The sequence below is a fragment of the Lactuca sativa genome, chromosome 1 (genome assembly GCF_002870075.4).
Source record: "Lactuca sativa cultivar Salinas chromosome 1, Lsat_Salinas_v11, whole genome shotgun sequence".
Classification (NCBI taxonomy): Eukaryota; Viridiplantae; Streptophyta; class Magnoliopsida; order Asterales; family Asteraceae; genus Lactuca; species Lactuca sativa.
In genome coordinates, this window is record NC_056623.2 from 101,396,223 (window position 1) to 101,468,311 (window position 72,089).

Consider the following 72,089-nt stretch of genomic DNA (forward strand, 5'->3'; position numbering starts at 1 on the left):
ATTTAACAACAACGTTATATATATATATATATATATATATATATATATATATATATATATATATATATATATATATATAAAGTCTTCAACTATATAGGTGTTTCTGCGCATTACAATGTCAAGTTCAATATAAATTTCAGTTCCACTTAAAAAACCAAAGAATATTTTGTAAATAGTTCAAAGTGATAAATTGTAGTGATAAATAACTCTATATAAACGATTATATTGTTACCTTTAAAGTCAAAAAATAATGTCTGATGTTTTAAATAGTTCTAATGATAGAAATTAAAACACTAAGCAAATAAATTTTAAAAATTTAATTAACAATAACAACAACTATAAATAACATTAAATCATATATTATATTTAGTTTTATTCATGTGTAACTCGCGGGTAGAAGTTATTCAAACGATTGAGTTTATGAAGTTATAATAGATGTATATATTATCATATAATTCAAAATGTTCAATATATTATATCAATTTAGTATACAAATTATTATATCAAATTTAACAACAACGTTATTATTATATTAAAAAAAACATATATTTATAAAAACTTCAATTATATAGGTGTTTATGCGCAACGTGCAGGTATTCGCCTAGTTTAATATTATATATACTGGGTGTATATAGATTTACCCCAAAACAATAAGTCAAACATTTTGGTGTGCTCGATTACCATGCGTAACTGGCTAATTGATTGAAACTTTTATTATTAATTTTATTAATACTTAAATGATATAGTTTGTTTAATTTTCTTTTTCAAAAATATCATATCATATCATCATATCATGCTATATTATAAAGGAAACATTTTTCCTTTCACTACATTCATTTGAAACTCCAATGCATTTTTTCTTTCACCACATTCATTTGAAACTCTCATGACTTTTCAATTTCGTTCTAATAATAATTATAATTTGGTTAATAAGGTTAAAAAAATATCAAATTTAAAGTGTAATCATATCCTTTCTAATAAATGAAAGTTTTTTTTTGTCACTTGTTAAATTCTCAAGAGTTTTGTCACATGTAATTTTGTGGGAATTTTAGAACTATTATTTTTCACTTATCATTTTTTGGGAATTTCCATTTTTTTAAAATAAAATTACACAAAATTCTAATGAGTTTTATAAGGAAAGAGAATCATTCTATTAATTTGATAATAAAGTCTTATAAATGTTCTAAAGAATAATTAATTTCTTTTATAAATGTTCCAAAAGATTACATTATGTTATGGAAAAATATTATTTTATAAAATATTTAATGTTTAATTGTTGATATTAAATTTTTATTTTTAATAAAATGTGTAATACACGGGTCTCACACCTAGTATAAACTAAATTTCAATATTAAAATAATATATTTACTTCTACTTATAAAGTTATGTTTTTTTAACTTTTAACATATTATACTTAATTTATTAGTTTTAATATATTATTGGATGTAAACCATTATCATTTTAAAAATACAATTTTGGAAGAATTTGTATAAAATATTTAAATTATTAATTTGAATATAACATTACAGGATCAACTTAAATATAAATTTTAATTTAACTTAAACAACCTAAATAATTTTTGTAAATAGTTAAAAGTGATTAATTGTGGTATCTTTCTAATAATGATTATAAGTTGGTTAATAAGGTTAAATAAATATCAAACCTAATGTGTAATCATAAATATATTAAATTTCAATTTTAAAATAACATCTTTACTTCTACTTATAAAGTTATGTCTTTAACTTTTAACATATTATACTTAATTTATTAGATTTAATATGTTGTTGTATGTAAACCATTATCAGTTTAAAGCTACAATTTTTGAACAGTTTGGACAAAATATTTAATTGTTAATTTAAATATAACATTATCATGTCAACTTAAATATAATTTTCATTTTCCACTTAAAAAACCAAAGAATATTTTATAAATAGTTAAAAGTGATAAATTGAAGTGATAAATGCAAAAACTAAATTGTAATCTCAATTTAACTAAAATATTTCCTAAAGATATTTTTATAATCAATAAAAATTTTCAAATAAGTAGCTTAAAATAATTTACAATAACAATAGTTAAAAATAACTCTATATAAATGATTATATTGTTACCTTTAAAATCAAAAAAACAATGTTTGATGTTTTAAATAATTATAATGATAGAAATTAAAACATTAAGCAAATAAATTTTAAAAAATTAATGAAGAATAACAACAACTATAAATAACATTAAACTATATATTATATCTAATTTTATTCATGTGTAACTCGCGGATAGAAGTCATTCAAACGATTGAGATTATACAGTTATAATAGATGTATATATTTTTCATATAATTCAAAATAATCAATATATTATATCAATTTAGTACACGAATTATTATATCAAATTTAACAACGTTATTGTTATATTTAAAAAAAAACATATATTTGTAAAGACTTCAAGTATATAGGTGTTTCTGCGCAACGCGCGGGCATTCACCTAGTTATTAAAAGAATTAGCAAGTTGCTAGCACAAAACATATTACAAAAGACACTTTAATAAATGTGGAGCAATACCATTCTGACCAATCTAACACATTAAATTTCGACCTATGCTTAATCCAATTAAAAGCCAAAGATTGGATGTATCTATGACTTCCCCAATTTCACGGCCAGAAAAGACCGATTTCGTTTATGCTTTTTAAAATAAAATCAGAGTAATCATTTGATTAAAAGTGTTGTGGAATTTGTTCCCAAAACCAAACATGATAAAAATTTATCAAAACCTTTCTTTAAGAAATATATATTTTTATTTCATAACAAAACCTCGGGATGTCATGTTCCGATACAGATCAAAAGCATAAACAAGACATTATAAGCCTTACACAGTTATTTACAACTACTGGCCTATAATCCAAAATCACTCATCGTCATCATCCGACTATGCTCGGGGTCCACTACCTGTAATATAAAAAGTTGAGTGGGTCAGGATTGGAAGCCTGGTGAGCATATAGGGTTTTCAACCCACAATACATAAATTTATTATGCTTAAACATCAATTAATCAACCAAATTAACCCTAATTACCCATTCCCGTTATCCTCACTTTACGTCCCTAAAACAACTATCACAAGGGACCTAGCATGAGGATTTTCATTAGGGGTGACAACATTGCTTCAGGGGTTCCTCAGCAATTTATGTCAAATAAGACAACCAACGGGGTGACAAAATTGCTTTCCTCAGCAATTTATGTCAAACCAGACATCCTAACATAAAACAACCAATAAGGTGACAACATTGCTTTCCTCAGCAATTTATGTCAAATAAGACCACCAACGGGGTGACGACATTGCTTTCTTCAGCAATTTATGTCAAAGGGTGACAGCATTGCTTTCTCAGCAATTTATGTCAAAGGGTGACAACATTGCTTTCTCAGCAATTTATGTCAAATAAAACAAACACCGGGGTGACAACATTGTTTTCCTTCAACACTTTATGTCAAATAGGCACGAAGTCACATCGTCGCCAAGGTTTATACAACAGGCACTAACAATATCGATCCCCACATACTAATCCTATACATTGATCTTACTAGATCTAGTCTAAATGATCGATATGAACAACCAACTAACGAAACTGCTTCAGAAATCCCCTAGCAGCAAACAAGGATCGATAAAGATATCGAATGAATGGAATAAGTTTAACCACGAACCTTTGTTCGTAAAAGAAAGAACCACAAGACAATTAAGTCAGGGGTAGTTATCAATGCCTAGGCTGTGGTCTGAATATCATGAGGTATATAACCCCCAGACGCACCCTATCCGGCAATGGAAACGCTGACTAATGCCTAGGCTGTGGTCTGAATATTGTGAGGTATATAACCCCCAGACTCTCCCCTATCCGACATCGGAAATGAAAACACTGACTAATGCCTAGGCTGTGGTCTGAACCCCCAGACTCACCCCTATCCGGCATCGGAAATGAAAACATTGACTCATGAAGCTCGTCCGATCACTTCACAAAAGAAACGAAGACTCCAAAGCTCTTCAAAATAAAAGCATAGGGAAAATACTAATAAAGTACTCCCATACGCTCCCGTACCTCGACACGTAATAATGTCAAAAAGAAGAACTAACGGATGAACACATAGTTCAAAAACACCTAAGGAACATATAGTTCAAGAACACTTTATGAACATATAGTTCGAACATACGTACCGATTACAAGTCTACTAACGTTCCACTGGACTATCTAAAATAGTCTGTGGCCGTTGTCTATACTCTGCTAGATGACTAGATCATCTTAAACATCGATACCTCTCATCACTTTTATTTCATCTCACATCATCTAGTTCATCTACCCATGTTTTACCCAACATATTTGTAGATAAAAATATATATACAGTTTAAAACTTGTATAAAACATCAATTCAACAGTCACCTCAAATAAACAATTAATATATTTACACATAACACGTATTTTAAGGTAAATACTTCATATCTATGTGTAAGGTGAAAGTGACTATACACTCACCTGATTTAATGAAAATCGGGCAGCAATTCGTTTCCTAAAACGATCGTTTCTAATAAAACCGGGAGTTTTATTGAGAAACCGGGCTCTGCGAAAGGTCGGGCTTCGAAACCGAAAAGATAAATTTTCCAGGCTTCTCGGGCACTTCGTGGCGTATTCCAGGGGTTAGAATCGATACCGGGGCTTCAGGGAAGGTTAAGGTGAAGAAAATATGGAAAAAGGGGTTAAAAGTGGCAAAATCCCAAAAGTACCCGGGAGGGTTCGCATACCCCTTGTATTTATAGGGTCCGAAGTCGGTTCTGGTGGTGGGGTCCGCAGACAAGGGTCCGCAGGTGGCTGCGCGTGCGAAGGCCTCGGTGGCAGTTGCTGATTGGACCGAGGTCTACTGGTCCATGTGTGAGGCTCGGAGGCTAGGTGGTGCGAGGCTCGGTCCAGCTGCGAGCTTCGGATTAGGCCTCCTTTCGGTCGAATCAGAATCCGACACGCGGCTACTGTTCATGCGAGGGAAGGCGACACGTGGCTTTGCATGACTCACCAATTTTGGACACGTGACACTCTTTCAGCGAAGGTGTCGTGGCAAAACATGACTATGCGAATTTTCTCGATTTTCGTGCCAAAACTTCTAAAATCCATAACTTTCGCATACGAGCTCCGTTTTTTACGTTCTTTATACACACGAGTAGGTAAAATTACGCTCTACAACTTTCGTTTAGACTTCGCCGGCTAATTTTGACTTTAATTTTTATATTATTATTTTTAACAGATCGGGATAGGAAATCCGTTAAAAATTCATAACTTCTTCATCCAACGTCCGTTTTCGTCAGACTTTTTACCGTTGTACTACTAATGACGAGACCTTCGATTCTAGTTTAGTTTGTGTCGGCTAAAAATCACTCGATCTAAAATTCGAGTTTTTAGCTGTCTACTGCTAAGCTGAAACTTCGAAAAATCATAACTTCCTCATACGAAGTCAAATTTGGGCGTTCTTTTTATCGAACTTCTCGGTTTAACGAACACTACGATTTTCATTTAGATCACCAAGGCTAAAAAGTATTTTTTTTATCAAAAACTCACTTTTTACGACATTCGGCACCGTGTCAGTTTTGTCGCGAAACTTCGACAGATCATAACTTCTTCGTTATAACTCGGATTTCAGCGTTCTTTATATTTTCGGAAACCTTGATACATATACTACAACTTGATTAAGATTAATCCTTATAATTAATCTTCCATCAAAAAGTCATTTTTCGATGCTTATCGTCTCTAAATTGACTAGCCCGGATCTACGGGCGTTACAGTATCCGTCGTCTTGAGAGAGCTAATGCTTAGAACTTGGAGACCAATGAGCTTATGCCTCTCCAAAATAAGCCACATGGTAGAATAAATAAGGGAATTCCTCAAGAAAACAAGAGCCTTGAACACCGTAAGCAAGTCTGAGACCTTACTCGGGATCAAAGACAGCAAGGCCGACCACGGCTCCAACCAACTCCAAACATTTTTCGCATAACCGCACCCAAAAAAAAACATGATCCACAGATTCTTCATCTTCATTACAAAGGCTACACCTAGTAGAGGCGATCAACACTCCTTTCCGACTCAGATTCACAACAACCAAGAATTTGTTTGTTGAGAAGTCTCCAAACGAAACAATTGATTTTAAGAGGAACCCACCTAACCCAAGTAAAGTTGAAATCAGCCCCATCAAAAGCCATGACTGCCATCAATGTCTATGCGATTTGACAGAAAACTTCCCTGAGTCATCCCCCAACCGACATTTTTTAGGAGGACCAGTTACTAGTTACTGGAAAGCAGCAACATCACTCAATAACTCCTCTAGCTGTCTCAATTCTCAACCCCTCCTTAGTGCCCTCAGCCAATCCCATTGAAAGTTAACAACCGAAACATCTCATTGCACGATTCTGACCTTCATCAAATAGTTTTTGTTAGAATCAACAACAAAGAGGTTAGGAAATTTGCCTTTTAAAGGCATCGGCCAGACCACGCCAAACATCTTTCTAAAACATGTTGTCACCTAACCCCAAGACCGTTTTAAAAATACCATCCAAAGAGACACTAACGACCTAACAACTCTTCCTTAATATTGGAAATACTCAACCACCCACACATAATGGATTTTTTAGCAACAACTTTTCCATCGATGTGAGTGAGATTATGGAAGGCTTTAACACAATCAAACCAAAGATGCTTTCTATTAACACAATCACTAAAACAAAAGTAAACAAGCAAAAAATAAAGTATTAGCAACAAAATTCAATTTATTTCGACTCATAAAATTCTGAATGTTTCATTACAATGTATATCAATCTATTGAATCCAACTGTATAAATAAATAATAATAACAATAATAAAGTTAGGTTGAAAAAGGAAACATTCTATTTTTTTTCAAAGAGCCATTACATCCGGTCGGTCATATAATCGAATTTGTTTGAACAACCCGACCTGTACATAAAAAGTTTTTTCCACTTAAATTTTTGGGAAAATGACTTGGTAAGGTAATTACTTTTTCATCTTGTTCACATTTAGTCAACTTTTTGTTTTGTATACATTTAATCATTTAACATGTTAAATATGTTCACATATTATCATTGTCATCTGCTATTTCAAGTGAGAATGGTAACATGTCAACACATTTAACAAGTTAAATGGTCAAATGTGTATAAAGAAAAAAAATTTCCTAAATGTGAACAATTTTTTTTATAAATTTCTTAAGACTTTTATGATTTCTTACAATATTTTTATGATATTTTTCCCTATAGGTTTTTCTAATACAATGTTTTAAACTTTGCTTATAATTTTTTTTAACTTTTTTTTATACTTTCATATAATTTTAATACAAGTGCTTTTAAACTAAATGTTTTCCAGATATTTTAATTTTTTCTTATAAGTATTTAATTTTTTTTTTCATACAAATTTTTTATAAATTTCGTATAATTATTTCTAAACTTTATTTTACAATATTTTTAAAAAGTTTCATAGAATTTGTATGACAATTTAATACTTTTTTATAACATTTTAAAATATTTTCGTTAAATACTAGTTTAAAACGTTGTATTAAAAAAAGTTTATAAACTTTTACTTAAAAAGTATAAAAAGTTGTAATATTTTTAAAACATTTATATTATATAGACTTTTTTTATTTGCTATGATATATATATATATATATATATATATATATATATATATATATATATATATATATATATATATATATATATATTAAAGACCCTCCATACTTATTATTACATATTTAATTTATTTAATTTTATTGTTAGATACTATTTACTTTAAAAATATTGTATATGTTTAAAAACAAAAGAAAAAAAATATAAGAGGCTATATAAAATATTTCAAAAAAAAAACATAATCATTAAGTAAAAAGTAATTTTTAGAATTTATCAATATTTAATTAATATTTAGGATATTATGAAATTAAGTTTTTGCTAAAAATAAATTAGTAGAAAATTGATTTGTCAAATTAAAAGATTATAAATAGGATAAATAATCAATCATTATGGATACTTAAAAAATATTGTTTGAAAAAAAATAAAACAAACAAATATAAATAATAAAATCGCCATTAAAAGTGGGAAAAATGACTTACTAGAGTAATTAATTTTTCGTTTTGTTCACATTTAGGCAATTTTTTTTTTTTACACATTTGACTTTTTAACTTGTTAAATATGTTCATATATAACAAGTCAAATGGTCAAATGTATATATAAAAAAATTGCCTAAATGTAAACAAAACCAAAAGTTAATTATCCTGGTAAGTTATTTTCCCTAATTTTTTCTTCGAACATAATCTTGAATATGTTGATTAACCTAGACCAAAAAACTAGGTTACCTAAATTGGGTGTCATACCATGTTATTCCCCTCATTATATAATTAAATGCAATTCTGTATGGTACAAAAAATATTTGTTTTCTAGTTGTGTCCGAGTATTTTTTGATTTCTCGGTTAATGGTCAAGATTTAGCATAACAATTCTGAGTGGTTATATAACCAACCATTTGACATTAGTCCATCTTGTAGTTATCACTTATCAAGAAACATAACAATCATATGAAAGGGATGAGAATGCTTGAGCATTTAGTAACAACAGATACAACATATTTCGTGAACAAAAAGTAAATCAGAAATAGATCACGGTTCCTAAAGCATGAACACATCGAACCCAAATAAGCCAAAATGAATTAAGTCCAATCATGAATCTGCACACAAAGATATAAACTGAATTCAGAGCCCAAATAAAGCCCAAAAAGAACCTAGCACACAAAATGTAGGTTCCATCCCTTACACTCATGTCATGTAGCTAATTATGAACTGTTTTGGGTACAATAACTAAAAGAAAAGGATGTTAACTAAATTAAGAATAAAAAATAAAAAAGAAATCCTATGCCATAATAAATTATTCCCTTTTATGCAATTTCCATTGAAAGAAGAAGAAGAATAAGAAGTTAATAAATCACTAGGCTACAGACTCGTGTATTACACGGGTTGACAACCGATATTGCAACATATGGTACGAACCGGGATAAGAGACGTCGCAAAAGCACACGATGCACACACCAGATGCACTATGCGCACTTGGAAAAATCACCTATAAATAGTTCATGTCGTATAACCTCCTCACTAGGAATGAGCATCGGAACCGGGTACCCGCTTTTGGAACCGGAACTGCCAGTTCTGGAACTGGAACTGCCTTAAGCGGTTCCGGTTCCGGTTCCTAAAGTTATGGAACCGCCTTAAGCGGTTCCGGTTCCGGTTCCTAAAGTTATGGAACCAATTCTCATTTTTTCGGAACCGCTACCAGCTGGGTACCCGCCAAAACCGGTTTATATATATATATATATATATATATATATATATATATATATATATATATATATATATATATATATATATATATATATTGGTATTTCATATAAATATGTGTGTGTTACTTAGACCGGTTTAGAATATATTTTGTCCCTTTTTGGTCCGAATTGATTTGATTTTGATCGAACTAAGTTGCGGTTTTATCGACAAAAGTTAAAAAAGTTAATGTAACCGGGTTACCCGCTCCCGGAATCGGAACCGCCGGTTCCGGGACTGGATCCAAAAATTTAAGAACCGCCTAGAGCGGTTCCGGTTCCGGTTCCAGTTCTCGCAAAATGAGGCAGGTACCCGCCTATGCTCATCCCTACTCTTCACCCATTACCCCTAGAGCCTCTCTCTCGATAGTTCTTAGGTTTTAGCTCTTTTTCCTTTGTTTTTATCATGAAGCGACACCCCTGAGCACTCATTTGAGTAGTAGCCTTCGAGTAGGAAATCCCGAGTCAGTATTTTGCCCGCTTAGATCCCAGTTTTCATCTAGGATACTCTGTAAGTGGACTAGACTTACTCTGCTTCCGTATAATTTATGATTATAATTATAGTCGTCATTAGGAACTTATAAATGTTAGATCCGTCAGTAAATCCAGTCATAATACCGATTGATCTACTTACGGGAGAGGTGTCTAGAATGGTCATGTTGGCTTGGTTGTTGGATTTCAGAAAGGCTATACGTTGAAATGCTTCTGCATCCCAACTGTCTGGTCTGACTAATCCTTATTTGATAGAACTTTCGGTATTCATTGGGATTAGTGAAAGATCTAGTTTTCATTACTAGATCGTTAGATCGTCATAGGAATTAATAGGTTAAAGTATTATAGGTTAATACTTGTTCGATGTGTTATCCGCCAGTTGAATCGCCAGTAGAATCGCCTAGATAGTTGTCAATCTTTTGAGTCATTGTCAAGGTGAGTTCATCTCACTATATTATGTATTCCAGTATATATCCATATATGTTATGAGCCAGTAGAGTAGATCATATAGTGTAGTTTTTATGTGCCTGTATCGGTAGACTTGTTAGGTTGTTGCTTGTAATGTTAATTGTATATGTGATCGGTTAAGGGCTGAGGCATTCCCGCTTCGTGCGGAAGGCTAAGATGTGGGTAAATTAGCTTTATTCTAAAGGCCAAGGGTGAGTTGATGGCAATGACAACTTAAGCGGTTGTAAGCCTAAATAATGGCAATAGAAACTTAAGCGATTGTGAGCCTAGATACTCAGGTGACGACAATAGCAACTTAAGCGATTGTGAGCCGGATAACGATAATAACAACTTAAGTGATTATGAGCCTAGATACTCAATGTATGAATGCATATGTATTGTAATATATGATATTTTAGAGACCTCGCTAAGTCTAACGTTTACCCAGTTGTTATAAATGTTTTTAGGCACGTCATCGGTTCATGAGAAAGGCAAGACTCGACTATACATACACGCATTCGCAATCATATTTCTGCATAATGTAATTATACTCTAATGTAATCGAATTTTTTGAATAAATAAAAAATATAAATTTTGGATTGAAAATTGGGACGTAACAGATATTTTCACAAAAGGGCTTCTATCTTCTCTATTTAGATCCAGTTTGAGCGTTCTTATTATTTTAGTGGCTATTATGTGAAAAGTCCAAAATTTTAGCCTAGCTTTTACAAAATTTGTTAATACTTGATTTTATTTATATTTTAACGAAATTTCACACTTGAGATAACCTAAAACAAAAGTGAAAATGTGAAAAATGACACTCGGTTTCTATAATTACTTCTTATGTATTTTAATAAATATGTCATCTCTCTTAAATTACACAAGTAATCGTTTTATTCAATAAAAAAATATATGATTAATAAACTCGCTACAACAAGCGTTGGCCATCACAAGTGGTTATATTTAAATGCAGTTTCTTGTAACTATAAGAAAAGTATTTGTTATTCTAGTTTTGTGTCTGATATTTTTGATTTCTCGGTTAATGACCAGGATTTAGCTTAACAATTTTGAATGGTTATATTACCAACCATTTGACATTAGTCCATCTTGTAGTTATCACTTATCAAGAAACATAAATCATGATTTTGATCAAAACAAACATATGAAGTGATGAGAATGCTTGAGCATTTAGTAGCATCAGATACCACACATTTCGTGAACAAAAAGTAAATCAGAAAATAGATTGTGGTTCCTAAAGCATGAACACATCGAACCTAATGTCTTTCATCAAATGAAGTCCACAAATCACTTTGATCAATCAACCTCTTGAATCTACACGCACAAATATCATATCAAAACCCATAACAAGATATGATAGAGGTAGGTAAAGTCAAAAACTACAATGAAAGATGACAATGAAGATGTTTGACAACTTATAGTACACATTTACACAACCTTCTTGTTGATGAGATTGAATGTAGTACACAGTAATTTAAAGAAATCCGCAAATAATTGAGAGAAGTTAGGTAGCTTGACCAAAGAAAGAATATTGTTGATTGTGTTGCTCATATTTAGATTTGTCAACTAGTACATTTGTTCTTTGAGTACAATAACTAAAAGAAAAAAAAATGTTACCTAAATGAAGAATAAAAAATTAAAAAGAAATCCTATGCCTTAATAATTTATTCCATTCTATGAAATTTCCATAAAAAAGGTAGTTTTCTTTTTAATAAAGAAGCATAAGTGATGGCAAGACTTGATAACCAAGGAATTTCCCTTTTTATTTTTTAATATGATAACATATTTGGTTGTGTCATGTATGTGCATTTTATTGATACTACATACCTCCCGACTTTAATCAAGTATGTGAGAGTGAGACTTCCTTTGGGATAAAGCTCTAAACCACACGTTTCGTTCTGATGAAAACAGATAAAAAGGAATACATTAATTATCATTCACATACATCCATTTGGACAAAATAGTTTTAGTTAGGTCCCTCAATGAGTTAGGTTTTATCTAGATCCATTCTGATATATTTTTGTGACTCACAATATCGTTTAACAAAAACAATACTTGGGTCTTGGGTTGATCCATGTTTCATGTGGGATCGATCCATTTAGAAATTTAAAATATAACTTTTAACTTTTATAGCCTAAAAAAACTCTTAACTCAGAGGCAAATAAGATCAATTTGTGCTATAGTCCATTTATTACAAATAACTTGTTAATTATGATCCATCGATTGAAAATGAATGGCTCATGATCCACTTATATAAAACAAATGACCCAGTATCCATCTACTTAAAGAAGTTTACCTAACTATGTAAGACAAGAATATCCCCATCTAAGGCTATTATTACACAACACTAAAGAGGTCAACTAGCAAGTCAAACATATAGTCAACCCATTTCTTCTTACTAGGAACTGGAACAAGGTTAGATTACAATTCATTAGTTAATGGGTCGGATCATTATGCATATAGTTGGATTATACTTCATGACAATAAAAATACTTGATAAAAATGAAATCTACCTTTAAAGCTGGAGTCTTCTCCAACAAATTGATGATCATAATTCACTTCATCTGCATGCATCATAAATCGCCTGGTGTTTAAGATGTATTCTCCCTTTGTTGTTTCAAAAGGAGAAAGATCTCCACCAATGATATGATTCCATGACTTGTAATAACCCAACACATTTTCTTCTTCTTCATCAGTCTTTCCATTATCATACACAAAACTCACCCCACACTCCACCCTAGTTTGTCCAGGTTCCTCTGTTACAGTAACAGTAACCTCATCACCATCTTCCATCTCATTCTTTCCAAACATCCAATGGCTTAATAGTACTAAAAACTCCCCACCTACACTCACTTTGTCAATGTAATGTTGATACATCCAGGTGTAGGACTTTGTTTTATTAGTAATTATCATCATTGGCAAATAGAAGAAATCGTCTTCTTGAAATAGAAACATGTGTTGTACACAGCAGAAATTTAATCCCGTGAGGTTTTTAGAAGATGATGGGATTGTAAATGATATTGATTGCCCTTGGCTTATATCCGTAATCCAACTCGGCATATCTTCAGCTCCATAAATTGTGCTGAATATTCCAAATTGATGATACATCTAGCATATACAAATACAAATTACAACCACCTTAATTAATTAATTACCATAAATCAAATATACATACATATAATTAACTAGATTTCTAGATCAAACCTGGATTTCAGATTTCCCTGATTCTCTATTCAAGTTAGGAGTTTCAATGCACTGTTTGTTAAGGAAGTCTAGCTTAGTCCAGCCCAAACTACTTAACAACTTTTCCTCAACAGCTACAATCGGTTGGACTTTGATCATGCCTTCAAATTCAAAAGATGAAGGTGCAAATGATTTCCACTCTATTAGTAACCGGAGTGGGGACATTTCTGGAAGAAATACAACTTTTCTTAGAGAAGGTTTATAAATCGAATACAGTGTCAACTCTCTTAGTGTGTGTGGAAGATGCTCAATTGACATCAGCCTTTTACAGTTACTTATACCAAGTTTCTTAAGCACAGGAAGGCTTCTCACACAATTGGGGAGGGAAATGATAGGATTGTCATCTAAATATAGTTCTTCCAACTTAGATAACCAACTGAAGTCTATGGGAAAGGACTCAGTGGACAAATTATTATTTGCAAGTGACAATTTTACTAAAGATTTCGGTATAGAAATCGCTGTAAAATCCAAATTAATTGGTATAGGTGTAGCCTCAGGAATGGTGGAGGAAGAGGTTATTGTGTTTATGTCAGTGTTGTTAGCCTTGAGCATTTCTAGTGAATCCATATTCCCAGTCTCGATTCTTGATCCACTAAGACTACAACCATCAAGCAATAGTGTTTTAACCTTTTTTAACATGTCTATAGCTGTTGGAAGTTTTTCAAGCTTTTCACAATATCTTAAATCAATGAGGACAAGTTCGATACATGTCTTAATTGATTCACAAACTTCCAGCAAACTGGTGCAATTTGTAGCTATTAATCTCTCAAGTGATGGTAGTTCATCAAAGCTGCCCAGACATTGAAGCTCTTTACAGAAATTTAATTTTAAAATCTTTAATGATCTAAGCAACGTTTTGTCTTTTGAGGATGATTCAGTCAACTGGTGAAATGGAGATATGTTAGAAAATAGGAGTGACCAGTGAGTAATGAGTTTTATCAACTTAACATGAATGAAGGGTAAATTTAGATATGTTACCTTTTGTGTACTCTCAAATTGTTGTTGATTACTATTACAAATACCAAATGATTTGATTTTGCTATATGACATGTCGAGAGCAACCAGATTCTCCATGTTTAAGTCTTGAGGTATAGAGTTTGAAGGAAACCCATGCATACACAACCATCTTAATTGTCCTGGAAAGTCCTCATAAGATCCATTGATTTGCACGTAATTGAGTTGTAGTAGCTTCATCTTATGCATCTTACTCAATGCATCTGTTTTTAACACAAATGTCTCACGAAACTTTTGCTGCTCTAGCATTTTCATGTCAAGAGCAAGACCTATAACCTTTTCCTTAGCCTAAGAAGAAAGGAAGTGCCAAAAAAAAATTAATTGTTATACATACATCTACATAGACAATTCAAAATACTCTAAACAAGTATATATGATATCTTATTCTTACCTTTTTTTCTTTCAACACTTCCAGTGACTCCTCATGACACCATAATCGGCTTTGTTTCCATGGCTTCTTAGGTGATTCTTCACGTACTTCGAATCTTCCCATCTTTTGAAGCAACTGATGCATCACCAATTCATTATTCCACCCAATACTAATAAGGCATCTATCGATGAGATCCTTGAATGCAATATCTGTGTTTATACCACATGCATTTACTATTGTTTCAGTAACATATCTATCCATTCCAACAAAAAAACAAGCAATATGCTTAAACAATTCCCTATCATCATCGTATGGCAAAGACTTGAAACTCATTCTCAATACATTATTTAAAGGATAATCCTTTTCTTTCATTAGCCCTTGTATGCGCCCCTTCCAATAAGCTACATTTTGGTCATGTAGAGACTTACCCAAAACTTTAAGAGCCATTGGATTTCCTTGACAATAATTCACAATCGTTTCTGAAACCTTTTCATAACCTTCCTTGGGATTGTAGGACATGAATGCATGATAACACAAAATTGTTGTGATGCAGTCTCATGTAAGCCTTGAAGCAAGAGTGTTTTATGCTTGGAGTTGATATTCATCTTGAATAGTGCACAACTCTTTGTCAGCCATTTGTACTCTGTTGTTACTATAATTTTGCTTCCTAGATGAAAAGCTTTGCTTCCAAGTAATGCATCCAACTGGTCAAGATGATCAATGTTATCAAGAACTAGAAACACCTTTTTACAGGCTACTGCTTTCTCTATCTGTGAGGTATATCTTGAAGCATCATGAACTTGAATTGAATTTGGTTTTGAAATGTCATCACAAAGTTGTTTTTGTAAATTAAGCAACCCATTATATTGGTTATGACATTTGCCACTGATATCTTCAATAAAGCTGCTTGAGTCAAATTCATGAGAATGAAATGCATGGACATATTTGGCCAAAGTCGTCTTCCCAATCCCAGCCATACCTGAAATAGTGAGTATGTCTGCTGTATGTGAAGATGCAGCATCTTTCAACCATGAAGTGACAAATTTCTTGGAATTGTCCCTTCCAATAAGCTGTGGAAGAACACTCCTTGAGGTTATGCGTAATCTACTGGAGATGTCTTTTATAAGTTCTTCAATAAACTCCGTCTCTCCCCTGAAATTTGCTTTTATTAAGAACCACAAAACACAATCTACAAAACTAATATACCAGATTTGGAGATTTAACTTTCAGTTTTTCACATCATATGAGACAGAGAGAGTGGTTACCGGCTGCCGTTTAAATGCTCCCCCTTTAATCCAGCAACTTGTGTAAGCGCTTCCTTCCACAGGTTGATCTTTTGAGCAAATTCACTTCTTTTAGTTGCATCGGTCTCTGCCTCCATCTTCTGTTTATGCTTAGCCATTGCAACTCCGAAGCTTTCTTCTTGCTTCTTGATATATGTGGGCGCGACATGATAAAAGATGGGGAAAACGATATGTCTGGATGTCTTACGTTGCTGAAGAATCAATACCAATTCATTAAGGCACCATGTGGAAGTGGCGTAATTGTTGGACAACACGATAACAGAAGCCCTAGATGCTTTAATCGCCGTCTCCAATTCCGGCTTCAGATCTTCCCCGGTTTCAATTTTTTCATCGTCCAAGAAGGTTTCGATTAAGTTAGCTTTGAGGGACTTATGAAGGTGATCGGTGAAACTATGACGAGTGTCCTCACCTCTAAAACTTAAAAATACGTCATATGTATGACCAGGAGTCGATGAAGTAGATGAAGGTCCTTCTAGAAGTTCCGAGGAAGATGAAGATCCTTCTTCAAATTCAAAAGAAGATGAAGATCTTTGTGCGAATTTAGAGTGAACAATCATTTTGATTTATGAGAAGCTATGCGTGATTTGAGACCAGATTTATGGATGTACCAAGATGGTTTGAGACATGAGACCAATTTCGTTTGGACCGTTGACCCCAATGTTTCGTTATCATCATTTTTATAATTTTATATTTTGGAATAGATTATTTTTCATTAAAATTTAATAGTGATAATACCCGCACTAGAATTACAGTAATTTTTTTGTCGGATCGACTATGTAATAGATAGATTTGATTCACCGCTTGTACGAATTGTGATCCGATTAACAAATATAATATCGTATTTTTGTATCTTACATACTCTGATTAAATATTAATGAAATTTGGTTGTTTACATATCCATTGCTATATTATATTAGTAAAAAAAAGAAAAAAAAAAGTAGGTTGTTATATTCTATGACCTTTACTAAGCAAAAAAATTTAAACAAATATTCAAACTGAATATCCCTAAACACCTCTTATTATAATAAGTTATAAGATACAACATTTCATTTTTATTCCATTTTTTCACCTATACAAATGGTACAAAGTGAATTGGAAAGGGCCTTCAAAAATTATGTAAAATAAAGTGTTATTTTGAGAAAAATCGGAATTTTTAAGTGACCTGCCAAAAAAACAAAGGCATGCATTTTCCAAGGCTTAAAAAACAAGACCTAGTTTCCTTCAGAGAATGATTAGGTTGCCAATCATTTGTCTAACTTGAGTTTGGCTCATCCGTGTGACCTAATTCCAATTGCATTAGTTAGAAATGATTGAAAATTTATGTTAGAAGAGTTTATAATTTTTATGACTGTAACATCTTATTTTGACAACAAAATATTTTCATTTTAATTAAAGTAAAACTTCACAATTATAATTCATGTTAAGAAAATTATTTGTTCCAAATTACATTAGTTGAAAATCAGAGTAATATAATGAACGTGGAATCCTCAATGTTGCTAATGAGTATGTATAATCACGCCTTCACCTTCCACAATTATCGATGGTGCCTGAAAACATAAACAATCAGGTAAACACGAAGTTTAGTGAGTTCCCCCACAATAGAATACACCTTAAAACATATACAAGCATGCATAATGGGCCCACAGTCACCGGACTTGATTGCCCCGAGTATGTTGGCCTGCCGCCTTGAAACATCTTCTTTCCGCCGTTTCGGGTTGTGGGGCAGAAGTCGATTGTGTCAGGTTTTAGGCCCTAAGGAGGCAAAGTTTAGTTCTTGTGGAAGGAGGTAATGATAGCTAAGCGATTTAACCATTGAATTGTGTTTTGAGCCGAAGGGTAAAAAGGGAAAAGTCATAGGGCGGGTTTTTGCATGAAATATGGATTTTTATTCGAGAGGTTTTTTAGTTCAAGTTATTTAGATAGTATTGTGGGGCTCTTCAACAATTTTCCGTGGATATAAAGAACGTCGAAAACAAAGTTGGAACGAAGAAGTTACAACCGTTTGAAGTTAGGGTGATTTTTTGTTAAGTCGCCTACGTTGGACATACGGGGAGTACGCTAGGCATACTAGGCAAGTGTGATCGTGGACTCCAACCTAGTATGTTAGGTGTACGCAATAAAGTGCCAAATCCTATTTTGAGGGTTTTGAGCCCTATTTAAGCTCCTTAACTCCCCCAAACCCTTTCTATTCTCAGCCTCCACCCCTTCAACATCCTTACTTGAAACCCTAACCCTAGTTTGAGCCTTGTGAGCAAAAAGAATGTGTTTTTAAGTGCTTTGGAGTGTTCTTGGTGCATCTTAGAGAAGATGGATCTCAATGGAGAAGTGTTGGTTGCATTGGAAGTTATAGATCCATGTCTTATTCACCTTGATCTTTCTTCTAGAGGTATAAAGCTCGAATCTTGATGATGCATTTGTTAGATCTAGCTAGTTTTGGGTATTATGAGCTTTTGGTCATTTTAGTGCATAAAGTTTAGATGTTGAAATTTTGTGACCTTGTTATGGGTAAAGTTGGAAACTTTATCCATCTAAACATAATTTTGATTCAGATTTGAAGGTTGGAGACTTAGACTTAATGGATTAAGTTGATAAAGATGCACTTTTGGTCACTTTGAGACCTAGTTTCTCGATCTTGGGTGTTTGGACCATTCTAATTGATAAAGTTGGAAAGTTCATCGATTATGGAGTTATTTGGAAGCATTAAAATGTAATCTTGGTTCCTTATTCCCTTCCATGCAAATGTTAGAGAGCTTAAGAGCTTAAGACGAGTAAGGGTTTTTGGTGTTGGGTATTTTCTATTCATGCAAACTTCCACCATAATTCTCTCGGGCCTGGGCCTATTTGAAGGCACTTATAGCCTCCTTGGCCCCTTCCCATCAGTGTCTTCATGAGAGAAACCCTAGAGCTATTTGTGAGCTAAAGAAGAGAGAGAGGCTAATTGGAGGTCATTTCTTTGAGAAGAAGGTCAAGGGTGTTGCAAGGATCTCAGAGGAGGGTTGGTGGATCAGTTTCATCCTCATTTCAAGCTTCAGATCTGGTACAAGCTCTTGTCTCCCTTGTGTTTGAGTAGATTTCCTTTGGTGGTTAAGTTAGGGCTTGTATCACCTTATTGATGGGGTTTTGGGTGCGTCCAAACCCTTTTTCGAGTTACTTTGTAGATCTGGACCTTGTGAGGTCTAGAGAACCTGAAAGTAGGAGGCCATGAAGGAGTAACCTTGGAACTTTGGAGCTATGAAGCTTCAATGGAGTCATAATGATGTATAGAGCAAAATACACCATGCATGAGCCTCAAGTTCAGACCTTTACATGACTTTTGGGTGCTAGAAGGCCAGATCTATAAGTTAGAGAAACAGATCTGACCTCAGAAGGTCCAATGAGTGTTGCCATGGAGGAAACTCGCTGAGTCCATAAGGGAACTCGATGAGTCGGATCGGGTTACCCCGCGATTTATGACCACTGGTAACCCGTCGAATGGAAGGCTCACACGACGAGTCGAGTGAGGCTCTAGAAGAATCCAGAGGACACGCTTGGACTCGCCGAGTCACCCATGTGCACTCGACGAGTCTGGTCAAAGTTTGACCGTTGACTAGAGTTGACTTCAATTGACCTTGGGGTTTTGGTCAAGCTGATTCAAGAGAGGTCAGAGAGGGGTAGAATGGTCTTCTACCCATTATTAGAGATGAGAACATGAGAGGATTTTGATTAAAGATGTTATCCTGTTGATAGGAGGAGGCTAGGTCGGGATGTTCAAGCACGAGAGTTTATCTGACTTCATACGAGGTGAGTCTTCTCACTATACTTTACCTAGAGTGGTAATTATGTATGACCGGAAGGTCCTATATGCTATGCAGAGTATGTAATATATGTTGATATGTGATATGTATGTGTTATGTTATGTTATGAGTAGCATGGAATGGACCGGAAGTTTATCATGATATGGACCGGAACGTCAACAGGGTATGGACCGGAAGGTCAAGATGAGACAGACCGGAAGGTCAATGAGGAGCACCGGAAGGTCTACCAGGGTTGGGATGGAAGTCCCCTGAGACACATGGATCGGAAGGTCCAATAGATCTATGGCCTTGAGTGGCGTATGTGTTTTATGTGGTATTTTGGGAAACTCACTAAGCATTTATGCCTACCGTGTTATGTGATATGTGTTTCAGGTACTAGCGAGGATAGCGGGAAGGCGCCGACATGATCTGTACACACTGATGAACATTTATGTACTTGAGATTTTAAAGTTGTTTATTGAGATAATGTCACACCCCCAAACCAAGGATGGCGGAAACGTTCGAGGGTGGAGGACTTCATGTAGAGTATCACAACAATGAGTATAATAGTGCTCAAAGTAAATACAACCATCATAAATATAACTGAAAAAGTTACACCAATGTATATGTTTACATGACTCGAATCAATTACATTATGAAACAAAATGAACTATTTGACAATTTATCGTCCCATCCTCAAAACGTTGTTGGTTTCCTGTTTTCACTGAATTCCTGAGAATACAAGTAGTTTTGAAAAGTGTCAACACAAAGGTTGGTGAGTTCATAAGAGATTTTATTGGAGAAATAGACCAGTTTCCTTGTAAAAATGATATGATATGTATTCAGAAAATCCGATATTTTCTTTATAAAATTTATGTAAAGTAGTCTCATAACCGATGACCAAAATGTATAAGTAACCTTTCTTATTAAAGGAAAATGAAATGTGCTTAAATTGACATAAACGCACTTGAATTAAATGATGTTCCCGAAACTTCTATTGTTTGTTAATACTTGATGTATATGTAGTCCTAAGTCTTAGGACCGAGAAAATAACAAGTATCGCCTATACTTAAAGCTATAAATGTGGTTTCAAATGATGTGTAGACATAAATACCAAAAACCGAATGTAGACAGTAATATCGGTACTTATTGAGATAAAAGTGATTTTAAAATCGACATAAAAACCCATTAAAGTTTTATAAAAATCCCGTAAACTTTATGTATTGTTATATCCTTATGTGAGCCGCTATAATCATACTTAAGACTAATGAACCTGCCACGACGTTTCTCAGGCGTCGAATAACTGAAATGACAATTATCACCCGTAGACCTGCAGGTCCAACTGTAGCTAGCAGCAAGGTGTGGGGTGTCAATCCCAATATAGATCTATATACAACTATCACGTTCTCCATCCGGGAGACTCTGATTATAACGTACAGGATTTTATATTCCGCACGCGGACGTACGGAAAGAGAATGTCTCACAATCTAGGTTAACAAGTTTACAAGTTGTATGCGGGAGTGTAAAACCTTTCTGTATGAATGTACCCCTTTTCGTACGTGTGTGTTATGTGATGTATCGAAAACTATACCTATTATAGTTTTATCCAAAACGTTTGTAATATATAAGAACTCTTTTATGAAAAAGCGTTAGGATTATGAAATCCATTAAACTATGCTTATTATAGTTTATATATATATATACATGTTCTAAATGAATGAATAATCTTATCATGAATGACTTATTTTCAGTTTATGATGGTAAAATTTACAACGTATCACATTCAATACTTAGAACTTGACCCTATACACTTGCTCAACATAATACAAAGTGTTGTAAAAATTACAAGCTGTTAACAAATTTTCAGCCTTCCTACACTGTTTTTGAAAATTTATAGAAAAATCATACGAAGTCGAAAACTAAATCCGTAACTTCTGGGAGTTTCCAAAATGTGTCTAGTTTACTCATAATTTTTATCATGATTTTTAATGACCTTTAACCTAGGTGAAAAAGTCCATAATCACAGACTGGTCCGGATTGGTGTTTGAATGATAGGCAGTTTTGTAAAAATCACTATAAATTGTAGAAAAATCGTATGGAGATGTGCAAGTAGTCATTTTAAAGCTAAGAAGTGGAACTAGATGCACCTAAAACAGTTTTGAAAACTAAAATGTTTAAGGTGTCCAAAACAGTCCGTGAATGGAGTCCAACTTTTCTGATGAAAGCTGTTAGAAAGTTTTAGTTATGTTCTTGGTGTTTTAACTTGTATTCCCCCCCTAAAAACTTAAGAAAACATGAAAATGTAGGGGTATGAACTCACCTTGTGTGATTTCAGTAGATAAGTGTTGAAGAAGAGAAGTGTTCAACCCAAGAACACTTGAAGAATCGCTTGAAGATTCGAAGCTCTAACACAAATTTAATGGAGTTTGTGTAAGATACTCATGATTTGAGTGGAAATAATCGAGATAATCTTAAGGAAATGGATTATGCTTACCAAAGGTGGAGGAAACTCTCAAGATCAGCCCTTGAATCTCGGATTTCTAGAGAGAGAAAGTGAGAGAGAAAGGAGTTTGATCTTCTTGTGAAATGAGAACAAATGAGAGAAAATGAGGAGAGAGGATGAATATCCAGCTCTTCAAAAACGTGAGAATTACTTGTGAAAGGGAGTAAAAGGTACAAGGTATGGTGGGGAGGTATGGCTGGTCATAGAGTGGGTGTGGGAGTGGTTGCTTGCGTCATAAAGTAAAGCAAAGTCAACACTCCACTTCTTTGTACTTTTACCCACTTGCTTTTGATATTTAAATAAAGATTTTTATGAAAATATGATTAAATTGTGAATATTTAGGGTTTATTATGTTAAAATATGATTTTGGGGGAAAACCCCGCGTTAAAATAATTAAAAACGGGCCTTAAACGTAAAACTATGCGAAAACCGGGAGAAATTGAGCTTCCAGCGAGACCTCTCGGTCCTAGGCCGAGGTTCGGTCCCTAGGCCGAGGTTCGGTCAGGAGAATGCTGACTCGGAGGCGAGAGGCGCGAGCCAGAGGCGAGAAGCGAAGGGACGAGGGTTCGGTCCGAGGCAGGCTATCCGACGCGAAGGTAGAGGTTCGGTCCGAGGTAGGCTAGAACCGAAGGTACTGTTGTGAACAGTAATGAACAGTACCTTCGGGTTCGGTTCTTCCTCTCATGCGACGATCGGTTCGGACCTTCCTTCTATGCGCGGTTCGGCTCGGATGAACAGTGGTTTCGGTTCGGTTCATGGGTCAGCAGCTTCGGTTCGGCTCATGAACAGTACTTTCGGTTCAGACCCTCATGAATAGTACTTTCGGTTCAGACCCTCATGAATAGTACTTTCGGTTCCTTAAGAGGGGTTTCGGTTCCTAAGGTCCGTTTTTCGCGTAGACTTCCGTTTTTGGGCTATTTTCGCCAAATTCGAGGGTCGGGATGCCCCGAGTGATTATAGAAAGTTGGGAGAGATTTCGAGAGAGATTTGAGAGAGATTCCTCGTTCTTAGAGAGATTTGGGAGAGATTTGACGTACTTGGAGAGATTTCGCATACGAAGAGATACGTGAGAGAGATTTCACATACTTAGAGAGATTTGGGAGAGATTTGACATACTTGGAGAGATTTCACATACAAAGAGATATGTGAGAGAGATTTCGCATACTTAGAGAGATTTGGGAGAGATTTGACATACTTGGAGAGATTTGGGAGAGATTTGACATACTTGGAGAGATTTCACATATGAAGAGAGATTTGGGAGATATTTGACATTCTTGGAGAGATTTCACATACGGAGAGAGATTTGGGAGAGATTTCACATACTTAGGGAGATTTGGGAGAGATTTGACATTCTTGGAGAGATTTCACATACGGAGAGAGATTTGAGAGAGATTTCACATACTTAGGGAGATTTGGGAGAGATTTGACATTCTTGGAGAGATTTCACATACGGAGAGAGATTTCGCATACTTAGAGAGATTTGGGAGAGATTTGACATACTTGGAGAGATTTGGGAGAGATTTGACGTACTTGGAGAGATTTCACATACGAAGAGATACGTGAGAGAGATTTCACATACTTAGAGAGATTTGGGAGAGATTTGACGTACTTGGAGAGATTTCACATACGAAGAGATACGTGAGAGAGGTTTCACATACTTAGAGATATGTGGGAGAGGTTTCACGTACTTAGAGATATGTGGGAGAGGTTTCACATACTTAGAGATATGTGGGAGAGGTTTCACATACTTAGAGATATGCGGGAGAGGTTTCACATATTTAGAGATATGTGGGAGAGGTTTCATTGGTGACCTTTTTGAGTGTCCGGCTACGCACTGCAAGGTCCTTAAACCCCGTTAAGCCTTGATTAGGGATCTTACATACTCCCAATGAGTATGTAACATTGTTTTATCGGTTTGGCTCTCCACGTACCACCGTTTTAGGTTAAGGAGATCTAGGTGAACGCACGTTTCGATTTATGATCTCTCATTAGAATAGAGAGTTGTTTAGAAGTTACATAACGTAAACTTTAGTACTCACGGCAAATTGAGTTGACTGGTTTGACTTGTTGACTTTAGTTGACTTTGACTTGACCGAAAATTGACGGTTGTCACATCATCCCCCCGTTAGAGGGAATTTCGTCCCGAAATTCGAATTTAGGCAATGAGTTGGAAATGACTAAGGTCGGCTCTACATTAATTTGATTCTGACTAAGAGATGAGTTATTGTACACGAAATCTTAGCTCATACACATTATGATATAACCAATACTGGGCGGATAGTAAAATGTGTGATTCTACTTCAGTTTCACATCCCAACGAGGAAAAGAAACTAAGTCAGAATTCTCACATGCTATTATCTACCAGGTATTCGTTATATATAACTAGGGAATGTATAAGTGAGGAAATCATAGCAATTAACTTAGTAATTCTTCTTACTACGAGGGTAGATAAGCAAGTCACTTACAACGACAACGATGAACTGATCCTAGTAAGAATGGCACACCCTATGAATACTGCGAACGGGTTGGTCCTATCCGAGGGGTATCACTACAGACTTGCAGCGTCCGCATCGAATTTGGAGAGTTGTCCTCTGACATCCTTATCCAATACTCGCGACTGGTGATATTTAGATCTCAGGTCTGATTCCTAAAGGGTACCTCGTTCCTTGTGGTTGGTCGGCCTATTCGTTTATGTGAGGCAGATAGTGAAGGTTTCTACTGGAGATATTATCAAGGCCTCTAAAGTTAATGGAACTATGAGCAATTTGCCTTTCTATTTGAAGAATAAGAACGGAGCTTTCCAGGGTGAAAAACTTGGTTCCTCAACTTTATTGTTGAGTAGTTCGACAGGTTTGACCTAAGAGTTCTTGTAGCTCGGTAGGAAGCATGTGGGTTTGGTTTTTACGATTAGGCCTTCTTAGATGGTAGGACATTTACTCGCCCTCCCGGGCTACCTTGGCTCGAAGTTCATGGCAGAACTCGTACTTTGTCTTTCCCAAGCTTCTGTGCTTGGACCTTGTCTGCTACATGCGTGACATTCCCAAGGGTCTCCTGTAAATACTTGTGACAAGGTTTCGGAAGTATAACACTCCTCTGATGCGTGTCTTGGGGTTCCATAGCAAAAGATAATCCGTAGGTTCAAGCTGGATGTTTATGAGAGACGAAGGTTTCGATGTTCGGAGGGGTTAGGTGAAAGGTCCTTTTGTAGATGTTAAATTGGGAAGATGAGGGCTATATCAATGAAGATTGGATGACGACAGCAATATCTTTTTTTTTTTTAGATAAAACTAGCTAAGCTGTATTCGCACGAAGGGATTACTGGAGTGATAAAGTATCTTGTGTTTCTTTTTAGGGTGATAAACTTTGTTTGATGTTATCATTATCGTAGATGATTTATGCCACAGTGCCTAGTACTGGCGGCAGGTGTGTTTCGAGAATTAGTAATGATATTTGACATCATGACCCCTGACAGGTCTCTCTATGATCGAATGGTATATGAACGTCGTATGTGATCTGATGTTTGGGGAGTCGTCGAGTGGGTGGCCCCACTCACTCTTACTACTAGACACGGATTAGGAGTCGGGATGAAATTATTTGTTTCACAACTTCAGTATTAACCCCGATGTATGTACAAAGTCATCACATCTTAGAGGTAATGATCTTTAGATCATATATGAATGTATTTGGTTTGATTTAAACGAGAGAGTATTTTAACTACTATTAGAAAGACGGTGACTTTAGCAAACATGACGATTTCATTACAAACATATGGTACTTAAAAGTTTCGACGTTGGAAACATTACAAAAGTCCTAATATGGTTTCCTACTGATCCTGCCGGTTTGTTTGTTACATTCCTCCAGCTCCTCCGTCATTCTTCTTGGATGGACACTTTCTCTTGAAGTGTCCCATTTCACCGCATGAGTAGCATACTGGGTCCGCCCTGGTGCTGGTGATTGGAGGGAGATACTGGGTCGGGACCTTACAGAAACGGGTGGTATGTCCTTTCCTGTTGCAGTTTTTACAGTGCATCTCTCGGCAAGCTCCTGTGTGATGGAAACTGCACTTGACACACTTTGGGAGAGATCCCTCATATGGTCTGGCCGACGTTTGGGTGGTAGATCCTATGGCTAGTATCGGGGCATGCGTCGTGACTGCTGTTGTGATGGTGGGGGTGGCCATAGGTTGTTGTCTTTTAATGGATTTTTGAGATTGGTGGCGCTCTTTCATGTTCCAAAACTTTTTCTTCTTGTTCGTAGGTTTGAGACCTGAGGTATTTTTGCTGGCGGACACCCGCTGGTGTTCCTGAATATTACCATTATCTGTATTGTTAGCACCGCTTCCATTTCTGCTGGCGTTGTTAGCATTGAACTGTGCCATGACGGCTGCCACGGCTGCCGTGACTGCAGCCTGAAAAGTAGCAGCGTCTATCTGCAGAGTTGGCACCTTGCTAGTTGGTTGGTTCCCTCTTGGTGAAGACATAGTTCTGTTTCACGATGAAAAACATCTTCGTTAGTGGAAATGGTTATCTTAAGTGCATCCTTACAATTTATATTAACGCATATAAATTTTTTGCACATTACTGTACTACTCCTAGTGTTTCCGCTAACATTCTTGAAATAGGGTTACAGCAGTGGGTAGGGGTAGGTTTCATACGGGCGTCAAGCTTTACCCATCTTAGAATCATGTGTGTCCAAACAGACTTGGCTGGGGAGTTCTGATGGGCTCCGGTGCATTAGTGCTGGTATGATCGCACCCGCGAGTCTATGATGAAGGAACTTTTCAACAAAATGTTTAAGGGTGAGATGATAAGGAGTTTTTAGAATGGCTATGCGTCGTGAGTTTCTAACTAAGCTTTATCTTATATTGATTTGTAACGTAATTTGGTCGTTAAGGGCGTTCTGAAAACAATTCATAACGGGGTCTTTACATGGTAACCCATGAATTTTTAGTAGTTCTGCACCCAAGTGGTGCCTTATAGTTGACCCAGGCTAGGTCCTTATCATGACCAATTAGAACATGTTCTCGAAGGTTTGACTTGCATCCCTATGATGCAATCCTAATATAGAGTAGAAGTAAGTTCAGGTGGTGATCCTTTGATGTTGGTTGTTTGAAACCGGGTTCCATTGGTTGGTGAATGACATGATCCAACCTTGGAGAGAGGATCAGGAACGATTCCAGAGCTAGATTACTCTAGCCTTACAACTTGAATAGAGTGGGTTTTAGGCAGGCTCCTATCGCAGCATGATGGGAGTGTTTGAACAAAAGGGTGACACAGAACTCGGCTGATTGATACGTCATTGATGTTTAAGATGTAACTAATTAGGGAAAATTGACCTTGTAGAGGGTCTTATATCATATCAAAGCAGGAGTGTCTTGGTTGCCTAAAGGTCTCACTAAAGGTACCTACAGTACAAGATAGTTTCATAGGAAATACCTCATAGGGCATAGATAGGGATAACGATTCCTTTTTAACATGAAATGAAGTAAGGCATTTACTACTGGCGGCGGTCATTTTTCTTGTGATCTCTCAGTTCAGCTAGCTGCCGCTCCATATCAAGCATGTGCCTTTCGTACACCCTCTGGCGTACTTGAAGTTTTATGACATCGGTTCGTGATTCAGCCAGTGCTTGCAGCAGGGTTTCATAGTCTTCCTCAGACTTTTCACGAGTGCTCAAGGCGATTGGTGCGGATCGTATGTATTCTTGCATTTGCATTAACCTCTGCGATACTATGGAGAGTTGTTCTGCTCCGAATCTCGTCTCGGGCAATTCTACGGACCAGGGTTGGAAAAATTCTATCTGCTGGGGTTCCTTCGTTTATGTTGCAGAAGCTTCGATCTCCATCGAACGACTTAGGTTGATCTTGCTCTTCGCTCCAGATTTCCAAGCACTCTACCCAAGGAGGCATCGGGCCTTGAAAAGCCGGTCGAGGATTGGGATTGGGAACACGGGTCATTGAGGATAGGTTCACCATTTCAGGTTCGGAGTCGAAACCGTCAGCAAGGCCTTCAGCTTGGTGACCATCCACAGGGATTGGGTGGCCATTCACTGGCTCCTCTCCGAGCCATTCGGTATTGTTGTGGTTAGGGTAGTACGGGTCGTCGTGGGGATTAAATCCAGCCATGATATCTTCGCGAGAAATGGGGATATAAGAAATAACTAAGTAGATGTACTAATTAGATAATTATAAGATGATCTTTATCAGGTACTTCAATACATTGTTTAGTGCATACTAGTCATATGTATTTGGGACGGGATAGACCTTCGAATAAGCGACCCTAACTCTAGATCCCCAATCCAACGAGAACAGGAAGTAAAGCAAAGATTCACAGATTCTAAGTCTATGACGTCCTGGATGCATATAATTTTAATGTATCCACTAAGCAATTGTTGACCTATTGATAAAAATCTATTTAGTTCTCAGATAAGTAATTATAATAACACCAAATACCCCTATGGTATTTCATTGTGGTAGTGTTGGTATGTTTTTAGGCTTGTTGCCATATCACAACCATTCTTGGGCATGTGCTAATCACTCCTCGGACGAGCATAGTTGATCAGGCTATGCCAATCCCAAGACTGACCATACATCCCCGAGCTTACCTGTGATATCCAACAATCATTACTTTTGTTTTGTTCTAGAACGACGCGACCCTAGTATGTATGCATGCGTGTATACTTTTAATAAGAAACTACTTATTTCTAAAAGTATAGTTGTTTTGAAAACATAAAATCAGAGACTCTAGTCCCAATGCATTTATAGTTTGTATATCTTATGTGGTTCGATATACTGAGTTCACTATAAACAATGCTCTGATACCAATCTGTCACACCCCCAAACCAAGGATGGCGGAAACGTTCGAGGGTGGAGGACTTCATGTAGAGTATCACAACAATGAGTATAATAGTGCTCAAAGTAAATACAACCATCATAAATATAACTGAAAAAGTTACACCAATGTATATGTTTACATGACTCGAATCAATTACATTATGAAACAAAATGAACTATTTGACAATTTATCGTCCCATCCTCAAAACGTTGTTGGTTTCCTGTTTTCACTGAATTCCTGAGAATACAAGTAGTTTTGAAAAGTGTCAACACAAAGGTTGGTGAGTTCATAAGAGATTTTATTGGAGAAATAGACCAGTTTCCTTGTAAAAATGATATGATATGTATTCAGAAAATCCGATATTTTCTTTATAAAATTTATGTAAAGTAGTCTCATAACCGATGACCAAAATGTATAAGTAACCTTTCTTATTAAAGGAAAATGAAATGTGCTTAAATTGACATAAACGCACTTGAATTAAATGATGTTCCCGAAACTTCTATTGTTTGTTAATACTTGATGTATATGTAGTCCTAAGTCTTAGGACCGAGAAAATAACAAGTATCGCCTATACTTAAAGCTATAAATGTGGTTTCAAATGATGTGTAGACATAAATACCAAAAACCGAATGTAGACAGTAATATCGGTACTTATTGAGATAAAAGTGATTTTAAAATCGACATAAAAACCCATTAAAGTTTTATAAAAATCCCGTAAACTTTATGTATTGTTATATCCTTATGTGAGCCGCTATAATCATACTTAAGACTAATGAACCTGCCACGACGTTTCTCAGGCGTCGAATAACTGAAATGACAATTATCACCCGTAGACCTGCAGGTCCAACTGTAGCTAGCAGCAAGGTGTGGGGTGTCAATCCCAATATAGATCTATATACAACTATCACGTTCTCCATCCGGGAGACTCTGATTATAACGTACAGGATTTTATATTCCGCACGCGGACGTACGGAAAGAGAATGTCTCACAATCTAGGTTAACAAGTTTACAAGTTGTATGCGGGAGTGTAAAACCTTTCTGTATGAATGTACCCCTTTTCGTACGTGTGTGTTATGTGATGTATCGAAAACTATACCTATTATAGTTTTATCCAAAACGTTTGTAATATATAAGAACTCTTTTATGAAAAAGCGTTAGGATTATGAAATCCATTAAACTATGCTTATTATAGTTTATATATATATATACATGTTCTAAATGAATGAATAATCTTATCATGAATGACTTATTTTCAGTTTATGATGGTAAAATTTACAACGTATCACATTCAATACTTAGAACTTGACCCTATACACTTGCTCAACATAATACAAAGTGTTGTAAAAATTACAAGCTGTTAACAAATTTTCAGCCTTCCTACACTGTTTTTGAAAATTTATAGAAAAATCATACGAAGTCGAAAACTAAATCCGTAACTTCTGGGAGTTTCCAAAATGTGTCTAGTTTACTCATAATTTTTATCATGATTTTTAATGACCTTTAACCTAGGTGAAAAAGTCCATAATCACAGACTGGTCCGGATTGGTGTTTGAATGATAGGCAGTTTTGTAAAAATCACTATAAATTGTAGAAAAATCGTATGGAGATGTGCAAGTAGTCATTTTAAAGCTAAGAAGTGGAACTAGATGCACCTAAAACAGTTTTGAAAACTAAAATGTTTAAGGTGTCCAAAACAGTCCGTGAATGGAGTCCAACTTTTCTGATGAAAGCTGTTAGAAAGTTTTAGTTATGTTCTTGGTGTTTTAACTTGTATTCCCCCCCTAAAAACTTAAGAAAACATGAAAATGTAGGGGTATGAACTCACCTTGTGTGATTTCAGTAGATAAGTGTTGAAGAAGAGAAGTGTTCAACCCAAGAACACTTGAAGAATCGCTTGAAGATTCGAAGCTCTAACACAAATTTAATGGAGTTTGTGTAAGATACTCATGATTTGAGTGGAAATAATCGAGATAATCTTAAGGAAATGGATTATGCTTACCAAAGGTGGAGGAAACTCTCAAGATCAGCCCTTGAATCTCGGATTTCTAGAGAGAGAAAGTGAGAGAGAAAGGAGTTTGATCTTCTTGTGAAATGAGAACAAATGAGAGAAAATGAGGAGAGAGGATGAATATCCAGCTCTTCAAAAACGTGAGAATTACTTGTGAAAGGGAGTAAAAGGTACAAGGTATGGTGGGGAGGTATGGCTGGTCATAGAGTGGGTGTGGGAGTGGTTGCTTGCGTCATAAAGTAAAGCAAAGTCAACACTCCACTTCTTTGTACTTTTACCCACTTGCTTTTGATATTTAAATAAAGATTTTTATGAAAATATGATTAAATTGTGAATATTTAGGGTTTATTATGTTAAAATATGATTTTGGGGGAAAACCCCGCGTTAAAATAATTAAAAACGGGCCTTAAACGTAAAACTATGCGAAAACCGGGAGAAATTGAGCTTCCAGCGAGACCTCTCGGTCCTAGGCCGAGGTTCGGTCCCTAGGCCGAGGTTCGGTCAGGAGAATGCTGACTCGGAGGCGAGAGGCGCGAGCCAGAGGCGAGAAGCGAAGGGACGAGGGTTCGGTCCGAGGCAGGCTATCCGACGCGAAGGTAGAGGTTCGGTCCGAGGTAGGCTAGAACCGAAGGTACTGTTGTGAACAGTAATGAACAGTACCTTCGGGTTCGGTTCTTCCTCTCATGCGACGATCGGTTCGGACCTTCCTTCTATGCGCGGTTCGGCTCGGATGAACAGTGGTTTCGGTTCGGTTCATGGGTCAGCAGCTTCGGTTCGGCTCATGAACAGTACTTTCGGTTCAGACCCTCATGAATAGTACTTTCGGTTCAGACCCTCATGAATAGTACTTTCGGTTCCTTAAGAGGGGTTTCGGTTCCTAAGGTCCGTTTTTCGCGTAGACTTCCGTTTTTGGGCTATTTTCGCCAAATTCGAGGGTCGGGATGCCCCGAGTGATTATAGAAAGTTGGGAGAGATTTCGAGAGAGATTTGAGAGAGATTCCTCGTTCTTAGAGAGATTTGGGAGAGATTTGACGTACTTGGAGAGATTTCGCATACGAAGAGATACGTGAGAGAGATTTCACATACTTAGAGAGATTTGGGAGAGATTTGACATACTTGGAGAGATTTCACATACAAAGAGATATGTGAGAGAGATTTCGCATACTTAGAGAGATTTGGGAGAGATTTGACATACTTGGAGAGATTTGGGAGAGATTTGACATACTTGGAGAGATTTCACATATGAAGAGAGATTTGGGAGATATTTGACATTCTTGGAGAGATTTCACATACGGAGAGAGATTTGGGAGAGATTTCACATACTTAGGGAGATTTGGGAGAGATTTGACATTCTTGGAGAGATTTCACATACGGAGAGAGATTTGAGAGAGATTTCACATACTTAGGGAGATTTGGGAGAGATTTGACATTCTTGGAGAGATTTCACATACGGAGAGAGATTTCGCATACTTAGAGAGATTTGGGAGAGATTTGACATACTTGGAGAGATTTGGGAGAGATTTGACGTACTTGGAGAGATTTCACATACGAAGAGATACGTGAGAGAGATTTCACATACTTAGAGAGATTTGGGAGAGATTTGACGTACTTGGAGAGATTTCACATACGAAGAGATACGTGAGAGAGGTTTCACATACTTAGAGATATGTGGGAGAGGTTTCACGTACTTAGAGATATGTGGGAGAGGTTTCACATACTTAGAGATATGTGGGAGAGGTTTCACATACTTAGAGATATGCGGGAGAGGTTTCACATATTTAGAGATATGTGGGAGAGGTTTCATTGGTGACCTTTTTGAGTGTCCGGCTACGCACTGCAAGGTCCTTAAACCCCGTTAAGCCTTGATTAGGGATCTTACATACTCCCAATGAGTATGTAACATTGTTTTATCGGTTTGGCTCTCCACGTACCACCGTTTTAGGTTAAGGAGATCTAGGTGAACGCACGTTTCGATTTATGATCTCTCATTAGAATAGAGAGTTGTTTAGAAGTTACATAACGTAAACTTTAGTACTCACGGCAAATTGAGTTGACTGGTTTGACTTGTTGACTTTAGTTGACTTTGACTTGACCGAAAATTGACGGTTGTCACAGATAATATATGATACAATGGGTTTTGAAATTGATCTTATGAAATTTATTATGATTAAAAATGAAAAAAAAAATTGTTTTGGAAATTCACATTATTACAGGAGGCACCGTAGGAGGTCTCACCACATTCATATGGGAAAACATAGCCTCAAGGATTTGGGTATTGTAAGTCACCCCACCGCGAAGATTGTCCAAATATGTACCCACCTGACTCAGAAACAGGTCGGTAGGTACTCCATCCTCAAATTATTGAGGTGGTTGTTGTGCTTGCCCTCTTTCCCCTTGGGCTCTCACATTCCTTCGTCTAGGCCTTGGTTGGTCTTTGGGTTCTTCTTACGGTTGCTTAATCCCTTCATCATCACTTTGTGGAATGCTCCAATGTGACCCCATGTTAACCATTACCCGCATGGTCTCCAGATATCCCAAAGAAAATTCATTCCCTTCTTTACAAGTAAGAGTCATTGTAATCCCGGGAACGATCACTCCATATAAATGTGCTAAACTGGAGACAAAATGGCCACCACAAATCGGGCTCCCAGGATGGGAACTAACCGCATGCTCGGCTAAGTATCGTGCCAAGAAGTAAGGAATGTTGCAACAAATTCCCAGTTGCAAAATGGTCCATAACAAAAACAAATTCACTTTTAGTAACCATGTCCTCATGCTTCTTGTGATGAATAGACAAGGTAATGAGGTGGTGGATCAAACGATGGATCGAGCATTTTATATTGCTTTCGGAAGATACACCCAAATTAAATATTTCTGAAGCAACATGATTCCAAAACTCAAGCCCTGTCATTCACCCATAATACGTCTGTGTTGCCACCTGCAAAAATGCAGAAAATAACGGGGTCATCGCTTCATGGGGCTCATATAAACCCATCCTCCAAGCAAATTCCACCAATTTGTATTCCTGATATTACCCTCCTAATCGAAAAACCAAAGCATGAGGGAAATTGGGGTCCTACACATTATCGTGAAAAAGCATTGTGGAGAAAAATTCAACATATAATTCCTTGTAAACCCGTTTTGGTATTGAAAATAAATTACACCACCCTTTGCATGTGAATGTGATCCCGCTTCCTTGAAAAGTTTTTGTAAGAAACGGATTCAAACGATCTAGAAGACCCACTTCCCTAAGCTTGTTCCAACTGATTGTGGGGGCCACTGCAAACTACCTATTATGTGTAACATCCCGTTTAAAATAGAACGATTAAATAACAAACCCGAAACCGTGGGAAGTAATTATTATTTTTATTTCATATTATTATAGTCCAAAATCAAAAAATAATTAGCGTGGGTGTTGGTTTTGGGGAGCCAAATGACAAGAGTTGAATCTCCGGGGATTAAAGTGTAATTTCGGGATTTATTTTGCAAAGAATTTTAGAAGTCAGGGGGTGTTTGGTATTATTTGGACTTAATATGTCAGGATTTATGGAAACAGGGGCTGCTTGGTAAATACTTCGGACTTGATTTGTAAGGAATTTCAGAAGGAGGGGTTTAAATGGTAAATTAAGGACTCGTTTTGAAAAGAATAATGGGAGGAGGGGCTGGAAGTATAAAAATCATATGAAATTGTATGGGATATGGGTGAACCTGTCACCCTCATTAGCCTCTACATATATACATACAATAACCCTTGTAAACCCTAACCCTAAGCCTAGTTATGTTCAAGCCGCCACCCTCACTACACTCGCTCTTCACCCGCCGCCATCGACCACCAAAGTCACCACCGCGAACCACTACTGCTGGCGAAGATATTCATCGTTGCTGTTCCAATTCCGCCGACTATTCCACCACCACCTTTCTCCATTTAATTAATACACCATTGTCGCCACGAGCAGTCACCGATTCTGACACTGTTGCGACTGTCGAGACCCAACCGTCACCGATCCTATGACCAATGAAGGCGAAGACCGTCTCGGGGGATGTTAGGGTTGCTATCGAATAGAAGAACCACACTTTCTCCTTCTGGTTCGTCGTGTTTCTTCGGTGCCACATCCTAGCTCGACCGCGGTCACCGCTTGCGCAATCCCTCTTCTACTCCGGTCAACACCCGCCACCCAAGGGTGGCTATTGTGTGTGTGTGTCCCATCGTGTTTCACAATTCTACATGCGTTTCGGGTTGCTGACCGTACTATGGATGCTCTCTACTGGCCGGAAACATCAAGGGAACCACCATGGCGGCCCGCCATGGTGGTCGTTATCTTGTCGTTATTGTACGCCACCATAAGGTAGGTGATTGTGTGCATTTTTCCGACCAAAAGATGGATGTGTGTGTGTGTGTTCTGGTGTGTATGAGTTCATTGGAGGTGTTGATTTGGCCGGAAAAGTCACCACCACCACCGTGAGGTGGTAGCCGCCACCATATACCACCACCGGCCACCACAAGGGTGGCTGTGTGTGTGCGTGTTATTTATGTGTGTGTGTGTGTTTATTTGATTTTTTGGATGTAAAATGTAATGTATTGTAATCGGCCAATATAATAATAGAAAACTCATAACCACCACCGTAAGGTGGTGGCTGCCACCTCCAGCCGCCACCAGCCGCCGTGTTGGGGGGCGGTGTGCCTCGTTTGGGTTTTGACTCGTTTGGGATGCTTGGACAAAATGGGCCAAATAAAACCCTAGTGGCCCCAATGAAACCCTAGTGGGCCTAATGAAATCCTAGTGGGCCTCATGAAACCCTAATGGGCCTAATGAAGCCCTAATTGACATAAAAGCCCAACCATGTGACTAATTGGCTAGTATTTGGGTTGGAAACCCTAATTAGGGTTTGGAAAACCCTAATTTTGGTGAATTATCGGGACCCGCACTGGAACTAATTATTAAACTGAAAATGTTAATTAATAATCATTTGCAAACTAACCTAAGGCAATATTGGACTTAATGGATTAAGTCCTTAATGGGTTAAGTACGAATACTTAATTGTAACGCCTGTGTTTATGGGCTTGTCATTAATGTTGATATAATAGTCTAGGTTAACCTTTGTACCCGTTTTGAAATAATAGAAGTGTATTATTTGAGTATTATGTGTTATGTGCTTAATTGTGTGTCTTAATTTAATTAAGAATAAAAATAAGCGTCAAAATGAAATTTTAGATAAAGCCGATATCTATGGTTAATGTTGTAGTAGTTGAAATGAGGTTTCCGAATATATAAAGAATGTCGAAATCCGAGTTATAACGAAGAAGTTTTGACCTGTCGAAGTTTCGCGATGGAACCGGCAACGCTAAATGACGTAAAAAGTGAAATTTACGTTAGAGCAATATTTAGCCCTAGTGATCTAAACGAATGTCGTAGAGTTTGTTAAACCGAGAGCGTGCATAAAAAGAACGCCCAAATCTGACTTCGTATGAGGAAGTTATGATTTTCTGAAGTTTCGACTTGGCAGTATGCAGCCCGAATACTCGATTTGAGATCGAGCGGTTTTTAGCCGAAACAATCTAAATGAGAATCGAAGATCTCGTTGTTAGTAGCGAAACGATGAAAAGTTAGGCGAAAACGGACGTCGGATGAAGAAGTTATAAATTTATAACGGAGTTTTCTTGTCCCGGCCTACTAAAAATAAATAATAAAAATAAATTCAAAATTATCCGACGGAGTCCAAACGAAAGTTGTAGAGCGTAGTCTCACCTACGCGTGGATATAAAGAACGTCGAAAAGGGAGTTCGTATGAAGAAGATATAAATTTTCAAAATTTATTAAATAATTAAAATTAAAATTTAATTATTAAATTCTGATATTATCCGAAGGAATGGGGGGAGTCATCGATCCGATCCGAACTACGCCCAGCGTAGTTGAGTACACCCAGCGTACCCCGATGCATGCACCGCCTCAGACTCGAGTGCTCTGATGATGCATGCAATGACGAACCGAAGCGTACGCCCCGCATAAAGCAGTACGCCCAGCGTACTGCGAGGCCTCAGCCTCCTATAAAAGGGCATGCGAGGGCAACCTAATTCTTTTGCCAAATTCTCTTCTCTTTCTCCTGTTTTGCATCGTTTTGCATGCCAGAAGTATCCCGAAGCCCCGATATTATTCCCAAGCCCCGAAGCAAGTTCCAAAGCCCCGAAGATCCCGAGAAGTGCAATTCCCGAGCCGAAGCTCTGCTCGCGAGAAGCCCGGTTTTTGTGAAGATCTTCCAGATCTACTGAGGAATACTACTTCTGCAAGTCGTAGTGCTGTCCGATCATCTTCTGATCAGGTGAGTGTGTAGTTACTTTCTTCTAACGCATAATTATGAAGTTTTTTATACGAAATACGTGTTATGTGTATAATTTTGTTGTCATACGTGTGAATGTATATTCACTTTCTTCTATCTCATATATATGATTTATTCTCTATGAAATACGTGTTATGTGGGTGTGCCTCATCTGTTATGTGGAATATGTATTGAATGAGAATGCTATAAAGGTTTTAAACTATGTTTAAAAATATATATTTTTATCTACTAATATGTTGGGTAGAACATGGGTAGATAGTTGGTGTGTGATAAACAGACGAGAGGCCTCGATGTTGTTGTTGTTGATCTAGTTATTCAGCAGAGTATGGATAACGACCACAGACTTCTTCTAGATAGTCTTGTGGAACGCTAGCAGGTTCATAACCTGTAGGTGTTGTAAACGATGTGTTCACCGGATTACTCTATCCCCCTCATGGTTGCCTTTAGGATATCAATTGTTGAGGAAACCCCTTAGCAGTAATGTCCGTCCCGATGAAAATCCTAGATTAGGTCCCTTGAGATAGATGTTGTTTTAGGGACGTAAAGTGAGGATAACGAGAATGGGTAATCGGGTTATTGTTGGTTGGTGAAATTAAATATAATTTATTTATTGTGGGTTGAAAACCCTATATGCTCACCAGGCTCCCAAGCCTGACCCACTCAGTTTTATTTGAATTACAGGAAGTGGCGCAAGGGCATAAGATGGATGAATCATCGAGTTGTTTTGTTTACAAGTCTGTATATGTATATATTTGTTGAATGACTTGTAATGTTATCGTTTATGCTTTATGGTCTGTATCGAAACATGACATCCCGAGTTTTGATTATATAATGAAAATGCATCTCTTGATGAAATGCTTTGATAAATATTATTTTATCATATTTTGTTTTTGGGAACAAATTCCGCAACTCTTTTAAATCAAAAGGATTTACTCTGAAATTATTTTAAGAAAAGCATAAATGAAATCGGTCTTTTCTGGCCGTGATTTTGGGGATGTCACAGTTGGTATCAGAGCATTAGTTTAAGCGAACTAGGAATTTGTAGGATTTCTAGACTTAAACTTAGAATGCTAAGTGGGGATTGTGAGATGTGTGTCTGATAAATTTTAGACACGAGCACTAGTTTATTTTAGGAAAGTTGCCTAAAATGCTTTTATGTGCTAAATGTTATATGTTGCCATATATGATATTATTTGTTCGGATCTATGGTCTGTTGCTGACCGGATCTGGAAACCTTATGTCTGTAGGATTCTAAGTGTATGTCTACGGTATTAGAACTAACATGTAAACGTTTCGGAGTAGTAAGGATGATTTGAATATCTATCGTGAATGAGGATCTAATTTCACCTTATTCGGTGTGTAGATCAAAAATGGTAAGAACCAGAAGTGGCGTTGGAAACGCGGATGAAAACAGGAATCAACCGCCAGTGATTGAGCAAGCACCTGTTGTAGCAGCAGCACCAGAACCAATAACGATGGTTGGGGTGCAAGCCATGATTTGGGCTATGTTAGCCGAACAAAGGGATGAGATGCGACAGATGTTGCATGATAATAGGGACGAACCTATCATACCTATTGAGGAACCTGAATTGATTCCCGAGCAATCGGAGGAAGGGAACAATAGTCGCATTATGAGTCAAGTTGGGACTCAAGGAGGACGAAGGAACGACTTGGAAAGGAGAAACAACAAGGATGGGCGAATTTACAAGAATTTCTTGGGCGCCAAGCCGCCAAGTCTTTCTGGAAGCCCGAAGCCTGTTGAGATTATGGATTGGATCTCCGAAATGGAGATGGTATTTGAAAGTTGCGACTGTAGCAACAAACAAAAGACTGTCTTTGCAGTTAGACAACTGAAGACTGGAGTCTTGAGTTGGTGGAAGTTGTTGGCAGATACTATGCCACAAGGAGAAGCCCTGAAAATGTCATGGGAGGAGTTCTTGGAACAGTTAAGGGTGCAATATTGTTCAGAAATAGATCTGATTGATCTGAACAATGAGTTCCAAAACTTGAAGAAGGGGAGGATGAGCATAGATGACTATGCTACTGCATTCACTGAGAAAATGAAGTTATTTCCATACCTAGTGCCAACGGAACTCTCCAAGATTGAGAGGTTTGCTAATGGACTGCCTGCCAACTTTGGTTTGACAGTCAAGATGGCAACTACTCTGAAAACCGTTGTTCGAGCAGCTAAGAATGTGGAGGCCCAGCAGAAGGAAAAGGGTCTAGAGAGGATAGAGGTTGGTGAAAAGAGGAAGTTCGATGGAGCTTCAGGTTCCAACAAGAAAAACAAGTTCTCGAAGTCTGGTTCGAGGGGAGGTGGAGGCGAAGCCAAGTGGTGCGACAAATGTAAGAAGAAGCATCATGGAAAATGTGAGGTAGTGGCCACATGCTACAAATGTGGAAAGCCAAGGCACTATGCCAATGAATGCACCCTCTCTAAGAAAGTTTGCTATGGTTGTGGTGAGGAGGGACACATGTCGAGGGACTACCCGAAGAAGAAAAAGGCAGCTAGACCCAACATTACACCAAAGCCGAAGGCGATAGCATTCCAGATGACACTGGAAGCTGCTAAAGATGAAGTTGATGTCGCTTCAGGTACCTTTCTCGTAAACACATTGCCTGCCTAAATTTTATTTGATTTTGGAGCCAACTACTCCTTTATTTCGCATGAATTTGGTAGGAAACTAGCTTTGCCTATTGATAGACTAGATAATGCCGTATTAGTCGAAGTTGCTAGTGGCAAGTTTGTACCTGTTAGCCATCGTATGAAAAACATCTTAATTGACTTGAATGGGAATAAGTTCCACGAGGAATTATTGCCTATTGAACTAAACGGTTTCGACATCGTGCTTGGAATGGATTGGCTTAGCGCCAATGACGCCGAGATATTGTGCAAGAAGAAGATAGTCAAAGTAAACCCACCTGGGAAAGAGTCGTTTATGGTGTATGGAGATAAACGCAGAGTAAATTCTGGAATCATTTCATTGATGAAAGCCAAAAAGTGTTTGGCCAAAGGATGTACATCGTATCTAGCATTCGTGATCGATGCTAAGAAGGAGAAAAAGGCGATGCAGAGCATTCCTTTCATATGTGATTATCCGGAAGTATTTCCCGAAGATCTTCCCGGATTACCGCCTGATAGACAAGTGGAATTTAGAATAGACTTGTTACCAGGGACGACGCCAATAGCAAAAGCACCTTATCGATTAGCACCGACGGAGATGAAAGAGCTGATGATGCAACTTCACGAGTTATTGGACAAAGGTTTCATTAGACCTAGTTCATCGCCCTGGGGAGCTCTGGTGTTATTCGTAAAGAAGAAAGACGGAAGCATGAGGATGTGCATTGATTACAAAGAGCTAAATAAAGCAACAATAAAGAATAGATATCCATTGCCAAGGATTGATGACCCGTTCGATCAACTTCAATGTTCGAGCTATTTCTAAAGGATCGATCTTAGGTCAGGATATCATCAACTGAAGGTAAGAGAGCAGGATATAGAGAAGACTGCATTCAGAACACGATATGGGCACTACGAGTTTTTGGTTATGTCGTTTGGACTAACCAATGCTCCAGCAACATTCATGGATTTAATGAACAGGGTTTGTAATCCGTTCCTAGATAAATATGTGATAGTGCTCATAGATAACATTCTGATTTATTTGAAAAGCCAAGAAGAGCATGGCAGACACTTGCGAGAAGTGTTAGAAGTTTTGAAGAAGGAGAAGTTGTATGTAAAGTTCTCCAAATGTGATTTTTGGATTAGAGAAGTCCAATTCTTGGGTCACGTGGTCAACCAAGAAGGGATAATGGTTGATCCAGCAAAGATTGAAGCTGTAATGAAGTGGGAACCACCAAAAAGTACCACGGAGATCCGAAGCTTTTTGGGATTAGCCGGATATTACCGAAGGTTCATCCAAGGCTTTTCTTCGATCGCTACTCCATTAACAACTTTGACCCAGAAAGGAGCTACTTATGCTTGGAATGATAAGCATAAATAAGCATTCGAGAAGCTAAAGAAGAAACTATGTGAGGAACCGATACTTTCTCTACCCAATGGAGTTGAAGACTTCGCTGTTTATCGCGATGCGTCCAGGGTTGGATTGGGTTGTGTTCTGACTCAAAGGGATAAGGTGATCGCATATGCGTCTCGACAAGTGAAAGAGCATGAAAAGAACTACTCGACCCATGATTTGGAGTTGGCAACGGTAGTTTTCGCTCTGAAAATATGGAGGCATTACCTCTATGGCACGAAGTGCAAACTTTTCACTGATCATAAGAGTCTCCAATATCTCTTTAATTAGAAAGAATTGAATATGAGGCAACGATGTTGACTAGAGTTACTTAAAGACTATGACTGTGAGATACTTTACCATCCCGGTAAAGCTAATGTTGTTGCTGATGCTCTCAGTCGGAAAGTCAATCTTGAAAGGAAAAGGCCAAGAGCATTGAGAATTGAAGTTGTCTCAACCATTGTGGAAAGTATAAAGAAAGCTCAAGAGGAAGCTTCTGAGAAGAATGACCGAAAGGAAGAACGTTTGGGAAAAACGTTGGTGTTCGGTATAAACAGTCATGGACTGAAGGTGTTCCAAGATCGGATTTGGATACCTAAGACAAGAGGAGTCAGAGATCTTCTGATGGAAGAAGCTCACAAGAACATGTACTCGATTCATCCTGGTAGAACTAAAATGTATAGGGACCTGAAACCCTACTACTGGTGGCCGACGATGAAGTTTGATGTTGCAAAGTATGTGGCCGAGTGTGTGACTTGTGCGAGAGTCAAGACACAACATCAGAAACGGTATGGGAGTTAAAACCATTGCCTGTGCCTATGGGTAAGTGGGAAGACATTGCTATGGATTTTGTCACTAAACTGCCCAGAACAAAGAATGGTCACAACATTATTTGGGTGGTTGTTGATCGATTCACTAAGAGTACACATTTCATAGCATCCAAGGAGAAATGGTCTATGGATAAGCTTGCGAATTCTTACATGAAGGAAATTGTAAGGCTTCACGGTGTTCCGTTAACGATTGTATCGGTTCGTGATAGCCGTTTCACCTCAAGGTTTTGGAAAAGTCTACAAGAGGAAATGGGTACCAAGTTGTGTTTAAGTACAGCTTACCATCTGCAGACTGATGGTCAGAGCGAACGGACGATACAAACACTTGAAGATATGCTGAGAGCATCTACCCTGGAATTCCAAGGTAACTGGGATGAACATTTACCATTGGTAGAATTTTCCTACAATATTAGTTTTCACTCGAGAATAAAGATGGCACCTTATCAAGCTTTGTACGGACATAAGTGTCGTACGCCGTCTTGTTGGCTTGAGGCTGGGGAAAAGCAGTTTATGGGACCCGAGATGGTTCATCAAACTGCTGAAAAATTGAAAATAATTAGGGAAAGAATGTTAGCAGCTCAGGATCGTCAAAAGAGCTATGCTGACAACAAGCAAAGACTGATGACTTTTGAAGTTGGAGATTCGGTTTTGCTTAAAGTCTCGTTGTGGAAGGGACTTATAAGATTTGGTAAAAGGGGATTGGGGACCAAGCTTACAAGCTCGAACTACCAGAAGAACTGAATGGAATTCATAACACTTTCCATGTGTGTTATTTGAGGAAGTTCACGGGAGAAGTTCCCGACATGATTCCACTTTCGGAGTTGAGAATCGATGAGAACAAAAGGTTGATTGAAGAACCAGAGGCAATCGTTGACCGAAAGACTAAGAAGTTACGACGCAAGATGGTCGAGTTAGTGCTTGTCCGATGGAAACACACGAGTGGGCCGAATCTCACCTAGGAGTCAGAGAGTGACATGATGGGTCGATATCCGCATTTGTTTGTTGATGTGTGATTCCGGGGACGGAATCATTTTAAGGTGGAGAGAATTGTACCGTCTGTGTTTATGGGCTTGTCATTAATATTGATATAATAGTCTAGGTTAACCTTTGTACCCATTTTGAAAAAATAGAAGTGTATTATTTGAGTATTATGTGTTATGTGCTTAATTATGTGTCTTAATTTAATTAAGAATAAAAATAAGCGTCAAAATGAAATGTTAGATAAATCCAATATCTATGGTTAATATTGTAGTAGTTGAAATGAGGTTTCCGAATATATAAAGAATGCCGAAATCCGAGTTATAACGAAGAAGTTATGACCTGTCGAAGTTTCGCGATGGAACCGGTAACGCTAAATGACGTAAAAAGTGAAATTTATGTTAGAGCGATATTTAGCCCTAGTGATCTAAACGCATGTCGTAGAGTTCGTTAAACCGAGAGTGTGCATAAAAAGAACGCCCAAATCTGACTTTGTATGAGGAAGTTATGATTTTCTGAAGTTTCGACTTGGCAGTATGCAGCCCGAATACTCGATTTGAGATCGAGCGGTTTTTAGCCGAAAAAATCTAAATGAGAATCGAAGATCTCATTGTTAGTAGCGAAACGATGAAAAGTTAAGCGAAAACGGACGTCGGATGAAGAAGTTATGAATTTATAACGGAGTTTTCTTGTCTCGGCCTACTAAAAATAAATAATAAAAATAAATTCAAAATTATCCGGCGGAGTCCAAACGAAAGTTGTAGAGCGTAGTCTCACCTACGCGTGAATATAAGAACGTCGAAAACGGAGTTCGTATGAAGAAGATATGAATTTTCAAAATTTATTAAATAATTAAATTTAAAATTTAATTATTAAATTCTGATATTATCCGAAGGAATGGGGGGAGTCATCGATCCGATCCGAACTACGCCCAGCGTAGTTGAGTACACCCAGCGTACCCCGATGCATGCACCGCCTCAGACTCGAGTGCTCTGATGATGCATGCAATGACGAACCGAAGCGTACGCCCCGCATAAAGCAGTACGCCCAACGTACTGCGAGGCCTCAGCCTCCTATAAAAGGGCATGCGAGGGCAACCTAATTCTTTTGCCAAATTCTCTTCTCTTTCTCCTGTTTTGCATCGTTTTGCATGCCAGAAGTATCCCGAAGCCCCGATATTATTCCCAAGCCCCGAAGCAAGTTCCAAAGCCCCGAAGATCCCGAGAAGTGCAATTCCCGAGCCGAAGCTCTGCTCGCGAGAAGCCCGGTTTTTGTGAAGATCTTCCAGATCTACTGAGGAATACTACTTCTGCAAGTCGTAGTGCTGTCCGATCATCTTCTGATCAGGTGAGTGTGTAGTTACTTTCTTCTAACGCATAATTATGAAGTATTTTATACCAAATACGTGTTATGTGTATAATTTTGTTGTTATGCGATTGAATGTATATTCACTTTCTTCTATCTCATATATATGATTTATTCTCTATGAAATACGTGTTATGTGGGTGTGCCTCATCTGTTATGTGGAATATGTATTGAATGAGAATGCTATACAGGTTTTAAACTATGTTTAAAAATATATATTTTTATCTACTAATATGTTGGGTAGAACATGGGTAGATAGTTGGTGTGTGATAAACAGATGAGAGGCCTCGATGTTGTTGTTGTTGATCTAGTTATTCAACAGAGTATGGATAACGACCACAGACTCCTTCTAGATGGTCTTGTGGAACGCTAGCAGGTTCATAACCTGTAGGTGTTGTAAACGATGTGTTCACCGGATTACTCTATCCCCCTCATGGTTGCCTTTAGGATATCTATTGTTGAGGAAACCCCTTAGCAGTAATGTCCGTCCCGATGAAAATCCTAGATTAGGTCCCTTGAGATAGATGTTGTTTTAGGGACGTAAAGTGAGGATAACGAGAATGGGTAATCGGGTTATTGTTGGTTGGTGAAATTAAATATAATTTATTTATTGTGGGTTGAAAACCCTATATGCTCACCAGGCTCCCAAGCCTGACCCACTCAGTTTTATTTGAATTACAGGAAGTGGTGCAAGGGTATAAGATGGATGAATCATCGAGTTTTTTTTGTTTACAAGTCTGTATATGTATATATTTGTTGAATGAGTTGTAATGTTATCGTTTATGCTTTATGGTCTGTATCGAAACATGACATCCCGAGTTTTGATTATGTAATGAAAATGCATCTCTTGATGAAATGCTTGGATAAATATTATTGTATCATATTTTGTTTTTGGGAACAAATTCCGCAACTCTTTTAAATCAAAAGGATTTACTCTGAAATTATTTTAAGAAAAGCATAAATGAAATCGGTCTTTTCTGGCCGTGATTTTGGGGATGTCACATTAATCCTAATCGTCATTTTATGTGAAAACCCTAATTTCACTTGAGCCTTGAGTTGGGCCTTCCTATTGGACTTTGGTGATTGGACTATTGATGGGCTATCCAAGGACAAGTAAATGGACCAAAATAATTTGATGAGCTTTAGGATAAGGTCCATGTGAAGGACTTGGGCCCAATTTGAAAAATGGGCTATTGGTGGGCCTTGACTTGGCCATGATGATTATGTGATATTGGGCCATGGGAATACCAAGAGTTTGGACTAGAATAATTGGATGAGCCTTAGGGTAAGACCATGTAGAGGTCTGGGCCCAATTTGGAAAATTGGGCCATATGTTGGGCTTTGGTCCATTGGTTGACTATTGGGCCTTTGGAGTGTGAGTTGGACCTTGGCCTTGGAACCTAATTATTAATTAGGTATTGTTTGATGTTGGCAGTTCGGGAATCTGTCAATCAGCAGTTAGAGTTTCATCCGCGGGACTTCAGTAGTGCCAGGTGAGTTTTCCTCACTATACTCAAGGGTCGAAGGCACCAAGGCCGACCCTTTAGATTTTTATCCTGATATTTTATGCTAGTATGATCTGTTAGATCGGTATCCTGGTAGATAGGATGGTATATGCTATTATGATCTGTTAGATCAGTATCCTGGTAGATAGGATGTTATTATGTTGTTATGATCTATTAGATCGGTTTATCTGTCTATACACTGTTATGTGATTATTTGTTATATGTGCACATGTTTGATTGGTGGTTGAGGCTTATTTGCTTTGTGCAAAAGGCAATAAACCTGCGCATTCCAACCTAATGGTTGTAGGCCGTGAGTATTCCATCCCGAGGATGATTGGACTCGTAGTATGTGGGCATTCCAACCCGATGGTTGTGGGACGAGGGTATTCCATCCCGAGGATGATTGGACCCGTTATATATATATATATATATATATATATATATATATATATATATATATATATATATATATATATATTGGCATTCCAACCTGGGGTATTCCATTCGGATGGATGACTGGACCCGAGGTTGATTGGGTCTGGGGTATTTCAACCTGATGGTTGATTGGACCCGACATATTTTTCAGTGTGTAAGCTAAGACAAGTCTGCTTTGTGCGTCAGTCAAAGGGCCTAGGGTATTCCATCCCGATGGATGATTGGACTCATATTATGCTGGCATTCCAACCTGATGGTTGAGGGCCTAGGGTATTTTTACCCGATGGTTGATTAGACCTATAGTATGTTGTTTGTGATTATATGTGTATTATTGTGTGTATGGGTATTTTAGGGGAACTCACTAAGCTTTGGGCTTACAGTTTCCGTTTTGGTTTCAGGTACATCAGATGATCGCGGGAAGGAAAAGGCGTGATCGTACAGCTCCTCACATTTGTGTTTATGTTTCTGGGATTCTCTGATGTTATACTATTTTGAAAACAAACTTTGTAATATTAAATGGTTTTGAAATGTTTTAAAAAGTTTAAATTTGGCATCATTTTTATGGGTGTTATAAGTTGGTATTAGAGCCCTGGTTTGACTGAATTGGACAAACACTTGTATGAATCCAATCTCACGCTAGCATTTGAGAGTTTTTGCAAAATGTTTTAGAAAAAGAAATTATAATAAAAAGAGTTGGGTTAAGGGCATGGGCTCGGTCTATTGTCATGTTCTTTCTTGATTTTTGTCTTGGGATCGGGAATGTAGACCTTGACTTAACTTTGATTTCTAAAAGGAGGATGCAGAGTGTACGGTCAGTCGGAGTCAGTAAGTAGACCCCAAAATACCATACAGTTATTTGATATTGTGATATGTTAGAACAGTATGCCAGTACTAGGCTAGGGATCTTCAAGAATTGCATGATAGAATTGCCTGATTATATGATGCCTGATAGCCTAGGGTTTTCCTTATATGAGATTGACATCGTTACTGTAGTTGCTTAGTGTGTGCATCATGATTATACATAATTAAGATCTTATAGCCTGAGAATATTTGGTTTAGCTTTATTTCCTGTTCCTTGTTTGGTTGTGGGCTTAGAGTAGGACCGAGCATTCAAATGTCTATAGGGTCGAGCATTGTGTATGGTTAGCATACACGAGTGCTGCAGGGTTGGTGGAAGTTTCATGGGTGGGTTGCGCGAGGCCGGTAGGCCAGTTATTAGATATTTAGCATTCCTCTAGGAGTGAGGATTGAGAACTCGCCATGTTATGTATACAGTTAGGGCATTGTGGTGATACTTGAGAAAAATATGGATAGGTGTGGAAGGTAGTACGGGCCCGTACTACTAAAAGCACAAGACCCATACGCGTATCAAGGAAGTCACAATCCCTAGGGTTTAGTTGGGAGTTGGTTCCCTGTCATCATATGTGTTATTAGAGATCTTTCTGGTGTATTATCAGAATGATGGTTACGAGACGTTTTGAGAATGGATCTGGATCAGGATTAGGAGCTGGCAGCCAGGATAGGGTAGTATTGTCGGAGGATAGTGTCAGTGAGATCACCTAGGAGGAGGTGATCGAGATTGTCCGAGAATAGTTACCCGAGATGTTTGTGTCTATTAAGACCTCCATGGTTGAGTATTTCTACAAGCGCTATGCAACCCTTGCTGAGATGGCTGCCACAGCAGCTACAACAGCTGTAACGACGGCAGGGGGAGGAGCTGGTCGAGCTTTCCAGTACCGGGATTTATTACTGGGACATATTCTGATGAGTAAAGGATTGCAGTCACTTGAGATCGGGGAGATGTTCCATAGTTGTTACATTCCGCGGGTTGAGCGGGAGAGGCTAGCACATGAGTTTCTGGATTTGAGGCTTCGAGGGTTTTGCTCGAGGCCGGGATGCGAGTTGCGGGGACTCCAGAAGGGAGTAATGAACTATGATCAGCTGGAGTTTTGCAGCTGGAAGTAGGATGGTTAATTAATGGATAGAAATGTTGTTTTCTAGGGCAAGGATTGTGCCCTTTCAACTTTTCGAGCTCAAAGGAGTGAGCAGGCTTGTGACCCCAGGATCGGGTTGTATTCCAGCTCGGGGACAATTAGTCGCAGGGGTTGGAGACATTATTTCAGCGCCGGTAAGCGCAGGTGGGTCGATGTGGCATGAGTATCTTGTGAGGCATACGTGAATATCGTCACTACCCATAGGAGCTAAGATCGGATTCGCCTTGAATCTCTTGTCGGGCGGTAAGGATTGATGGTGCGATTTATTGCACTTTTGGGATTGGAGACTAGGTCTTGAGAGTAGTTTGTAGCCCGGTATAGGGCAGAGGCTGCTTCGGCTACTGCAGTTCAGCTGTGGACGACTGAGCTGGTGAGTGAGTCAGGGTGCGAGACCCTGAATGATATGATTTCTGGAACCCGAGAGCGGGGGATTTGTTTGGAGCACCTTGGGAAGAAGGGTATTGTGACAACCCGGAATTTCAATCTTGTACATTTTATCAATTCAATCAATATTCAACTTGTTTTGTCGATTTCTAGTGCTATTCAAGGGGTCATTTAAGTGTTCTAAGCTTGTATATATAACCAAGGTTGAGTTTAGGAATGAGTCGGAGTGTTGAATAGTGAAATCTTGGGCCATACACACCTCTTGGAGGAGTGTACGGCCGTAGACATGGGTGTGCGGCCGCACACCCACTCCCTTGGCAGCACACTCACTTTTGGGCAGCACCTTTACCCCTATATAAAGGGTAGCCCCTTCCTTTCATTCCTTTAGCACCTTGGCAGCACACAACATCATTTTGTCTCAAGTTTCTCCAACTTTGAACCTTCCAAAGCATCAAAAACATGAGTAATCCATCCCTTAACTTGTTGTGCATGAAGAACCTCTTGATCTAGGCCTTGAATCATGAAATTCCCGTCATGTTGTTCATCTCGTTGAAGGAGTGCGGCAACATACTCATGTGTGCGGCAGCACACTCCCGTGTGTGGCCACACACTCATGTGTGCGGCAGCACACACATTTGTGCGACCATACACACACACACCATAGGACCACAAACCTAATTCTAAGATCCTAAACTTGTACTACGACCAAGTATGGGCCTAGGACACTTCATGGATGCAAGTATGGATCTTGAAAACACCTCAAAGGAACCTTCCATCATGAGTGTACGACCGCACACCCATGGCCGTACAAACCTTTAAAGTGGCCATACACCTCACTCATGCAATCCTTTGAGGTCCTAACACCTAGTGCAAGTAGTCCCAAGTTCTTAGAATGGTTCTTCGTCACATCTAGTGGTGAAATACCATCATTTGACTCCTTTATGTGTCATTACTTGTTGATTAGGATCAAATCGTGTTCAAGGCTTCACTTGAACATCCCGCATTCATATCGATCCTTCATTCAAATCACCCGAGGTGAGTTCATACCCCTACATTTTTCCGTATTTTTAATGTTTTCAGGGGGGGGGGGGGGGGATACAAGCTAAACATAAATGTTTTCAAAACTCATGAAATTCTTATACTTTAACCCTTTTGTACTGTGTTGAGCATAAGGGTCATTTTTCACTGAAATTTCATAGTTTTCCGGATTCGCTATTCACTACGTTACTCATGCAAACTATAATCGGTATAATTTGGGAATTATCTAAACATAACAAGTATAGAAACTTTCACTACTAAACGTATGCACTAAGAACAAGAATAGTTTACAGTTTGCACCACTACTCTATCACGTTTTTCATAACTATAACTATCTCTACGAACGATATACATTCGGATTTTCACTACGGTAGAACGCTACTACACTACATGTAAACTAGATTGTATGATACTACGAGGTGCTACTTCAGTACTGTACCCTTAGGTGTACAAGGATAAATCCTATTATAGTATAAACAAAGTCTCCTAGAGGGAGAGTGTGAGATTTGTGAATAGATCTATTCGGGACTGACAATCCCACACCCGAACTGCTAGCTACAGTTGGGCAGGCATGCCCAGGGTGGCAAATGTCATTTAACTCGACGCCTGAAGAACGTTGGAAAGGTCTCTAGTCATATCAAGTATGGTTATACGACTCACATTATGTATAAATCACCTATAGTTTACAAGCTGACACTCTTCAACGGTTTTATTTATACTAAATAGAACTAAAACACACTATGTATACTGGCCAAAGCCAGGGTTTTCAAACAGAACCAATTATGCAATGGCTTCACATACAAAATACTTATACTTCATGATTAGCTTTAGCTAGTCACATGAGGTAGTATTTTCGCATATCACTACAGTTTTCAGTAACGAACATTCATGGTTTTATACGGAATCGATAACACTAGATTTTCACTAAAGAAAATATCGGATTTTCTTGGAAACATACAAATATTCATGGTTTACTACAGAACTGATAACACTACATTTTCACTAAAGAAAATATCGGATTTTCTTAAAACTATACAAACATTTCTTCTTGTTCATCAACAAGTTTCAATACAAACTACTACTTATGAACTCACCAACTTTATGCTGATATTTTTACACTGCTTGTATTCTCAGGAAATCAGTAGACAGGTACCTGCTGGGTTTTTGAAGAGTTGGAGCAATAAGCGTTTAATGTTTATATTCTATATATATTTTGTATGATGGTATTGCAACAAGTTTCAGACAATTTCCAAATTGGTGTAAACATTTTTATTTAAGTATTCAATGTAATGGTTGCATTGCTATTATTGCTATTATACATTGGTTATGATGCTATGCATGACGTCCTCCACCCCAGAACGTTTCCAGCATTCTAGTTTTTTGGGGGGGGGGGGTGACACATTGGTATCAGAGCCCTTGTTTATAGTGAACTAAGTATACCGAACCTTACATGGTATACAACTATAAATACTAAGGGGCCTAAGTGCTCTAAACTAAAAAATATACTTTCAAAATATAAGTATTTTTATAAAAGTATACGAGCATGCATACCTAACAGAATTCGTGTCACTAGTGGAACAACACAAAAAGTATTTGGATGTTGGGACACTGCGGTCAAACCTGGGTAGTTATGTAATCATGTTTCGGGTGAATATAGCCTGATCAACTATATTCAGTCAAAACATGACCAACATGTGCTTGGGAGTGACGGTGGTGTTACAGCAGGCCTAAAACTTACCAAAAACATTCACTAGAAAATACTATAGGAGTATTTCGCTAGAGCCAAATTCAATGAGGAGATTCATTCTTAGTGCTACTAGCTGTCTATTTCGTAGCGATAACTTAGTTACATTAGTAAACTTTCTGTGCTTATCGAGGGGTAGAACACCAGGATGAGATATATATTATTTTTATATATCTTGAGGACTTACCATCCTCTTCTTCCTGATTGTTTCTAGAGAAAGATGCCTCCTAGACCAAGACCCATGAGAAGAAACGACAACACTCCGCCACCACCACCACCCCCTCAGTTCGACCCCGTCATGTTTCAGACAGCAGTTACAGCCGCCGTGACGGAAGTCAAGGACAACAAAAGGAATGTTCCTACAAGGACTTCATGACCGCGAAACCCAAGTACTTCGACGGAAATGGAGGAGTCATCGCTCTGACTCGATGGTTCGAGAAGATCGAATCCATCTTCCAAATTTGCGCCTGTTCCGAAGCCAACAAGGTGAAGTTTGCTGCCTGTACCTTCACTGACAGAGCTTTGACCTGGTGGAATGGTCAAGTCAAAACCCTAACCCTGACAGTAGCTAATTCCATGGGTTGGGAAAGACTGAAGGAACTCATGATGGCTGAATACAGCCCGAGGGGCGAGGTGCAAAAGTTGGAGCACGAACTTTGGAACTTGAAGATGAAGGGTTCTAACATTGCTACTTACACTGATAGATTCTGTGATCTGGCACTTCTCTGTCCGGGAATGGTCACCCCGGAAAGCAAGAAAATCGAGAGGTACATCTGGGGGCTGACACAAACCACCAAGGGAAATGTCTTGGTTGCTAGACCGACTACATTTGAGAGCACCAAGGATCTGGCACAAATTCTGATCAATAATGGGGTTGATCTAGATGAAGTGGCAACTGTTTCTGAGCCACATAAGGAAAGTGTTGGGAAGAAGAAGAAATCATGGAACAAACGCAAGGGTCAGTCTTCGCAAGAGCCCTCCAAGAAACAACAAACAGTGGCAGTTCATGTTGTTACTGCTCCTGCTACTGCCCCAGCTACTGTTCTAACCACCCAAACTCCTACCGGTGTTTATGATGGGAAATTACCTTTGTGCAACAAGTGTAACTTCCATCATCACAGACCCTGCCGTGATTTGAGTTGCAATAACTGTGGGAAGAAGGGTCACACAACTCGATACTGCAAGGTGCCAGCCCAACCCACCAACCAGACTGCGAGAGCAGGTGCTGGTCAAGCTTGTTATGGATGTGGAGAGGTTGGGCATTTCAGGAGAAATTTCCCCAAGGCAACGACTGGTGGCAATACAGGGAGAGTTTTGGCAATGGGCTAGAATGAAGCGGTCACTGATCCTACCATTGTTACGGGTACGTTCCTCCTTGACAACTCTCATGCATGCATTCTTTTTGATTTTGGTGCGAAAAGGAGTTTTGTTAGTCATGCATTCAAACATCTAATCAAATGTAAATCCCAACCTTTAACCGAAACGTTCATCGTCGAGATGGCTAACGAAGAGAAAGAGAGCGCGAACAACATATTCCTAGGATGTACTCTTACGTTAGGCGATCATTCCTTCCCTATAGATCGTATGCATGTATCTATCAAGAGTTTCAATGTCATTATCGGTATGGATTGGTTGAGCCCCAATTGTGCTGATATCCTTTGTTTCAAAAAAGCTATTCGCCTCAACCTTCCCTCTGGCGAAGCCCTCATGATTTATGGTGACAAACTTAGTTCGAACCTTCGTATCATCTCGTGCATCAAAGCTCAGAAGTACCTACGAAAGGAATGCTATGCGTTTCTAGCTCATGTTGTTGATGGGACGCAAAAAGTTAAAAACCTTGAGAGCATCCCCGAAGTCTGCAACTTTCCTGATTTCTTTCCTGAAGATCTCCCAGGAATTCCTCCCGAACGTCAAGTCGAGTTTCGTATCGACTTAATCCCCAGAGCTACTCCTGTAGCTAAGTCTCCCTACCATTTAGCGCCAGCAGAGATGCAAGAATTATCCAGCCAGCTCAATGAGCTGATCAGCAAAGGATTCATAAGGCCGAGTTCCTCACCTGGGGAGCTCCGATCTTATTTGTGAAAAAGAAAGATGGATCCTTTCGAATGTGCATTGACTACTGAGAGCTAAATAAGCTGACCATCAAGAACCGATATCCCTTGCCTAGAATCGACGATCTCTTTGACCAACTTCAGGGAGCCAGTTATTTCTCAAAGATAGATCTAAGATCAGGGTACCATCAGTTGCGAGTCCACGAGAATGATGTGCCTAAGACAACATTCCAAACTTGCTATGGACACTACGGATTTGTAGTAATGCCCTTTGGTCTGACCAATGCACCGACAGTATTCATGGACCTGATGAATCGAGTGTGCCGCCCTTTCTTAGACAAGTTCGTGATCGTGTTCATCGAAGACATACTTGTCTATTCGCGGAGTGAGAGTGATCATAAACACCACTTGAGACAGGTGTTGGAAACATTAAGGGCGGAAAATCTATACGCGAAGTTTTCGAAGTGCGAGTTTTGGATCAGGAAGGTAAATTTCCTTGGGCACGTGGTTAGCAAGGAAGGTATTCACGTAGACCCTTCCAAGATCAAAGCGATAGAGAATTGGTCTGCACCTAAAACACCCACAGAAATCCGGCAATTCTAGGGCTCGCGGGCTATTATCGCAGGTTCATCCAGGATTTCTCCAGAATCGCTAAGCCCTTAACTACCCTGACACAGAAAGGTGTAACCTTTAGTTGGGGAGTCAATCAAGACAATGCATTTCAAACATTGAAGCATGTCCTGTGTAGCGCACCTATCTTGTCCATGCCCGAAGGGATGGAAGACTTCGTGGTCTATTCCGATGCATCCAATCAAGGCCTAGGCTGTGTGCTCAAGCAGCGAGGAAAGGTCATCGCCTATGCCTCGAGGCAGTTGAAGACACACGAGGTCAATTTCACAACTCACGATCCAGAGTTGGGAGCAGTTGTCTTTGCATTGAAAATCTAGAGACACTATCTCTATGGAACCAAGTGCACTATCTTCACCGACCATAAGAGCTTGCAGCACATCCTTGATCAGAAAGAGTTAAACATGAGACAGCGACGATGGGTTGAGCTATTTAGTGACTATGAGTGCGAAATTCGCTACCATCCCGGCAAGGCCAATGTGGTAGCAGATGCCCTCAGCCGAAAGAAATACTCTGAGCGAAAGGTGAAGGCATTGGCAATGACCGTTCATTCCCATCTATCCACACAAATCAGGGAGGCTCAGCAGGAAGCCTTGAAACCAGAGAAAGTGATGGATGAAGCATTGAGGGGAATGGACAAGAACTTAGAGGTTAAGGGAGATGGAGTGTACTATTTCATGAACCGGATCTGGACCCCAAAGTTCGGTGGGTACAGAGAGGTTGTCATGAATGAGGCTCACAAGACAAAATACTCCATTCACCCCAGTTCAGATAAGATGTATCTGGATCTCAAACAGCTCTATTGGTGGCCAAACATGAAAGCGGATATGGCAACCTTTATGGGCAAGTGCTTGACTTGCGCCAAAGTGAAGGTGGAATATCAGAAGCCCTCAGGTTTACTTTAGCAGCCAGAAATACCTGACTGGAAGTGGGAAATGAGAGCAATGGATTTTATCACCAAGTTACCTAGATCCCCAAGTGGGCACGACGCCATCTGGGTTATCGTCGATCGGTTGACTAAATCCACCCACTTCCTACCAATCAAAGAAAACTTCAAGATGGAGACACTTACACGGATCTACATGCAAGAAATAATTCGCCTTCATGGGGTACCTGTATCCATTATCTCTGACCGAGATAGCAGGTTCACCTCAAGGTTCTGACCATCGCTTCACAAGGCACTTGGAACTAAGTTGGATATGAGCACTGCTTATCATCCTCAGTCTAATGGACAAAGTGAGAGAACAATTCAGACATTGGAAGATATGTTGAGAGCCTGCGTCATCGACTGCGGCACGTCGTGGGACACTCATCTTCCTTTGTTCGAATATTCCTACAACAACAACTACCATACTAGCATCAAGGCTGCGTTGTTTGAAGCCCTCTACGGCTGCAACTGCAAATCCCCTCTGTGTTGGGCTGAAGTAGGTGTTACGCAGTTAGTCAAGGGTCAAGTCCCTGATAGCACTCTCATGGGTCCTGAAATCATCTGAGCGACAACATAAAAGATCGTACGAATCAGAGAGCGACTGAAAGCATCTCGGGATAGACAAAAGAGCTATGCCGATAAGAGACAAAAACCCTTGGAATTCCAGGTCGGTGACCGTGTCCTTCTGAAGGTCTCGCCCTGGAAAGGCATTATACGTTTCGGAAAACGTGGAAAGCTAAACCCAAGGTATGTTGGACCATTCGAGATCCTTGCTAGGATCGGTCCCGTAGCATACAAACTCCAGTTACCTCGAGAGCTCAACAACATCCATCCTGTCTTCCATGTGTCGAACCTAACGAAGTGTCTGTCCGATGAGACACTTGTGATTCCTCTCGACGAGATCGAATTAGACGAGGGACTCCACTTCGTGGAGGAACCTGTCGAAATCATGGATCGGAAAGTCAAGCGTACAAAACAGAGTCGCATCCCGATAGTGAAGGTCCGCTGGAATGCCAAGAGGGGTCCTGAATTCACTTGGGAGCGTGAGGATTCAATGAAGCAGAAGTACCCCCATCTCTTTCCAAGTTCATGATTGTACTTTATCCTTGAATTTCGGGACGAAATTCCCTCTAACGAGGGGATGATATGACAACCCGTAATTTCAATCTTGTACATTTAATCAATTCAATCAATATTCAATTGTTTTGCCGATTTCTAGTGCTATTCAAGGGGTCATTTAAGTGTTCTAAGCTTGTATATATAACCAAGGTTGAGTTTAGGAATGAGTCGAAGTGTTGAATAGTGAAAAATTGGGCCATACACACCTCTTGGAGGAGTGTACGGCCGTACACACGGGTGTGCGGCCACACACCCACTCCCTTGGTAGCACACTTACTTTTGAGCAACACCTTTACATCTATATAAAGGGTAGCCCCTTCCTTTCATTCCTTTAGCACCTTGGCAGCACACAACATCATTTTGTCTCAAGTTTCTCCAACTTTGAACCTTCCAAAGCATCAAAAACGTGAGTAATCCATCCCTTAACTTGTTGTGCATGAAGAACCTCTTGATCAAGGCCTTGAATCATGAAAGTCCTATCATGTTCTTGATCTCGTTGAAGGAGTGCGGCAGCACACTCCTATATGCGGCAACACACTCATGTGTGCGGCAACACACTCCTGTGTGCAGCCACACACTCATGTGTGCGGCAGCACACACATTTGTGCGACCATACACACACACACCATAGGACCACAAACCCATTTTTAAAACCCTAAACTTGTACTACAACCAAGTATGGGCCTAGTACATGTGACAACCCGAAATTTCCATTTGTACGAACTTTATCTATTCAATAGAAGCTAGTCCAGTTTCAGTGATTTTCTGACCTTTTCGAATAAGTTTGTGTACATTAGGGTTTACGTTTAAGGAGATATCAGGAGAGTGAATGCTCCTGGGTTTGTGAAATTTGTACATTCCAAGTTTCATAATGTTATAGTCCAATATCCGGAATAAAAATATTTTCTGCCAAAATATTTCAGGAGTATAAATAGATTTCTGAATTAAATTAATTCATTATTCACATTTCCAAATAGAGAAAAGCCATTTTCTCTCTCACGGATCTTCGGGTTTTCATCCCAGATTGTGAGTCTACTTTCCTAGATGTGTTTTATTACTTGTTTTATTGCTTTATAGCATAGATTACATGTCTAAAATACAAGATCCGGGAGCTTACGGCCCAAGAACGTTCTTGGGGTGTAAACTCCAAAACAAGGCCTAAAAGCTACCTAGTCTCATTTCCATGTTAGGCAACTAGTTAAGGACTTAATGTATGAACATTAGAGGCTAGAAATCAATTAAGAACCACAAGTTTTAGGAGTTTACGGCCAAGGATATGCTCTTGGGCCGTAAACCCCTTTTTCAAGGGCTAAGAGTGCCCTAAACACCCCTAAGGCTTTAAGACAATTACCCTTTGATACTTGTAACTTGAATGGGGAGTAAATGACATCAAAATCATCCCTTAAAGGGAGTTTGCGGCCAAGGAACATCTCTTGGGCCGTAAACTCCAAGTGAAGGCACAAATGTGTGCCTATTGTCCCCTTTAGCCTTAAGCAAAAACATAGAAGCTATCCTACATGCGCAAGTGACTTAAATGAATTAAAACCAACACCCCATAGGATTTTACGGCCGTAAACTCTAGGGGATATGGTCTTTAGGCCGTAAACTCCTCTATGGAGCATTCTAGGGCCTTAAACTACTTCAAGAATTATTCCACAAGTGCTAGGCTTATTCTAGGATTAATATAGCACCTTAAAACACCCAAAACCACCAAGTGGGGAGTTCACGGCCGTAAACTCAAGGGTTTACGACCGTAAACTCCAAAGGTGGGGTTTGTTGGGTGGTGAACTCTTATACAAGGCCTTTGGAAGCTTCAAACCCTTTTGCCTTGTCCCGTAGCAACTTAGATGCAACCATTAGGACCTTTAACACTTATGCAAAGTGTTTTACATGTTCCTAAGTGTTTTAACTTATTTTATTAAGTTATTATATGGCTAATTAGTTATATATATGTTTATTATATGATAACTAGGCTCGTGCGTGTAAACAAGTCTCCGTTTGCCACCTAGCATGGTATCCGATACTACAGTCCAATCTACTCACCACAAGTGAGTTCATACCCCTTTAATCAACCTTTGAAATGATTTTAAATGTTTTAAATACTTTATGGGGGGGATACAAGTTAAATACTTATAGTTATTGCATCAATCACATGTGATTGCATTAATCACATGTGATTAATAACTAGAAAACCAATGATTTATTCACTGTTCAAACTGTTTATCAAATTGTTTCACTTCAAAATGTTTTACAAACTCTTTTACTTATCAAATGCTTTTATTAAACTTTAGTTTATTCCTTATAAAATTGCATGCCCATATATGTATAGATATATAAGTAATGTTTAAAGGGCTTAGGAAGGCCATCCGCCCTATTTCCTTTTCGCGCCTTGAGATGTGGTCTGGTGGGATTTTGGGTGATCATCCGAAGGTCGTTTCAATATTAGTTATATATCATATATACATGTATATACATAAAAGTACTTCTATATTCATACTTCTCAGTACATCATTAGTAAGTTACCATTGGGGTAACACAGGAACATATACAACTATACTAGAAGGAGAACATATACAACTATACTAGAAACATGAACATATACAACTATACTAGAAACAGGAACATATACAACTATACTAGAAGGAGAACATATACAACTATACTAGAAACATGAACATATACAACTATACTAGAAACATGAACATATACAACTATACTAGAAGGAGAACATATACGACTATACTAGAAGGAGAACATATACAACTATACTAGAACGAGAAACATTACATATACATGAACACGTTAACAATTGTGATCCACTGTATCGGAGCATTCCTTAAATGTCATGGCCCGAGTTGTAGCCAAAATTCTCTTGGAGGGAGAGCGTGAGTTTGCGTATAGATCTATACTGGATTGACTATCCTACACCTTGCTGCTAGCTACAGCCGGACCTGCAGGTCTGCGAGTGCCAAACGTCATTCCGTTATTACGACCATTCATTATGTCGTTGTTACCAGTCTATAGCATGGTGCAATTTATCACATTATACCTTAATATAAATCCGGTTTAAGGTAGTTAGTACATCAGTAGTTCCTATTATACAAAACTACAGTACTACAATGATTTACCCATTACATATTTTAGTGATAACCTCACTTAAGCATTAATGTACAAACTATATTTTATTAAATGATAGTTATACTTGGGAAATTACACACTTTTACAACGAACGAGCATACAAAACAGTTAGGCCTTGGTAGAAGGCTACTTTAATAGAAAATATAGGTTTTTCTAAGAGATTCAAACTTTTACAAACACTTTCAAACACTTACATAAATTTTTACATACTTATACATTGAGACAGGTTCAAACGTTTTTGACAACAAACATCGACACTAAAATACTTATCAACTCACCAGCTTAATGCTGATAAACTCTTTCAAAATAACTTGTATTCTCAGGTCATCAGTAGACAGGTACCGAGGCCAGCTTTTGAGAAGATGGAGCGTATTCAAGACTCATCTTAATACTTTGATTTACATTATTTTGGTGTCTATAACTGTACAGAACACGCTTGTATTAAAATTATATATTTAATGCAATGGATGATGTTGTTTGCTTATTTACATTTACTGTGTTGTGATACTACACATGACGTCCTCCGCCCCAGAACGTTTCCGCCGTTCTTAGTTTTGGGGTGTGACAGTACACTTCATGGATGCAAGTATGGACCTTGAAAACACCTCAAAGGCACCTTCCATCATGAGTGTATGGCCAGACACCCTTTGGTCCGCACACCCATGGTTGTACACACCTTTAAAGTGGCCATACACCTCACTCATGCAATCCTTTGAGGTCCTAACACCTAGTGCAAGTAGTCCCAAGTTCTTAGAATGGTTCTTCGTCACATCTAGTGGTGAAATACCATCATTTGACTCCTTTATGTGTCATTACTTGTTGATTAGGATCAAATCGTGTTCAAGGCTTCACTTGAACATCCCGCATTCCGTATCGATCCTTCATTCAAATCACCCGAGGTGAGTTCATACCCCTACATTTTTCCTTATTTTTAATGTTTTCAGAGTGGGGGGGGGGATACAAGCTAAACATAAATGTTTTCAAAACTCATGAAATTCTTATACTTTAACCCTTTTGTACTGTGTTGAGCATAAGGGTCGTTTTTCACTGAAATTTCATAGTTTTCCGGATTCACTATTCACTACGTTACTCATGCAAACTAAATCGGTATAATTTGGGAATTATCTAAACATAACAAGTATAGAAACTTTCACTACTAAACGTATGCACGAAGAACAAGAATAGTTTACAGTTTGCACCACTACTCTATCACGTTTTTCATAACTATAACTATCTCTACGAACGATATACATTCAGATTTTCACTACGGTAGAACGCTACTACACTACATGTAAACTAGATTGTATGATACTACGAGGTGCTACTTCAGTACTGTACCCTTAGGTGTACAGGGATAAATCCTATTATAGTATAAACAAAGTCTCCTAGAGGGAGAGTGTGAGATTTGTGAAAGATCTATTCGGGACTGACAATCCCACACCCGAACTGCTAGCTACAGTTGGGCAGGCATGCCCAGGGTGGCAAATGTCATTTAACTCGACGCCTGAAGAACATTGGAAAGGTCTCTAGTCATATCAAGTATGGTTATACGACTCACATTATGTATAAATCACCTATAGTTTACAAGCTGACACTCTTCAACGGTTTTATTTATACTAAATAGAACTAAAACACACTATGTATACTGGCCAAAGCCAGGGTTTTCAAACAGAACCAATTATGCAATGGCTTCACATACAAAATACTTATACTTCATGATCAGCTTTAGCTAGTCACATGAGGTAGTATTTTCGCATATCACTACAGTTTTTAGTAACGAACATTCATGGTTTTATACGGAATCGATAACGCTAGATTTTCACTAAAGAAAATATCGGATTTTCTTGGAAACATACAGATATTCATGGTTTACTACAGAACTGATAACACTACATTTTCACTAAAGAAAATATCGGATTTTCTTAAAACTATACAAACATTTCTTCTTGTTCATCAACAAGTTTCAATACAAACTACTACTTATGAACTCACCAACTTTATGCTGATATTTTTACACTGCTTGTATTCTCAGGAAATCAGTAGACAGGTACCTGCTGGGTTTTTGAGGAGTTGGAGCAATAAGCGTTTAATGTTTATATTTTATATATATTCTGTATGATGGAATCCAAACAAGTTTCAGACAATTTCCAAATTGATGTAAACATTTTTATTTAAGTTTTCAATGTAATGGTTGCGTTGCTATGATTGCTATTATACATTGGTTGTGATGCTATACATGATGTCCTCCACCCCAGAACATTTCCGCCATTCTAATTTTGGGGTGTGACAGGTATTATATGGGAGGTCTATGGACAGGGTCCCGCAGGATGGTTATTCAACATTTTCAGGATTCGGTGGTTTTAGTAACCATTATTGATTGGCGGATGAGAGCGCCAAGGGAAGTAGCTCGTTGCTGATATATTAGTTGGAGCACATATCTTTAGGTCTTCAAGATTTGAGTGTGGGATCATTCCAGTATCAGGGACTGTCGGTTTCACTAGGATTCAGGAAGTGTTCAGCTAGTTCTTAGAAGTGTGTGATCACTTGGGATTGGCTGGTAATGGAGCACTAGTTGGAAAGAGTTTGTTATCATCAGATCGATCGTTGAAAAGTGAGAACGGCTGGGAATTCTCCAACTTTCATGTATTGTGAAGAATTACTCGAATCTAAGTGGGGGAGAATTATCCCGGGATTCAGAAGCAGAAGAGGTTTTGGAACTGGGATAATTTTGCTTTCTCAATAGGGAGAAAGGTAGCCCAAGTGGCTCTTTGGTTTGAGTGTTGTGTGAGTTGGGAGTTTGGTAAAACTCCTCAGCATGTGAATCGCGTCTTCTTGGTGCTTGATAGCAGAATTTAGGGAAATCGGGTTGGGATTCTAGTGAAGAATTGAGTTCAGTTCGGATGTAAAAGTGTTGTAAGACTACGGGGGTAACCGAAGCATTCACGGATTCTTTCAGATGATTAGGTCAGGGTGGACCAATTCGCAAGATTGTGGGTAGACCACAACATGATTGGAATCAGGAAAACGGTAGGTCGTTTGGAGTCTGGGCGTGATGTAAGACTAAGTTGTTCTGTTAGCGTTCAATTTTAGTATTTGATGTGATGGAAACAGTTTGTTAGACTATTATGAGCGGATGGACTTAAAGGATTGATGGAGCCATGAGTGGCGATATAACTAGGGCAATTATTGACAGTCAAAGTTTCCTTCGGGAATCACGTGGAACGATTGTAAGATCGCTCGCTGGCTCAGCAACAGTGCTGAAATCCGGTATTCCGGATGAGTTTTCTGTCAAGTATAAGTGTACTGCAGGAAATTTGGTCTGTGACTTCATTTCTAGTAGGAACTCCGGTTATCAGAGGTGGAGTAGCCAGTTGGGAGTAAGTGCAATGAATTCGACAATGATTCAGTGTGGGCAGTCCGTTTGGGAGCCAGACCATCTCGAGACTACACATTCCAAATTGAGTAATGTGATCATCATGTGGGCAATTCGTCCATTTTCGGGTTTTAAAACCCAATTAGGGTTATTTAGATTGCCTTGGGAAGGCTGGGGTTATTCTCAAGATTGTGGCTTTGTAGTTCAAGTTTCCTGGCATGTAAGGAATGATGAGAAACGATTTCGAGGACGAAATTAATTTTAAGTGGGGGAGAGTTGTAACATCCCATTTAAAATAGAACGACTAAATAATAAACTCGGAACCCCGGGAAGTAAATATTATTATTATTTCATATTATTATAGCCCAAAATCAAATAATAATTAGCGGGGTGTTGGTTTCGGGGAGCCAAATGACAAGACTTGAATCTCCAAGGGTTAAAGTGTAATTTCGGTATTTATTTTGCAAAGGATTTTAGAAGTCAGGGGTGTTTGGTATTATTTGGACTTAATATGTAAGGATTTATGGAAGCAGGGGCTGCTTGGTAAATATTTCGAACTTGATTTGTAAGGAATTTCAGGAGGGGTTTAAATGGTAAATTAAGGACTCGTTTTGAAAAGAATAACGGGAGGAGGAGATGGAAGTGTAAAATTCGTATGAAATTCTATGGGATACGATTCCATAACCCTTGTAAACCCTAACCCTAAACCTAGTTATGTTCCAGCCGCCACCCTTACTACACTCGCCCTTCAGTCGCCGCCATCAACCACCAAAGTCACCACCGCGAACCACTATTGTCGGGGAAGATATTCATCGTTGCTATTCCAATTCCGACAACTATCCCACCACCAGCTTTCGCCATCTGATTAATGCACCAATGCCGCCATGAACAGTCACTGTTTCTGACGATGCTACGACTGTCGAAACCCATCCGACGCCGCTCGTACGACCATTGAAGGCGAAGACCATCTTGGGGGACGTTAGGGATGCCGTCGAATAGAAGAACCACCCTTTCTCCTTCTGGTTTGTTGTGTTTCGTAGGTGCCACGTCCCAGCTCGACCGCCGCCGCCGCTTGCGCAATCCCTCTTCTACTCCGGTCAACACCTGCCACTCCAAGGGTGGCTGTTGTGCGTTTGTTCCGCCTTGTGTCGCAAGTCTACGTGTGTTTTGGGTTGTTGACCATAATATGGATGCTCTCTATTGGCCAGAAACATCGGGGGAGGAACCACCATGGCGGCCCGCCATGGCAGTCGTTATCTTGCCGTCGTTGTGCACCACCGTAAGGTGGGTGATTGTGTGCGCTTTTCTGAGCAAAAGATGGATGTGTGTGTGTTCTGGTGTGTATGAGTTCATTAGAGGTGTTGATTTGGCCGGAAAAGTCACCACCACCACCGTAAGGTGGTGGCTGCCACCATTTACCACCACCGATCACCACAAGGGTGGATGTGTGTGTGTGTGTGTGTTATTTATGTGTGTGTGTGTTTGTTTGAGTTTTTGGATGTAAAGTGTAATGTATTGTAATCGGCCGGAATAATAATAGAAAATTCATAACCACCACCGTAAGGTGGTGGCTGCCGCCTCCTACCGCCACCGGTCGAAGTGTTGGGTGGTGGTGTGCCTCGTTTGCATTTTGACTCGTTTGGGATGCTTGGACAAAATGGGCCTAATGGAACCCTAGTGGGCCTAATTAAACCCTAGTGGGCCTAATGAAACCCTAGTGGACCTAATGAAATCCTAGTGGGCCTAATGAAACCCTAATGGGCCCAATGAAGCCCTAATTGACATAAAAACCCAACCATATGACTAATTGGCTAGTATTTGGGTTGGATTAAGGCAATACTGGACTGAATGGATTAATTCCTTAATGGGTTAAGTAGGAACACTTATGTGAAAACCCTAATTTCACTTGGGCCTTGAGTTGGGCCTTCATATTGGACTATTGATGGGCTATCTAAGGACAAGTAAATTGACCAAAATAACTAGATGAGCTTCACGATAAGGATCATGTGAAGGACTTGGGCCCAATTTGAAAATTGATGGGCCCTGATTGGGCCTTGATGCTTATGTGATATTGGGCCATAGGAATACCAAGAGTTTGGACTAGAATAATTGGATGAGCCTTAGGGTAAGACCATGTAGAGGTTTGGGCCAAATTTGGAAAATTGGGTCATATGTTGGGCTTTGGTCCATTGGTTGACTATTGGGCCTTTAGATTGTGAGTTGGACCTTGGGCTTGGAACCTAATTATTAATTGGTTATTGTTTGATGTTGGCAGTTCGGGAATCTATCAACCAATAGCTGAAGTTTCATCCATGGCACTTTAGCAGTGCAAGGTGAGTTTTCCTCACTATACTCAAGGGTCGAAGGCACCAAGGCCGACCCTTTAGACTTTTATCTTGATATTTTATGCTAGTATGATCTGTTAGATCGGTATCCTGGTAGATAGGATGGTATATGCTATTATGATTTATTAGATCAGTATCATGGTAGATAGGATGTTATTATGTTGCTATGATCCGTTAGATTGGTTTATCTGTCTATAGACTGTTATGTGATTATTTTTTATATAGGCACATGTTTAATTGGTGGTTGAGGCTTATCTTCTTTGTGCGAAAGCCAATAGATGTGGGCATTCCAACACAATGGTTGTGGGCCGTGAGTATTCCATCCCGAGGATGATTGGACTCGTAGTATGTGGGCTTTCCAACCCGATGGTTGTGGGCCGAGGGTATTCCATCCCGAGGATGACTGGACCCATTATATATATATATATATATATATATATATATATATATATATATATATATATATTGGCATTCCAACCTGGGGTATTCCATCCGGATGGATGATTGGACCAGGTTGTTGACTGGGCCTGGGGTATTCCAACCCGTTGGTTGATTGGACCCATGGTATGATATTTGTGATTATATGTGTATTATTGTGTGTATGGGTATTTTGGGGGAACTCACTAAGCTTTGGGCTTATAATTTCAGTTTTGGTTTCGGGTACATCAGATGATTGCGGGAAGGCTAAAGCGTGATCGTACACCTCCTCACATTTGTGTTTATGTTTCTGGGATACTCTGATATTATACTATTTTGAAAACAAACTTTGTAATGTTAAATAGTTTTGAAATGTTTTAAAAAGTTTAAATTTGGCATGATTTTTATGGGTGTTATATTAGGGAGCCATCCTAATCTGTTGTTATACCGATTAAGTACTTCAAGGGATATGTTTGTTGGAAAAGTATAAAATGGGTGTAAGTTGCCAACTCTACCTTGAGCTTCATTAGTATCCCTTCTAGGACCCATATGCCAGCAAGAAAATAACAGAGAAGAAAAACCAACAACATAGCAACCATTAAATATTTAAGCAGAAAATGCATATTTCTGGAAGTCTAGGATTCACGTCGTGAACTTAAGGATTCACGTCGTGAACTTGGTGCGAAGGCAGTCGGGTTTAATTTCAAAATTGAACTAGTTTCCAAGCAAATTAAGTCGAATTATCACATAGGGTTTTGTCAAATATCAATTCTAAGCACATATTAGGGACATGCAAGATGAAATTTGAACATATACAATGGTAATTGCAATTTTGAACCTATTTCACACAAACTCTAACCCCTAAATCTTGTAAATTTGTCAAATTAAAACACTTAAGTAGGAATTGTTACCTTAACTCGGAAATTATGTAAGCAAAAGAGTAGATTATGGAGCATGCGACCGAAATCAAATTGGGGGGACTAGAAAACTCCAGTTTACTTCGTGAGTATAAGATAAAAAGTGGTAAAGGGAGTTTCTTAATACTTAAATTTGTGGTCCCGTGAACTTTATAGTTCACGTCGTGAGCTTTAGAGCTCACATCGTGATTCTGTAAATGGTTTAAAAACGTCGGGCCAATTTAAAATACCAAGACGTGGGCTTTTGGGCCACGAGGTGGTGTCGAGTATTGTCATAAAAACCCATCTTACATAAAAAAAATTATTTATTTTACCACTTCGTTTTTTTAGGAACCCCATACTTGAGTTTTACCAATTATAAAACTATAAAGATGATTAGATGATAGATTATCCTAAAATCAACTAAAAATGAAAAAATTAAAATAAATGCAAAAATGAAAAGGAATCGCAAAACAATCTCGATTTGCCTCCCGAGAAGCGCTTCTTTTTGTTGGAGTCGTGATCCAGACTCTGTGCCGCCTCACGTTGAATTTGTCGGAGCGTCCATTACCCATTGCACCTTTTGCTCTTTCCATATTTTTTTGTATGCTTGAACTCGTTTGATATAGGCTTTCTTAGAGTTTTCTTTTTTAGCTTTCACATTGCTTTCTTCGAGCTTCCTTTTAATCCTTATATTTTCCGTAAGTTTGTATTCCACTTTTTCTTCTTTCTTTAGCTCTACAGAAATCATCTTTTCATCCATAGTTGAACTCTTTGCCTTGGAAGTAACCTCGTCCTCATCACTTCATAAATCATCTCTTTCCTCACTCACCTAAGAAGTTGGGTTTTTATAAGAAATTACTTCAAAAACAAGTGGAACGGATGCTCTTGGTTTGGTGAGTTTAACTTGTTGAATTGACTTGAGTTCTTCTTCCATTGGCTTCTCCAACTCTTCAAGCCCATCTTCTTCATCGATGTTGAAAACTTCATCTTGAACATCTTTCCCTTGAAAACCATCTTCTACTCCAAAAGTAGTCTCTTCACCTCCAACTCTTAAAGTAAGCTTGGACTCTCGAATGTCAACCAAGGCTCGAGCAATATTTAGTAAAGGGCGACCAAGAATAATAAGGACATTGTTATCTTCTTTCATGTCCATCACGACAAAGTCAATTGGAAAGACAAATTTCCCAATTCTCACCAAAATATCTTCAACAATGCCTCTAGGATATGTCACCGAAAGGTTAGCCATGTGAATTGTCTTCTTGTAGACTTCAAATCTGGAAGATTAAGATTTTGATAAAATGAGAATGACATTAGATTTATGCTAGCTCCAGAATCAGTTAAGGTATAAGTCTTTGTATCATTTCCAAACTCACACGGAAGAGTGAGGCATCCAGGATCTCCCATCTTCTTTGGTAACTCTCCTAATACAACCTTATAACTTTTCTCACTAAGAATCACCTTGGAACTTTTCTTTAATTGTTGGGGAGTATTTATTAAGTCTTGTAAGAACTTCGTATATTCAGGAACTTTAGACAACAACTCAATGAAAGGAGTATTTATTGGAATACCCTTCACTTGCTTCATAAATGTCAAGTGCTCCTGTTCCAGTGGATGAATATTAGCTCGAGACGGAAACGGTAAAGGAGATAAGTTTGCACATTGGCTGAGTTTTTCTATTCAGACCCAACCCACTTCGTGAGCTCGATGTTTCACCAGAATTTTTGTCGTCGAGTTTTGACTTTTTCTCCCTTGGTCCGGATTGTTTGCGCTCCACTCCTAAAGCTTCTAAGAATTCAGAAATAGCATCTTCTTCAGTTTCAATCACCATGCATGCGATTAAATATTCTTATCGGGAAATTGTGGAGATAATCGTTCATTTACCAAAGTCGTTAGTTGACCAAGTTAGGCTTCGAGATTTTGAATCGATGCTTGGTGATTTCTTAATAATGCTTGGTGGTCAATCATCATAGCATGCTGATCTTTCATCATTGTTTGATGATCCTTCATAATTATCCTTTGATCTTTTATTGTTGCATCTGTCTCATCATGTCTATTTTCTGAAGCCTCCATAAAATGAGCTAGCATGGTCTCTAAGTCAATTTTATTTTCAGCTGGTGGTTGTTCCTTTAGGTAGAAGTCTCGGCCAGTCTGCCTATATTTTTCTTCTTTTTGCTTCTTGTATTCTTCATATGGAAACCACTCCTTTTTGGTTCTCTCCAGTCCTTATCGTATTTATCTCCACTCGAGTAGCAAACTTGATCCTTTTTGTTCCAATTATCATCTAAATAGCAGTCTTTAGTCAAATGTGGACCATTACATTTTTCACATCCAACTCTAATAACATGTATTGAATGATCCATCTTGGTCATCCCTCGATCCATATTATTCAGCATTGCTAGCACAGCAACCATGGCTTCTGAATTTCCTCCCCCAATTCCATTAGCTCCATCATGTCTTGGATTATGGTATTCACGAGAATGCTTTGAGAATTCTTCAATCAACTCCTTGACTTCACCCAAATTTTTCTTAGTAAGCGGTCCTTGAGAATCAAGGAGTTGCCTTGTTATGACATTCACCCCATCATAGAATATAGACACTTCTTGTTGTATGTTAAGATCATTTTGAGGGCAATTTCTTAGTAACCCTTTATAACACTCCCATGCCTCATAAAGTGATTCACCCGGATTTTGCTTAAAGTTCGCTATTGCCATCTTGAGTTTAGCTATTTTTGAAGGTGGGCAGAATTGTTCCAAAAATTGCTTTCGCATCTGTGCCCAAGTAGTAATTGCACTAGGTGGAAGTGCTTTCAACCAGTCTCTTGCAGCTCCCTTAAAAGTAACAGGAAGCATTCTTAACAACACAGTCTCTCTTGGAACATTGAAATAATCCGCAATGTCATTGACCTCATATAAATGTTTATACGCATCCTCATGATCCTTTCCAGAAAATGGTACATCCTTAAGTGCAGTAAGAATGTGTCATTTCAACTCAAATGTTTCAGCAACAGGAATTTCGGGTTGTAATAAACCGGGACCTACATCGTCTCTAATCTCAAATTCCGCCATCTCGTTTTCTGACTCGTCTTCGGGTTCACTCTTTTCTAATTCAAATTCGGATTCAATTATCATATTTGGTTTCTTTTTTATTTGGATTTTGTTCAAAGCTTTCTAAGTTGCTTTCTTTCTTCCTTTGACTACTAGACTCACCCCCGTTCTTTCCTTTCTTTTTCCCAAAAACCGATTTAAGGTCTTTAAATGGTGAGCTCTTTGGTGGTTAGTCTTCTTTCACGTTTTTATTCGGCTTTTTGTGAAGGGCCGACTCTGGATCTTCAAATAGTGGTACCAAAGGTGTGCTAGAGCCTCTGGTCATGTACTACTGCAAATAAACAAAAATAAAAACGTAAAACTGAACAAAAAACTAAATAAAACTACCTACTGATTGGCCACCACGACGTGGTAAAGATCACCACCTCATGTTGTCGCAGAAAAACTAAACAGAAAAGAAAAGCAAAGGAAATCGAAAAACTACTGAACTCATGTTGTGAGTTTAAGTCTCACGCCGTGAGTTTAGAATTGAAACAAAAACTAATCTGAAAATTAACTTTTTGCAGGTTTTATCCCACAAAAAGGATCGATTAACCTGAAGCAAATAAATCAACAATTAAATATGCCGTTCCCAGCAACGGCACCAAAAACTTTGATGGGTCTAAACAGCTACACCTAATTTTACCTCCTAATCTACTAGCTATTCGACCAATAGCAGTGTACCCCTTCGCAAATAGTATAGCACAAAATTCGGGTATCGAACTCGGGGAACGATTTTAATTAATTAATCTACCTACTATTAAATTAACCGAAAATTATCAGCAAGTTATGTTTTTTTATCTAATTTTGCAAGTTTAGATAAACTTAAATTATTAACAACTAATTCAATCAATTATGAAAGGCACTCATGTTAGTTCGAATCCACTTTCCCTCATTTTTTTAGTTATTGATTAAGGATAATTCTCGTTGGTTACCAATTAATATTTTATTAGCAACTCAAGTCCAAATTTACTAATGTTGAATTAATTCATGTAGATCTATGCATAGTCATACATAATTTAAAACATAATCAATTATTAATAGATTAGAGCTATGTAAGATTGATTAAGTAAACGCAATATTATGATCACAATATATGTTCTCTAGCACAGCCAAAACTAATTCTTTGATTACCTAACTAAGATTGGTTAGATCCTAGATCTAACAATTCAATGGTCACTAAATTTCTAGGTATCAAGTTCATGCAATTCAATATTCACAAACTACACAGAACATGAGTTTAAGCAATCTTAAGTATTAAGTTCTAGCACGCTAGGTATAAACAATCAACACAAGCAAATAACCAACTAAAATAATCCATAATCAAATTACTAGTTCATGAGTTCCAGCTTCATCTAGCTAATAGGAGCAACTAGATTTAGCTACTCATAGTCACAAACAAACAATTAGTCTTCATAATAAAAAACAGAGTAATGTACCAAATTAGAAATCCCACTAAGATCTTCTCCTTCTTCCTTGGTGTAAATACCAGAATTCTATCCTCTAAGCTTCTGAAAAACGACTTCTGAAAATCTCCTCTAGCCAGCCAACCTATCAAATTCGTAGGGATCAAGGATATTTATAGTTTCTGATTTCATCCTCTTCACATCGTGAGAACAAGAGTCTTACGTCGTGAATGCAGTACTAATCCGTATTGAACACGTATTCTTTCATCCAGATGATTATCTTCTAGAATCTCCATATCCACGTCGTGAGTCTTTACTAGTTATGCCGTGAGAATGTGTTTTGCTGGATTTTTCCATCTTTTAAGCTTTTAACCTCCAAAGTTCCAATCCTTGACGCTTTCAATCCTTTTTCTCCAAGATGTCGTCTTTTGGCTGCAAAATATAATTTAACCTTATAAGTACCATTTATCTATGCAAATAACCAAAATATTAATCAAAATTTAAATAAATATTGCCTAAAAATATATATAAATATGACAATATCACCGGGCGAGAGCAATCCAGGGATGGGTGACCCCCTGGAAAGTTTTCGTGTCGGGAGCCCAAAGCGGACAATATTGTGATACATGCTAGAGGGGGATGTTACAAATGGTATCAGAGCCAGGGCACGGGTCATTGTGTTAAACAGGGACGTT

General features: G+C 38.3%; 3 protein-coding genes and 1 non-coding gene across 4 annotated transcripts; 2 read left to right on the top strand and 2 right to left on the bottom strand.

Moving 5' to 3' along the window:
* Window positions 1-11,479: 11,479 nt before the first annotated feature.
* On the bottom strand, window positions 11,480-16,898 carry LOC111899426 (disease resistance protein RUN1). Its single transcript, XM_023895281.3, has 7 exons — window positions 16,231-16,898; window positions 14,987-16,117; window positions 14,560-14,883; window positions 13,543-14,463; window positions 12,852-13,446; window positions 12,166-12,236; window positions 11,480-11,652 (listed from the first exon to the last, which is right to left on the bottom strand). The coding sequence occupies exons 2-6, from the start codon at window positions 15,482-15,484 to the stop codon at window positions 12,175-12,177; spliced, it is 2,400 nt and encodes a 799-aa protein (XP_023751049.1). The 5' UTR covers window positions 15,485-16,117; window positions 16,231-16,898; the 3' UTR covers window positions 11,480-11,652; window positions 12,166-12,174.
* On the bottom strand, window positions 15,548-16,826 carry LOC111899459 (disease resistance protein RUN1). Its single transcript, XM_023895311.1, has 3 exons — window positions 16,231-16,826; window positions 15,717-16,117; window positions 15,548-15,669 (listed from the first exon to the last, which is right to left on the bottom strand). Exons 1-3 carry the CDS (start codon window positions 16,824-16,826, stop codon window positions 15,548-15,550), a joined length of 1,119 nt encoding a protein of 372 aa, XP_023751079.1.
* A 35,482-nt stretch (window positions 16,899-52,380) lies between the features above and the next one.
* Window positions 52,381-53,337, top strand: LOC111899460 (uncharacterized). Its single transcript, XM_023895313.1, has 2 exons — window positions 52,381-52,717; window positions 52,892-53,337. The coding sequence occupies exons 1-2, from the start codon at window positions 52,381-52,383 to the stop codon at window positions 53,335-53,337; spliced, it is 783 nt and encodes a 260-aa protein (XP_023751081.1).
* A 16,181-nt stretch (window positions 53,338-69,518) lies between these two features.
* Window positions 69,519-69,625, top strand: LOC111899484 (small nucleolar RNA R71). Its single transcript, XR_002852935.1, has one exon. It is a non-coding gene; the product is annotated as a small nucleolar RNA R71 (small nucleolar RNA).
* The last annotated feature ends 2,464 nt before the right edge of the window (window positions 69,626-72,089 follow it).

Bases quoted from the DNA above. Each gene is read 5' to 3' on its own strand.
- LOC111899426 (XM_023895281.3), bottom strand. From the start codon at position 15,484: ATGTCCTACAATCCCAAGGAAGGTTATGAAAAGGTTTCAGAAACGATT. The intron at 14,884-14,986 runs GTAAGAATAAGA...CTTTCTTCTTAG, and splicing joins AAGTGTTGAAAGAAAAAAAG to GCTAAGGAAAAGGTTATAGG. The intron at 12,237-12,851 runs GTAGATTTCATT...TGTTTTCATCAG, and splicing joins AGAAGACTCCAGCTTTAAAG to AACGAAACGTGTGGTTTAGA.
- LOC111899459 (XM_023895311.1), bottom strand. From the start codon at position 16,826: ATGATTGTTCACTCTAAATTCGCACAAAGATCTTCATCTTCTTTTGAA. The intron at 16,118-16,230 runs GTAACCACTCTC...AGCAAATTTCAG, and splicing joins GAGCATTTAAACGGCAGCCG to GGGAGAGACGGAGTTTATTG. The intron at 15,670-15,716 runs GTAAAAAGGTGT...CATCTTGACCAG, and splicing joins GATAGAGAAAGCAGTAGCCT to TTGGATGCATTACTTGGAAG.
- LOC111899460 (XM_023895313.1), top strand. From the start codon at position 52,381: ATGACCGCGAAACCCAAGTACTTCGACGGAAATGGAGGAGTCATCGCT. The intron at 52,718-52,891 runs GTGATCTGGCAC...GGGTTGATCTAG, and splicing joins TACTTACACTGATAGATTCT to ATGAAGTGGCAACTGTTTCT.